This window comes from Akebia trifoliata, chromosome 8, assembly GCF_017979445.1.
Source record: "Akebia trifoliata isolate Shusen 1 chromosome 8, ASM1797944v1, whole genome shotgun sequence".
Classification (NCBI taxonomy): domain Eukaryota; kingdom Viridiplantae; phylum Streptophyta; class Magnoliopsida; order Ranunculales; family Lardizabalaceae; genus Akebia; species Akebia trifoliata.
In genome coordinates, this window is record NC_141382.1 from 1,450,557 (window position 1) to 1,522,174 (window position 71,618).

A 71,618-nucleotide genomic window follows, 5' to 3' on the forward strand; every position below is an offset into this window, starting at 1 on the left:
TAAGTAGCTGGCTCTGTATGGTGAGAGAGAGAGAGTTGGATGAAATAGAAGTTGGAAGAGAATATGAATGTGGGGTTTGATGGACGATATGAAATAAATAGGACAAGATCATGTGTAAGATAGAATACAAAATCGCGGCTTATTCGGTTTACTTTCTCACATGGCAAGGGAGACACATGCACACCAGTTTCACCTCCCCCAGTGTCATGGGTCTTCCCACGTGACAACGCTCTCAATAGACAATATCTCTCCCATCATCAATTATTAAAGATATTTAAACTATAGCCTACCCCCGTACCGACCACATTTCGAATCAATAGGTTTTTTTTCTTTTCTTTTTGGTGATTTGGACATATCAGCCTCTCCACGTTTTCATCATCATTTGATATGCCCCTTGACATAAATATTATTGAAAATACTAACACCAAATCACCTAACTAGCATCTTATTCAACATCTAACAAATCCTCTTATCTCTCTCTCTTTCTCTAAAAAATGTCAAACATTTTTCAAAATTGGGGTTAGAAGTTTCGAAATGAGTTGATGTTTTGTAAGGATGATATCTATGGCGAAGAGACCATCCTCACTAAAAATCAGTTCATTCTGAAACTTATAACCCTAGTTTTCAGGTTGAAGAATCGTGGACCATCCGATTTTTATAAATCACTTTTAATGGGGTTAGAAGTTTATGTAGAGGTCATTCTCATAAAAAAAATCAGCTCATTCCGAAACTTTTAATCCATACATTGAAAAAAATGTTTGGCACTCTTTAAGGCCTCCAAATGCCACCTAATATACATGGTAGCGGTTCAGCAGCCCTAAAGTTTGCCAAGCATTGTGCCAAACATTTTTCCAAATATGGGTTAGAAGCTTTGGAATGAGCTGATTTTTTTTAAGGATGGTCTCTATGATCATAGAGATCATCCTCACAAAAAATCAGTTTAGTCAAAAACTTCCAACCCCATCAAAAGTGATTTACAAAAATTGGACGGTCCACTATTCTTCAATTTGTAAATTAGGATTAGCAATTTCAAAATGAATTGATTTTTGGCGAGGATGATCTCTTCATCGTAGAGACCATCCTCACAAAAAATCAACTCCTTCCAAAGCTTCTAACTTATGTTTTGAAAAATGTTTAGCAAACTTTAGGCTGTATATATATATATATATATACATATATATGGGGACGGTTCAGCAGCCCTAAAGTTTGTCAAGTTTGGTGCCAAACATTTTTCAAAATATGGGTTAGAAGCTTTGGAATGAGCTGATTTTTTGTGAGGATGATCTCTATGATGAGGAGATCATCTTCACCAAAAGTCAGCCTATTCCAAAACTTCTAACCCCATCAAAAGTGATTTACAAAAATTGGACGGTCCACGATTCTTCAACTTGTAAACTAGGGTTAGACGTTTCAAAATGAGCTGATTTTTTGTGAGGATGGTCTCTTCACCGTAGAGATCATCCTCACAAAAAATCAGCTTATTCCAAAACTTCTAACCCCATCAAAAGTGATTTACAAAAAATGTGAACCAAACTTGGCAAACATTAGGGCTACTGAACCGTCCCCTATATATATATATATAGGGAGCAGTTCAACAACCCTAAAGTTTGTCAAACATTTTTCAAAACATGGATTAGAAATTTTGGAATGAGCTGATTTTTTGTGAGGATGATCTCTATGATGAGGAAATCATTCTCACCAAAAAAATTTCTAACTTCATCAAAAGTGATTTTCAAAAATTGGACGGTCCACGATTATTCAATTTGTAAATTAGGGTTAGAAGTTTTGGAATGAGCTGATTTTTGGAGAAGATGATCTCCTCATCATAGAGATCATCCTCACAAAAAATCAGCTCATTCCAAAACTTCTAACCCATGTTTTGAAAAATGTTTGGCAAACTTTAGGGTTGCTGAACCGCTCCCATATATATATATATATATATAGATATATAGAGAGAGAGAGAGAGAGAGAGAGAGAGAGAGAGAGAGAGAGAGATTTCGACCAGCCTTACTAAGTCAATAAGGATTTCACCCTTACTAAGGGTCTTTGAGCTTAACTTGTGACATTCAAAACCATGATTGGATGCTTTAGGGTTGTAGAACACAAAATTTTATGAATTTTGAATAAAAAATGTTATTTTTCATTGTTAATTAGAATTTAGAATTTAAGAGTTCCATTGAAGTTCGTTAGCCATCCATTTTCAAAACCTTGAATGAAATCCAAAAAAAAATATTTTTTTATTTGAGTTTGTCCATGAAATCTAGATGGATGTGATGTTGGATTGCCAATGTAGTAATTCATTTGAGCAAAACAACCCTTAGTAAAGCATAAAATCTTACTAAGTTAGTTAGAAAAGTGTTAGTTAAACAAATATGGGTCTTATTCGGTAGCTAATATTAGGGAGCCAACACCTATGTCCTATATGGGTTAGAAATTTTGGATTTGACTGTTTTTGTGTGAAGATGATCTCTATGATGAGGAAATCATCCTCACAAAAAATCAACTCAATCTAAAACTTCTAACCCCATCAAAAGTGATTTAGAATTGTGAATTGTTGATTTTTTTTATCATTAATTTGTAAATCAAATGATCCAAAATTGTGTTCAGGGCTCATAGTAGAGCCTGGTGAGTCTAATCAAGCTACATCCCAATAGGACCTATTAGCTTTGCTTGCTTTGTTATGGCAACCTTAAACTTAATAGAGTACAACTTTTGATCCAAATATTTGTTTGACCATTATTATATATGCTTTTAGTGTAACTAGCAAAGAAATTTCCTATTAGGTGTGTTTAACCAAATTAAATAGTCTTTTGAGGCAACACTTGGCATATAAGTATTTCTAGGAGTATCCATTGACGTATTGTTTGGGATGGCGTCTTGGCCCTAGATAGTTTGAGAGATTTTCTTTAGCATGATTTTTTGACCCCCTCTTCATCCAATGTAGGGGCGTCTTGGGATGAACTTGTTGTCTGCTCATTAGATAGATAGAGTCCAATCACTTATACCCAAAGTAATACTCATGGATAAACGCTATCTTGTTCTTTGGGTTTTGAAGTTGAAAGAGAAACAATCTTAAAATTGAAGATAAGAGAATTTTGATTTAAAGAATCTTGCAATCTTAGATGACGGTAAATTTTTTATCTTAAGGTGAGTAGAAATCAAGGGTTTTAGTGAAAGTTTTTGAAGATTAGGATATTTTGGTCATTTTCAGTTAGTCTCTTATGGAAGACAAAGTCAAGATGCAAGCCATCCGTTTGAAAACCCAGGGGTGACTCTAATTATTACCAAACCCGGAGGGGTACCTCAAAATTACCGCTTCTTTCTTTTTAAATTATTTTCACAAACTGTTGTAGAATTAGATACTCATAAAATATTAAAATAAAAAAAATATCCAACATAGCCACATCAGATTGTACGGAAATGGGACCCATTTCAGGTGAGGGCCTGATGCAAGGAATCTGTGACTAATTGCTTTATCTTTTGGAGATATGTAAACCGTTTTCAGGTTGTCTGTCTAAATCACGTCTTTCTTTTTAATAGATTTTACAATATATATGTATATAATAATAATAATAATAATAAAATAAAGAAAAGGAATCGCATGGTGTTACTAATTGGAACCATCATGATCTAGTGTTGTGATACTACAGCAAATTTTGTTGTATGTCATGGATAACTGTATCAAATTTAGATGAATGTTTATAACATATGGAGTATTTTCATAAGGCCATAAATGACAGATTTTCATACCATTACTTTCATGTATATAAATTTTGTTTATGAATTTTATATTTTATTTTAATTTTTAAACCCTTGTTTTTAAAAATTAATTTGAGTTGTACTCGAACAGTTATAGAGTAAAGTCCTGCTACATTGCCTACGTTGGACATTGGGTTCAACACTGAGTTGTCCTGTGCACAACCATAGATTTATTTTCACAAGATACAAGTTAGAAAATCAACGACTCTCCTATAGAGAATTGTAATTTTTTTAGGATGGTCAATGGTCAAGATTAGGCCCAAATCCAATTTTGTAAGGATCTGATTTGATAATCTATTGGATCGATTCTAGATCAACTTGTTGTGATCCGATAAAATGCGAGAAAGTACAAAAACTTTCATGGTGGAGATACCACATGATTATATATATATAAAGTTTATTTATATTTTATATATCAAATTGGATTTAATCGATTCAAACTCAATCAGATTGTCATCAAATTAATCTTAGATCAATTTGGAGCCTACCCATGCCTCATCCATTGATGAAGTAAACACTAAATACAGGCTAGAGCTATATTATTCATTGGAATATACATTGAATTGAATTTTGACATAATTGGATGAAGATAAATAATAATTGGGCTGACTTTAAATATTTTCAGAAAATTTTTTGGTAAGAAAGGTTTTTTAACTGTTAAAAATTGTAATAAAAGTGAGTTGGATGGAATTAAATAGATTAACACTAAGAATGTAAGAGGAATTTCTTTTTTAAGAGCTTTTGTTATTGTCACACCAACTTTTGTTATAACATACCAACAACTATAACTTATAATATATACAATGAATCTTATTCAACAATTATATAAAAGAGAAAGATGGAGCTCAATATCCTAATGAGATCGTCCTTTCTTGAGAAAAAGATACTTATTTTTTTCTTCAAAAATTTAAATGAGAGAGAGTTAGTTTATGTATGTGTACTAAAAAATTTAAATGAGAAAAATGACATTTTTTTTAAATAACCGGGTATCCTTGTACACAACGGACAGGTCTCTTATATGGGCTTTTGCCTAGTTCGTAGATCATGGTCCTGTCCACAAACTTTTCCTGGGAACGTGCAATACCTGCACATCACATACACCAGGTAAGTGAGGGTGTGTCTCCGCAGTTGGCCTCTAAAGAATTAATGCTCATACTGGGTGTCAAATTCACGATCTACATGAATTAATCGTTTATCCGTCTGAAATTGCCATTCAGCCAACCCCTCAGGATTAGAAAAATGAAACTTTTTGATTGACCACCCATAATTGATCTAACATTAATTTGATCAAAGAACATTTTTGGATACTAGAAATTCTTAATTCTTGTCTATTTCTTTTTTAGAATCTTTAAGGTACCTTCATCTTCTTTTAGGATTTTTTTCATCGTGGAGAAAAAGATCATTTTCACATCCACTCATCCCCTTTCTTTCATTCCTAAAGTCTTTGTCTTCTTAATAGAAAGTTCAAATTTCTTCTACTTCATCTCATTTTCTCTCTCCCAATCTTCCTTGCTCTCTTTCAATCATTGATTTTGAATTTGAAGAAGGAAATTAATGGGTGGATGGTGAAAAAAATGCTCATTCCATCCCTTAATTTTCTATTAATCGTATATTGGTGTGTGACAATTAAAAGTTTTGTGGAACAATAGAAATCCTCTTCTAAAAAAACTTTCTTTGTTGCATGAGAAATAAGGCTGTCAATGGATCGGATCATAACCAAAATCCAATCTATTTTAATAACATAGGATTTTGATAATCTATGGATTTGACTCCGGATCTTTGATCCAAGATCAATCCTAATCTGACCCGGACCGGATCCATTGACAGCACTAGTGTGGGGTCCACAACTTGTGATCAAACCCATTTTCGATTGTAACGTACTGTAAGGAAGGAAAAAAACAGCGGGGAATTATTCGGGCAGGCGGGCAGGTAAATGAGAGCAGACAGAGAGTACTGTAATGGGGGGGACACGAACATCGAGAGGCTTATAAAAAAGAGAAAATCTAAGGCGAGTAGATAGTCCAGAAGTCGTGCGGGCAGCCCGAACTTGGAAATTAGGGTTTGGAGAGATGGCGATGTGTAACTGCGTCCATTTTGGTACAATTCCATACAGCTAAGCATCTACTCATTTATAAAAGTTATATATATATTTGTTTTTATTATCAAACATATCTAAAATAGGGTTATTCAGTTTTACCACGTGGATAGTCTTTCAACCGCTCAATTTTTTTAACCCCACACGTTTAAATGAAGACCATGATCAGGGATTTTATTCATCATGGACTGTCAATGGTACCCACTGAACAGGAATCAAACCAAAATTGGAACATCTAGTATGATTTTAAATCCCTTTTTATTTGGAATCAATTAGATTAGAGTTGGGTCTCTTGGAATCAAATTGATCAAGAATCAAAATTGATAAAAATTAATAGAGATTGAATTATTATTTCGATTTCAATTCCATTAATTTGATAATTGAATTAAAATCAAAATCAATAAGAAATAGAAATGAATTTTTTAATTTTATTTTAATGATTTTGATTCTACTTCCTATAGCAACCGAACCGAACTGAACTAAACCAAACAGGAGCGGAACTAGTAAGGAGATGGTGGGGGCAATTGCCCCCATAGAACTTTGAGACACCCCTATAATTTTAACTAATTACATGTCCCATTTGTCCTCACTCCCTCACTTCTCTCCCCATTTGCCCCCACACCCTCACCTCCCTCCAATTTTTGCCCCCACACCCTCACCTCCCTCCATTCAAGTTCTTCAACTATACAACTAATCATACTTTGCCCCCACTACAAGAAAATCCTGGTTCCGCCCTGAAACCAAACTGATCCATTTACACCCTTGATAAAGTAAAAAATTCTCAAAAATCAATGGTCACAAAATCTACTATCAAGTGAGTGGGCCCAAAGAATATGCCACGTGGAAAAATTTGGCGTAACTAACACGTGGGTCAAGTGCTAGTGAGCAACACCTCATGCTTATAACTTTATATATATTACTCTCTGCTCCCCTCTCCTCACCGTATCTCTCTCTTTCTTCAATGTTTTTTGGGCTCTATGGCGATTTGGGTGAACGTGTGTCAGATTTTGGCCGGGAAAGTTTGATTTCCGGGTGATTCTAATGGGTTTTCTTCTTGTTTTTCTCTGATTTCTCACTTATATTTCACAGATTTCTGTTCTTGATTTAGCTTCTTTTTTACCCGTCAGAGATTTCTCATGAGTTTAATCACCGGAATCGTATATGGGTTTTCTTTCTCACAGCGTTTTAAAGTGGAATCCGATCTGAAGAATCTGACCTACAAACCCTAAACTGTGAATTATGTTTTGTTAGATACTTAGATCGATATTTAGCTTCCTTAGGTTCTAGGACTGCTCACGTCATCATTTTATGATTCAACCATTTACAATACTCCACGTCAGTACTTGGTGATGTTAGTGATCCAGAAGATTTGCATGAATCTCATTGTTCTACTCTTTTTTCTTCAACTTTTTCTCCTTTTTTTTTTTTTGTTGGGTTTTTAATAAAATCCAAAAAATTTCCTTCTTTTTCTCTTTATTATCTATTTGGTTTAAATCTAATTCTTGATCCTATTATCATGCATGGATCGATTGACAGTCGCTGTTTGTGGATGTAGCATCTTCAAGATTCACATGCAGATAGACGGTGGTGATTTAATCTCAACCCATGTTTTGATATGAGAATCTTGATGATGCTGCATCAGCAATAAGCAACTATACAAAGAATTTGCTGTGCCATCTTACATTCCAACAAGGTGAATCTTGTTTGTTTCTCTTTCTTTATATATCAATTTATTGATTCCATAGTTCCTTGAGTCAGATACTAAGTTGTATTTTTATGGGGTTTGAGCGTTTAATTATCTTTAGAGAAGAATCAAAGATAAAAAGAAACTGATGGTTTGATGAGGTTTTTGAAACTTGGGATGATGGAGATTAGAGACTGAAGATCTAAGAATAAAGGTGAGAAAGAAAAATTGGGTTTCAATACTTTTCTTTGTTTTATAGTGTTGTGGTTGAATATGTTTGGTTTGATATTTTTTTAATATGAACCCATGAGTTTGGTGAGGTTATTTATAGGTTATTGTGTAAATTGATTATTTAATAAGCGTAGTTCCAACTGTATTTTTTGTCTCTAGGAGAGAGATTTTGGAACTTGAAACTCCACTTTGGGAACTTGAATGCATTTCATGGTGAAAGCTTGTCACTGGCATGATTGGGTCCTTTTTAGCATCCACCACTCATGTAGGTGGACCAACCATCACCCATAACTGATATAGGTGGACCAACCTTTGAGAGACACCTTTCAAGTTGGTCCTTTAAAAATTATTCCACCTCTCTCTCTTACACACTTTTTTGGGTATTTATTTCTCACATCTCCAATAAGAACTCCAAAAAGTACTCAACTTTCTTGCTTTTAATGTTGCAATATTTCCAATTAATTTGGGAAATCTTCTTAGAAAGAATGGCTTCCATAGAAACATGTGTGGGGTTAGATGTCTTGAACTAAGGTTGTGGTGGGTATTGTTCATCAAATACCTAACCTGGGGTCATGGGGATATTTTTTGATGTAAGTGCCAATATGGCATTTTAGATTTTAGGAGAGTTGGTTTTGGATTGGGAACCTTGAATTATAAAAGTTAGGTTTGTAATACCAAATTTAATGAAACATTCTCATACCTCATCTGTGGATTTAGGCTTCGTATTTTTTTTAGTTGTTTTTCCATCGTACATATGGTGATCTAGAGCTCCGAGATCAAAACATAGTACTTGAAATGTAAGATGAGAGGAATACGTTTACTTCATCATTTATGACTTGTTTTGCTGGAAATATTTCAGGATTTGCTTAATGTCTTTCACCTTTGCCTAAATCAACATTTTCTTCTCAAATCACTTAATCCATATTGTGTCCTCTTTTCTTTTTGATTGATTCTAAATAGATTAAGGAAATCAGATTTGAAAAAGTGGGTTGTTCAAGGAGATATATAACCTTGTGTCTAATGACCTAAACTTGGGTCTAATCCATTGGAACTATCTTCTAAACATGAAAAAAAATTTCAAATCCTTTAGTATATTGTAGCAATTTTTGTCTTATAGATTAAATCTTTCATTCTTATGCTTATCTTTGAAACCTTTTAAGAACTGAACATATGTTTTAAACAAATTATTCTTGGATGAACTACAAGTCTACAAGAACTCTAACAGGATTTATATAGAAAATCATGGAAAAGAATCCGAACAAGAATTATATTATAATTAATTTAGTCCTTATCTTCATGAGAATATGATCTTGAGCATCAATATACACTTTATTATAATGCATCCCATCTAACATTCCTCTTCTTTTGTTTTTGGTGTTAATATGTGAACTCTCCTCAAATATGGCTTTCTAGCTTCTAGAAGCCTAAGCCTGATCATTCAAATTGCTCCCATCTGACAGGTATGGTTCAGTAGCCAAAACAACTTCAGTAAGTGTTTCTTCCAAAGTAGGGTGTCGGGGGTGGGGGTCCTGAATCGGGAAGTTGTGTGGTCCAGTTCTACCACCGCAACCTGCATTGGCATGGTTCAAAGTTCAGACAATTACATAGATCTTCAAATTCCAAGGGAAATAAAGGAATGAAATATTTCTAATAATGTTAGGGAATTAATATTTTCAGAGTTCCTTTTTGTCCAAATCTTTATTCAAAAATTTTCTTTTCTTACTCATGTTTTTCTTTCATTACTGCCCATTTCACTTCATCCAGCCAAGTGAAACAAACATCTGAGCTCAAGATAAAGTAATTGGAATTGGTAATTTCTTTAACAAATCACCTAACCTGTAATCTCTCTTTGAATAAAAAAAGTTGTTAGCTGTTATCTTTAATCAACTTAAAATAAGTCTTTGTCATGATAGATATGGAATTATAGTTAATTTATCATAGATTCACGTCGCATCTGTACAACGACCAAGTATTATTTTTAACATGAAATGTAGTATTGGTTGGTGTTATTGTTGTTTTATATTTAAATATGTCCCCCACTTAACTGTAATCTTTATTAGCCATTTTTTTAGTGAAGGAATCTCCCACATGTAACCATAAGAAAGAACAAAACAAGAAAAGTTGTAGGCTTGACTCAGTAAATGAGAAGAAGAGAATATTAGGAACAAAATCATTTAGAAGTCATAACTTGCACTTGTTTTGGATAAAGCATGGTTATACTAATTACCAAGGCTTATAGCATAAGAAATGCCTAAAGACAAAACTAAATGAAGGAACAAGACTCGATCAGCCGAACTCGTACTCAAGGCTCATTAAGGTGTATATGATACTAGGGCTCCTATGAGAGATGTAATAAAATTTACCAACTTGACCCTTAGTTCAAGTCTTATATTTGATTATTTACTAAATCCCCCTTGCGCGCACGCGAGGTGGGGTGGGGATAGATTGTTAATGTGGATGATTTTTAAGATATTGTGTGTGAACATATATGGTTAGATTCCATTTGTATACTTGGTGGGATCTCATATATCTTAACCAAATCCTTTGCATGGGCTTCTCGTGTACTTGTATTGTTCGGATAGTTTAATAAGGTTTCTTATAGTTCAATAATACCATGTACCCTAATGATTTTTACGGAACTCTTGAACCTTGATGATGATAGAATGGTTTAAAGAATTGGGGATTGTATAAAGTTCATGGAAGTCAATTACTTGTATTGAATTAAGGGTAAGTATTTTAGTAATTCTTGGTTTAATATGCAATGTTGGATAAAGGGTATTTTAGTAGTTCTAATTCCACCTACAATTGCCACGTTCTTTCAAATATCCATGTAAGGCTAGGTTTTTTTTTTTTCTAATGGTATTCTCTTTGGTGATGAATAAACTCTTGATTCTATTTGTTGGGAGAAAATGAACAACTTTCTAACACTTTTGTTATTTTTATAGGTGAATAAATATATGAAGAATCTCAAGCCATGTCATGTCATGGAAGGAAGGACTATGTCATGTCATGTAATGGATATATGTATGATTTCAAGGAGGAAAGATGTATGAACTCTTGATTCTATATGTTGGGAGAATCAGAGATGAAAATTTTCTAACAGTTGCTATCTTTATATGGATGAATAATAAATTGGTGAAGAATCTCAAGCCAAGTCATTTCATGGATAGAAGGACTATCTCATGTCATGTAATGGATAGATGGATGATTTCAAGAAGAAAAGTTGTATAGTTCAGTTTACTTTCTAAAAGACCAAAAACATATAATGGAAGAAGAACAAACAAGAACACAAAAGTCCATGCAAGGTGAGAATAAAATTACTGGAGAAGGTACCAACATCTTATCAATTTTTTTACTTTATTATGAACACACCTACACACAATCACAAATATAAATAAAGCTGCATACATATACAAAAATATCATTTAATTTTGCTAAGAAATGTCAAACATGTTAAATATATAAAGTTCTTACTAAATAGTAATTGAAATTATCAACAATTTTTACAAAAAAAACTATTTTCATAATGCTCCATGAAAATCATTCTGTGTTACATAAATATTAGAGTTTTTTTCCCCTTCGACCTGCCGCAAGTACCACCACCTGCATGTGATAGCAGTTAAATATACCACTTTATGTGGAGGGGTGGATAGAGACTTGTAGATGTGAGCTGGGGAGCAAATCCAATCGCCCTTACCATCTCAGCTAAACCCTGAAGGGTAAATATTAGATATTAATATCCTTGAAATGCTCGACTTAACGATAAATTTTTCGCCAAAATATTGATTTATAATTTTAAAATACTTGTAATATCATGTTAATTTAATGACAAGGAAGTACCAAAAAGTAAATAAACAAAGTGCAAAACCATCTTTCAAGTTGTCTAAATTAAATTTGGAAAGAAAAAAAAATGGCTGAGAGTTCCAATCAATAAGTTGATTTGCGATAAAAATGGTACCGCTAGAAAGTTCTCTTCAAGTTCATTACATCTATATGCATTATAATTTATGTTTTTAACTATAAAATCTTACTTCATTAATATGAATCTTATCTTTGAATGCCCCTAAATTTTTTGATATTTTTCATGTTTTAGTATTATAAAAAATAAATATGGTTATTTTAATTTGCCAGTCACTTCACCTTTTTAATAAAAAACCGATTATTACTTTATCTAGCAAACATTTTGCTCATTAAAAAGAAATGGCAAGCCATGCCAGCACTTGCATTCCCCAAAAATGGTAAAACTCACTTAACCTTCAAAGAGGTAATATCTTGGAGTGTGAATGATAGACGAGAATTTTTTTTTTTTTTAAATTCAATTTTTTACAGAAACAGTCTTGAGTAATCATAAGAGAAACCATTGAAGGACAATTTGCTTAGAAAGTTGGCTTAACGTTTTAGAATAGAGAATATTTCCCATCAAACGAGAAAATTGTTTTCTCAGGTAAAATGATTTTTCAACTAATATTTAAATACAACAGATAAGCCCTTTTGATACATGCGCGTTTCCAAACTCAATATTATTTACATATTCACCCAAACTAGGTCTTCTATTTTCAAGTTAGTTGTAATTCCTTTCTACATAAAAGTATTATGTGTAAAATTATAGAAATATCTCTCATTTTGTAACCAATTGACGATAAATTATAAAAAGACAATTATAATTTCCAGTTGTGGTGGCACTACAAAATGAACGGTCTTTACCAGCGTTTTCAAATCTCCGCCATATGTTAACATAGCGTCGGTATTATATATCAACAGCGGTTACAGTTTGACTGGCAATTATGGTGTCGAGGAAAATTATAGCGTCACTTGAAACAGCAGTTATAGAACCGCCGACAATAATATATTTTTTGTGTCGGTTTTTGGTACAATTACCAGCGGTTATGAAACACCGATAATTTTTTTTGTCCAAATGTATTTTTCTATTACTGATTGTTATAAACCGCTGGTAATGTCTATTATACACGGTGTTTATGGGAAACTGCCACTAAAATCGGTATTATTTGTCCAAGATTATTTAAAAATATAACACACCAATTAATAAATTAAACATGACACACTAAATTACGATAAATAGATCCATAAACTATTTTTATATTTAGTTCTCTTCAAAGAAAATTTCATAACAAATTTAAACTAAGAAAGTATTCTACAAAAAGTGAGGGGGGAATAGAGAGAGGAAAACCTTATACAAATTACAAGTGGGTGTATAATTATGGTTTATGATGTAAATCAAAAGGATGTGGGACCACGTAACCACTAATGCATGAGGAAAATGGGCAGGGCGGAGAGGTATAGTATATAATTAAAAGTTAGTAGTATAGATATACCTCATTCGGCGGATCAATGATTCCAACAAAGACCCCCACGTGTATAAGACTCACCTAAAGTGACACGAGGCAACATTAAACCACTTGAGTAAATATGGCCTAGTGATATTCTTAGATAAGGAAAGATATAGAAATGGTAAGGGATTAATGTAAATCTTGACGTAAGAATCCCTACTTTTACCGAGATTCTAATTACAATGATATTCCTAGATTAAGATTAGAAATATAAGAAATAAAAATGAATTATAATTCTATAGGGAATTAAGAGGATAATATAGGAAGATCTGTATTCTCAAAAAATTAATGATCAGTTGTAAGACTTTCAGAAGAAATTACCAAAGAAGCATAAAACTCTCCATATCTGTAAATATAGTAGCAATCACACTAAAGATAAAGAACTTTTTGATTCATTCTTTAACTCACTATTTATTTATTCTTACTAACTTGATCATTGGAAGGTCTTGAACTGAGAAAATCTCTTAAATTTTAAAATTTTTGCAAGAATTAACTGAGGATCATCATCAAGATTCGAGTTTGGGAGTGAGGTAATCTTTTTACTTATATTTGTGATAAAAATCAAAAGAGATTTTTTTTCCCCGAACAATTTATTCTCTCATTTTTTTTTTTTTTTGACAAATTGAGAAACACAGATTTCAAGATCATAATTCCAACTTACTTGGAAGTAGCTCGTGGAAGAACATAAACAAGTTTTATTTCTTTCATTTTCTTTTCAAGTAGTTAGAAATCACCAAACTCAATATAACATTAGATATTGAAAAAGAAGAAAATGTGGGTGGCAGTGGGGGAAAAAAAAAGAAGGTTATCACCACTTAGAGCCTTATTTAATTCATTTGGCTGGTGTGTTATAAGTAAAAGTTGTTGTGGCAATAACAATTCCCTTTCGTGAAGAAAAAATCTACAATAAAATCGGAAAAATAAAAGTTCTCGAAAAAGCTTTCTCGACTATAGGAGAGAATATGTAAATAGTGAATTTCAGATTTTTTTTCCTCAAATTATATTTATATAAGGAAAACAATTTACTTGACAAGTTATTACTCTTTATCACATGAGAGAAATTAAGTTGACTGCAGAAGGCTGATCATGAATAAATAATACATCTACTTCAAAATTCTTGTAATTGATCTTAAAATCAAAATATATTTTTTTTAAAGAAAAAATTCTCAGCCCTTTTATCAAAATTAATAAATTATGAAAATTATTTATGGTCCCCAATCATAAAGGGTGTCCACTATACTCATGTGGGCATACATTCAAGAGTAGTTACCATCAATCAGATACACTTGTACCCTAGAGATCGACCTTTTATTTTCAGTTAAAAGCAATCCATTATGATGATTGCAACTACTCTCCATTTATTCATCATCACAAATGCATGCATGATTGAGTCGTCGTGTTATCATACATCTTGATGTGGAAGTCTGTAGGAACCATAGATGCTTTTTGACTTGAATCTGGATGAAAAACATCTATGGTTCTTACACACTTTCACATCAGGATGCGCGATATGAGGTACAATCTTGACGTCACTTTAGCATTATTCTGCTTGATTATCTTGCATTGAGTTGAATAGCTCCTGCAATGGATCTTATGCCTACCTTCACTATTTGGAGTAATTCACAAATTTACATCTTTATATGAAATTTGGGATCAGCTAAACGAATCCTGCTCTATCATTTTACTTTGTCCAAAGTCATGTCTTCTATTATAAGTTATTTTATGTTCAAATCCAAAAACTCACGCAAACTTGTTTGGGTAAGGTTACGACTTGCTAAAATAGTCTCGTTAGGATAGAACAGAAAATGATTTCCAACCATTGCATTTGAGGTTTTATATAATTAGCTTCAAATATATGACTTGCGTTGTAATCAAGTTTAGATTTGGCAATTATTTAGTTTAATAAGGATAAATCTGAAATTTTTTAAAAAGAAGTTAAAAAAAAATGTGGATTATGCAAATTAATTATGTTTTCGGATTCCTACCTAAAATCCATCAACTTCAACCTCCCTAGAACCCTATCTAGTTACTTATATTGAAAGTCGAAGAAGATAGAATCTCGAAGTTAAAGGGGGGATTGACAAATCAGCTATTAATTAGCTGATTCACTGATTTAATTGGTTGATCCGAGATTAAACGAATTTTTGTAAAATTGGAAGAATTTTGTAACTTTCAAATCAATAGGTTTACGTATGTAAAAGTAGTTTCGTAGAGGGCATTTAGGTTGTTTACGTTAGTCTCAAAGAGTAAGACCCAAGTCAAATGGCATGTCATCAATTTGAAAACACGGGAAAAACTCTAATATGAATGAAAACGTTGGTGTATCTTTAATATTGAGCAAAATGTGAGGCATGTAATATTGAATGTTGTTTCCATGGACCCAATAAGAACCCAATCTTGAAACAATTCGCTTGGTAACAATTTGCAATTTGAGCTATAATTGTAAATGAGGTTGATTTTTTTATGTCAAGACCTAGCTTACCATTCAATGTGAAATAATTGAAAGTTCTCTTCTATTTCTTATTTGGTCAATTCCCTCATCTCTACTACACTTATTTTATGAATATGTTATTATGTAACTATCCAATCTTTTGTTTAATAAAATATTATGAGAGAACAAAATGTGATCATAACGTAAAATAGTCGGACAAGTCGTCTCAGTCTTAGAGAAGGTTGAGCAAGATATTCACTGTGAATGACTCCCCTCAACGGCTCTTAAGATCTGTCGTGATTTAAACGAGTTTGCAAACTTGATCTTGTCAACTGATTTTAGTTTTATTTATATAAATAAATCAATCTTAAGAATATATATATAATAAAATAACATTTTATGATTAAGCATCTATTAATCCAAATTATAATATAAAAATTATTATTTTTATACAAATCATACTTTTAAATCCATATAAAAGGGTTTGTTTTGTTTCATTCAAAATAAGAGGCCTCATTCAAATCAACATGGCATCGATGGGGTAACAAAACTAGAAAGTGAGTTTATAGACCTAAATATAATGGTTAAAATAAATCTCAGGATTGTACTTCATATTACACTTTCTTAAGTGGAAGCGTGTAGGAACTATAAAGGCATACATACTTCCACATCAGAAAAGTGTGATATTAGATCATCTTCACCAAAAATCAGTTCGGTCCGAAACTTTTAACTCAATCATAAGTGATTTACAAAAAATCATTACCATAGATTTTTTTTCACAATTATTGTCCCATGAACCTTCCCCAGTGTATATTTCCTTTAAAAATATTAGTTTATTTAGATTAAAACGGGTTTTACTTGATTAGGACCCGGTCCAAATGTTATTGGATTCTAACATTGAGATCTTATAAAAACCCGATCGTACAAGAGTCCTGAATCCTGATATTTATCGGACCAATTCCAGATCCAATTACGATCCGATCCGAACCCGACCATAGACAGCCCTAGCTGCTGCTTTTGGTCATGAAGTTCAACCTGTGATCTGTAATTGAATTTAACCCAATTCGAATTTCTCATAAAACTGAAGAAACCCATTTCGATTCTCATCTGAATTCCCCTATTTTAATCCGAAACTCTGCAAATTCTTTTCAGACAAATTCAGAATTTCTGGTGATTAGCAACAAAGGGGTTTTCTTCGTTTCTTTAGAAGTTAAGAAACGATGAAGATCAAAAGATTCCTAACGATTCCGGTTTCTTTTGTGATTCTCTCCATTGGTTTCATTTATTACTCCACAGTTTTCATTTTTATCGAAGATTGGTTGGATTTGAAGAGCTCTGCTGGAATCTTAAACTCTTTGATCTTCACTTGTTTTGCTTTTATGTGTCTCGTCTCCTTCGCCTCTTGTGTTTTTTTGGACCCAGGCCATGTTCCTTCTACATTTGTTCCAGAAATCGAAGATGGCGAGGTATCGGATCAAGGGCTCAAGAAAAATGTAAGCTTTATTTAATCTTTTGTGAGTTTATTACTGAAATTATAGTTTTCTATGTGTTTGTTATATTATCTTAAAATCAAATTTTTTTCTGCAATTTATGGTGGTTTTTCATTTTCTCTGCAGAGAAAAGTACAATAAAAAAACTAAATTTTGAATCTAGTTTTTAATTATCTACTAGGATGAAGAAGTTTCACAATTTTCTGAAGAGAAAATTAAAGTAAATAAATAAAAACTAGAATGTGATTCTACAAGCTTTGAGAAATAAAAGATTATATCAAAATATAGGTTTTCTTGATGACCAATAAACCACAAAAGTTCCTACACATTCTTTATCAACACTAGAAGTTCATAGCCTCATACATATAAACTTAAATGGGAAACTTGCATAAAAACTAAAATCTAGTTGAAAATGATGATGGAGTGACCTACTTAAAAAGCTAAACTAGTTATACTGTATTGGGCTTGTTGTATTGCTAATTGAACCCATGATCCACATGGGACATCACTTGGAATGATGAACAATTGTATAACTTGTTTTTTTGGGGTGTATGTCTAGTGCCAACAAGTATTGGCATGGAAAAATTCCAAAAGTAAAAGTCCCAAGGTAATACTGGTTTGATCGCACCAAGGAAAATGCCAGAAAGAAAGTTAGTTTTTAGTTTTGGGAGTGTGGGTAATCTTGAGTTAATAACATTTGGATTTTCCTACTAAAAAAGGAATTTCTTTTTCTTAGGAAATTGTTTACCCCAAGAAAATTCACAATCATACACTGCAAATCGCATTTTCTTAGAAAAATCATATTCTTGCACAATCATCCAAACTCCTCAATTCTTATTTTGTCTATCCTGGTCTTACTTATACATCCGTTTTAACATCCTTATCTTTTCTACTCTTACTTTCTGAACATGTTGGTTCTCGATTACTTAGAAAGCATAGTTGATCTTATTGTTCTCTTATACTTATTTTTTTCTAGCTTGGTCGGTACTGGTCTTAAAATTAATCTAGAAGTGATCCTCTACTTTAACCACCCACCACCAATTCTATAGGTGGCATCGGTGTTTTCTCCCTAGTAATGTTTGATTGAACGTAAACAATTGAATTGGTCATTTGGGTATTCTTGCCCATCAATATTTCATAATATCTCTTCCCTATCTCTTTCGACTAAACTTGAATCCCATCCATTTTTTTCTGCTAATAATTAGCTTAGAACCCTTACTTTCTAAAACATTGCTCCATAAATCTAGTTTTAAATTTAGTCCCTCTTCAGTTTCATCAGCCAGCCATACAAGAACTTTGTATGACACAAATTATTTTACTTTTCTACCCTCTGATTATTTATTAATGCCTTAGGAGACCTTGTGGACAATTATGACCATTTCTTTCCTTACGAGCTTCATTTTTTCATCCGTGGTAAAAATACCCCCCTAACTAACAGAAATACTAGTACATGGGATGTCAACTTTGAATCTACACAACCCAGACTTGATGGTCTTGGACGACCTTTATGCATAACTAACAGTTTCATTTTTGAGGGAAAGGAGTGTGAAATATTGAAATCAATAAAGAAAAATGTCAAGTAGAAGATATTGGAGCAATTGCAAATCATAGTAATATACCCAATCTTGAATCTGCCTAACTTACTTGAACTATGGTTTACAAGTATTTATTTATTTATTTATTTTTGTTTCCATTTCTTGTGAGGAGAACTATTCAAAAGTGGCCATGGTCAATATCTTTTATATTTACAGAATGGAAATTCAGAACACAATGATGCAATTTCAATCATTTTAATTTGTGTGTGTTCACATTTTCTTTTCTTTTTTTCATTTTTTTTTTTTTTGTGTGGGTGTGTGTGTGGGGGGGGGGGGGGGGGGGGGGGTTAATAATTTCATGGTGAGCCGCCGATCTTCTAGAGTCCTAGGAATTAGGATGCCTAGATTCTGTGTTCAATTGCACATACATTAGTATGTATTTTTAATTTGCATGATTTTGTACAGGGTGTAAATTTGAGATACTGTGAGAAGTGTTCCACATACAAGCCTCCCAGGACTCATCATTGCCGGGTCTGCAGAAGGTGTGTGCTGAGGATGGTAGGTGCACTTACTGCTTCTTTGGGTTTTTCATGGCATCCTTGATTTACAAGTCCTTCATTTAAACAATTTTTGTCTCCTTGTTTCTTCACTTCAGTTGAGATAATTAATTTTCAACCACTCAAATTTCGGATGCAGGATCATCACTGTGTGTGGATAAATAATTGTGTCGGCTTTGCAAACTATAAGCCGTTTGTTATCTTCATCTTATATGCAGCTATAGGCTGTGTCTACTCTATGGTACATTATTGATTCTGTTTCTTTTTTACTTGTTTTAATACGTTATCGATCTTCTAAGAAAAAAAAAATCTGAAAGAAGCTTTCTTTGTATGTTTAGGTCGTGATTATAACTGATACTCTTCAAAAGGATTGGGAATCTATTGGACAGAGACCCCTTATATTTTATGTAAGTTTCTTTATAGATGCATTAATCAGCTAAAGCTGTTGTGTTGGGCATTTGGTCCCATGTGAAATGACTATAGCTTGGTGGACTAATCTCTATTTCAGTTTGGGTGCATTTCTTTAAGGTGGATACTTAGTTCAGGACAGGATAATGGGGATTGAGAGGAAATCTTCCTCATCTCTATCACACATATGATGTCACACCAAGGATAGCTCCTGGCCCAGAAATTTACAAGATCAAATGGTTTTACCACGGACATCAAGGAGCTGATTTACTTATCAGAAATAGTTGAAGTGCCATAGTAGACGATCCTTCCTGGATCAAGAAAATCTTAATTTCCTCCCTTGACATTTTGATTTTGACAAATTTTGACATAAATTGTGAAATTAATCCTTTAAATGACAGAGCAAAAATTCCCCATATCAGGATCAAAATCCAGATTCCAACAACAGCATCTTGGGCATGGGTTTGAGAGTTGGCTTTCAAAATTATGGTTAGAATTTGTCAGATCCAAAATGTATAGGGAAGCAGCTCTAATTTTTTGGAACATAGGGAAATCTTTCTCATATGCCACAATAACGAGGGGTAAGTCCAAATCCCCCATTAAAACTAAGCATAGCCCATAACTAGTTGTATTAATTGGATGGTTGTGATGATAAGATTCTTCCTTCCATAGGAAAAACAAATTATTGTCCTAGGCCAGGTAAAATGGGGACTGTAGTGATTGGGAGATGAACTATTAATGTAGAAGTTCTCTTTTATGGAGCCCATCAATTGGTGGGTCTCTTATTTCTGGATTTAGTTACATGTACAGCAACGACAATTGGGAAGACATCCTCCCATATTGGCATAATATTTCTTTACTTCGTGTTTTACAATCCATCGACTCTCCTCATTCCCCTCTTTATTTCGTTTTTTTGAAACTTGGTTGAGATGATCAGCTTTTCAGATCTTAGAAACTACTAATGACAACACGCATTCCAGGTTACTTGTGGGTCAATCACAACTGCCTTAAGCTTGATATTGGGAATGCTCTTGGCTTGGCACATTTACCTCCTAACTCATAACATGACAACGATAGAGGTGAGTCGGAACTCTTTAATGCTAGATTGGACAATTCGGGTGTTTCTTTGTGATTATTGGTGTAGGTTTGCTAATGGTTTTTTCTTCTTTTTTTGACAGTATCACGAAGGAATAAGAGCAAAGTGGTTAGCAAGGAAGTCCGGACAAAGATATCACCATCCTTTCAATCTTGGTGTTCACAGAAACATTATTTCGGTAACTCTCAAATCTCTCTTTCTCAATTCTAAGTCTGCACGCTCATCTTACCTGATAAATGTATCGAGATGGTGACTTCAATTTTCCTTTATAATCAGATATTGGGTCCAAATATGCTGAAATGGTTTTGTCCCACAGCGGTTGGTCATCTCAAAGACGGAATTCGCTTTCCTCACAATAGTTCCTAAGGTTTACCGCATCTACTCAAAATGAAAACCTCAATGGTGTGTGAGAAGATATTTATTTTCTTTTGGTTCATTTTTTTGATCTCAAAGTGGAGACAAGCTGGAAGAGCTGCCCATGAGCAGCAATTACAGTTCTTTCTTGATACTCTACGCTAAGACTCCGAGTCCTCAAAAAACAGATAATACTCTACGCCAATACTCCACTAGTTTCTCTTAGTGAATCAAGAGAAACTAGTAACCTTCTGCACCATTCAAGAGTATTACATCTCAGTAAGGTTTGTTTCCACGTTGCATCACAATGTTGATGGAGTTGTATGTTATGTTTCATGAACTGTAACATAAAGATTGCTTACATGTAAAGGGTATACTTAGGGTAACATACTGAAAACATTGAAAGAAATATTTTCAGAAGCATCTTGTGATTTTGAAGTATAAAAATTGTATTTGTGTATTTTGTTGATGTTTTTCGTTTATTTGTTACCAGTAATGATTCTAGCTTTTGAATGTTTAAGGGACATCTTTTTTAAAAAAAATTATACATTTTTTTGGGAGAAAATTATTGCTCAGAAAAAATATGCCCTCCAAAAATTGTTTTTTATTTTTTTATTTTTTTATTTTTTTATTTTTTTATATTATAAAAGATATACAGTTCAGAGGCTTGCTTATCCCTATTAATCTTTCATGGGTATTTTACCAAAGTGGCTGAGTATTTTACTGAAATTACTAGCCCAGCCAAGTTTTTGAAATATTTATCAAAAAGGCCATATACCTGTTTTGGTATTTATTTATTCTTATAAAAATGGTTATGTTCTGAATGGTTATTAAACTGAATTTACCTTTATACGATACAAATCAAAAGGCACCCATCTAGCTGAATTTACCTGTACATCCTCATTTTCAAACTAAATCCTCAATATAGTTTTGGCTTTTTCATCATTTGTGAAAAAACATGGTCTGTTGTTTGAGGGTCAGAAGAACGTCAAAAATACTAAATCATAAATATGACAATACAATGAGTGTCCATTATGGTAAATATAAACAAATACCAATTTGGTTACATGGCTTTTTTAACAAATATTTTAAGAACATGACCGAGCCAGTAGTTTTAGCATCATACATGACTGTTTTGGTAATTTCCCCATCAAAGATAAAGATCTGATTCGAACAAACCATTCGAGCTGGTCAATCTTCGAAAATTATCCGACCTTGTTTTCAATCCAATGGGTCTTAATCTTGTTTTTAATGGTATATCATTCTTGAAGCTTGAAGCTTGAAGGAGATAATACAAATTAAATTTATTTTAAAATATAAATTAATAATAAAAGAATTTGCGAAGGAGTCAGAATCAGTAGATTGCTGTTTCATGTTTGTGGTGAAATATTAAATAATTTTTTTTATATCTAATATTTCTGTTTTTAAGAGATTCTATTGGCGCACCAACTTTTACTTACAACACACCAATCCTTTTGAAATTAACTGGTAATCTAACTATTGATTGGTGTGTTATATAAGTAATAGTAGATGCGTCAATAAAAGCTCTCTTTTTCCCGTATGTGATAACGGATGGAAGTCCAAAAAAGAGTAATGATTTTCTGACTCCCCCACGTGCTATACGCAAAATACTCTCCTGATGTGGTATGTTCTAGAACCATAGATTTTTTTATCGGGATACTCAACAACACATATTTATGAAGATGCGACATGTGTATCCCGATGCATAAAATATATGGTTTAAAGCATGCCACGTCAGGATATTTCCACGTGGGGAGCCCGATTATCACTCCAAATGGAAAAAAAAAATAGTTAATTTCAAAAAGTAGTTATCTTCCGTGGGACCCACTAGGCCATTAATCCCAGCTTCATTATCCAATGCAACGGACAGCAGTCAAACAAAAGTCTATTGGACCTCAAAGAATGAACCACGTGGCACATAATAAAGCATATGGAAGCTAGCTATCTCTTCAACTCCTCGTAGTACAAAATCAAAAGCTCCATTTTTCCCTCCCCTCAATTTCGCCATCTCCTTCTCCCCGCCATTTCTTCTCCACTTCCTTCTCTGTAAACCAGTGGTTCCTCCCAAACCCTAGATCTTCACAAACTTTGACCCCAAATTCTCTCTCTCTCTCCATTTTCTACCATAATCAATCTCCATGTCTAATCTTCGACTCTAAATCGAATTTTCAATCACTCCACCACTGAAATTTCATGGTCTGTCCACAAATTTTCAAATCTTAGATGAAACAAGAGATCTAAGCTCGTCAAGAGCAATGCCATGGTTAATTTCCGACATAATTCTTCCAATCCGATATCTTTTTCTTACAGTTTATCAATCCTTAGCTTTAAGTTGAGTCCACAAGAAATTTTCATTATCAGAGCTTGGAGAGATCGAAATGAGCAGAGATATGGTTAATATTTCTCTGATTCCTTACGTTCTAGTTTTAATGTTCCTTTTATCGAGTTTTTTACCGTGTGTTCGATGTCAAGATGAGAGTGAGTACAGTCAGACGGGTGATCCTGCTATGCTTCCAATGATCACAGAGCTTATCTACAACCGGCTCATGAATCTTACAGCTATATTCAATGGGGACATTGCTAAACGCCTAAGTTTCTGCATAAAAGATCTGTGCGTTAATTGTTTTGAATTTTGATTCATTTTCAACGGCTGGAAATGGAAATGTTTTTGCTAAAATTCTCATTGTTTCAGGCAAACTGATTGGAATGGGGCGTTCAATTTTACGTCAGATTTGGGATTCATAACTTCTTGCGTTAAGAAAACAAGAGGTTGAGCCATTGCCACTCTCGAAAAAACTCTCTGTTTTACTTTTGAATGGATGTCACGTTGATTAATGCACTAAAATTTATGTTCCTCAGTACAAGTAGATACATATATTAGATATTACAACTCTTTAACTCTTAGATATGCTTAATAACACACCCATTTTTTTAAAGAAGGAAAGATTGGATTTTGTGCCAATTCAATACACTAACAAAAGAAACTGATGGCCAATCCAAAAATAAATAAATAAATAATACAATACCAAAAGGAAAACTACAAATCCATCATAATCCAATTACTGAACACGAATACACACAAACACAATCATACGTGAACGTATGGTGATCTACTTTCAGATTTATGCTTCATAAAAGTTTTTTTCTTGCGGGCTCATGCAACATATGAAACTACTCGTCCTCAAATTACTATCTTCTTTGGGTTTACAAGTCTTGACAGTTATTTCTTTCCCTTGGACTTTGGCAAATAAGCATTCATGTTTACGTGAATGAAATATGTTTCGTTCTACATGGACAAGGTCACACAATATTTTATTGGGATAAGAGCTTACATTAAATGAAATGAGACATCTTTGAGTCACCTTAATCTCTGCATTATCATTTACACATTCAACTTCGATATGACTGTGGGCTAGGTTTTGTTTGCACCTTGAAATGATGGTTCTTTCACTGCAAGTATCAATAACAACTGCACAATTAATTTTTGCATTTCATTGCAGCCCGAAAAAATATTATGGCATTTCCACTCTGCTTTGTCATCTGGTTATGATTTTAGTTTGAGTTGTTCTCCGTTAGACAGGGGATTGGGTCTACAATGTCATTTTTCTTCATTCCCTTCTTTGTTGTGTTCTTCCGATGTTTCCTCTGTAAGAACAATATGTTTACTTGGAAGAAACGAAGATAAAGTATTGCAATAAATGGTTCTTGTTCAATTCGGATCAGGGTTGACTTGGAGCCAATCCAATAGTAATTGGATTGGATCCTGGTCTGATCTGATAAGTAGTTGAATTGGGCCCTTATTGGATATCAACACATTGCTTCAATCCCGTTCTGATAGACAGTTGGACCAGGTCTTCATCTGATCTGATACAATCCAATCCAATAAATAAAATATATCTCAAGTATAGATACACATAATGTATCATTTGAGAACTCCCTCAACCTTCATCCCTAGCTTTTCTTTCTTTTTTGTTTTGTGGTTTGTTAGACATGATAACATTGTACAAAGTGGAAAATGAAACAAAATTGGGAAAGAAATTACATATGCACAAAACAAAAGTATTTTATTTACTTTGCTTTCTGACTAGAAGTCATCCAAGTCATTTTCATTTTCTGCAAAATTAGTTTGATATATAAAAGTTTATTTCAATTATATTTATTTACCTAATCTGATTATGGATTTGATTGGACCAACAGGAGATATCGCTAAACGTGTCTGTACAGCAGCGGAATTAAAGATCTACTTCAATAGTTTCTTTGAAATGGGTTCAAGGAGTAACAACTACCTGAAGCCTAACAAGAATTGTAATTTAACTTCATGGGTGGAGGGATGTGAGCCAGGATGGGCTTGTAGTGTGGACCTAAATCAGAAGGTTGACCTCAAAAATTCAAAGGACGTGCCTGTAAGAACCAGTAACTGTCAGACTTGTTGTGAGGGTTTCTTCTGCCCTCATGGTCTTACATGCATGATACGTAAGTATTTGATCATTTGCATCCTTTCTCTCTTAGCTTCTGTAAGCTAAAATACTAATTCTGATTGATTTTCATCTTGGTAATCCTATAGAATTTGGCGACGTTTTTTTTCCACTTCCAGTTGGTCTATTGGTATTTCATTGACATGGTTCTTAGTTAATAGGTTTGTGATGCTGGATTTCCAAAGGAGCAACTGCACAAAATTTATCTTCTATATCCATAAAAATACATCCTTTTCCCCAAAATGTTGTATTTATAATTTTTTAATTAACGTATGTAACAGTATGAAACATTAGCCTTTTGCAGTTTCCTGGTTGTTGCTTAAGATTGATCATAATTTGGTAGTTGGTTTTGTTTCGAGCAACAAATGGTGACTTGTTTTTTTTTTTGCATCAAGACGGATTCCACTTGGATTGTCACGGGTTTGATTCTTTCCACCCTTATGGGTGAGGGGGAGTGTTAAGTGTATATTTTCCTTCACTCTCGGGTGTGTCATACCCCTGTTAAGCTCCACGACCCTCTAATATTCATAGTTCTCCCCCTATCCAATAGATCAGTCTTTTGGAGTAGTTGGTTGGTTAACACGGTCCTAGAAACTACTAATAAATCATGATTTTTCATTGGTGGCAGCCCTACAAGATTCTACTTTTTACAATGTGTTTGAAGTTAGTGACATTGTGTTTCTTATATGTATCTCCTTCCTTTTATCATTTTTATAATTTGGTATCATTTTGATGCTCTAAAAGATTTGGGCTTTCCATGTTTTCTGAGTTATCAATCTTGGTTATTTCATATTTCATCAGTAGTGGTGGTTTTTCTTACTCCTATTTAAAGCAGACTTGTAATCAATTGATTTTTAGGGGAATTATTGACCTATCACCCTTTAACACCTCTTTTCATAAGGTTCATCCTTAAAGGAAATCATGTTTACTGCATTTCAACGAGCAGTTATCTAGAAATCACTACCTTTTTTTTTTCTTTCTTTTGAATCTCCATAGAAAATTTTACCAAGCCTTTCTCACACTTGCAAATATTTGTAACTATCACTACTATGATGACTGATGAGCCTTGAAGATAAAGATCTTAGAATTGGTCCAATCCCAATAGGTCTTGGATTGAAACATTTATCTGACAAGTATATATTTAATCTTTTAATGCACATAACAAGTACACATCCATGCATCATATTAATCTATAGTTATGAAATTTTGTTTTTGTATTTCTGGTAAAAGGATTAAATAATATATGTATGAGTTTGCTGCTCTTGTTGTTGAAAGAATAATTTTCTCTGCCCTGTCAGAAAGCATAAAAATATTATCCTAGATGTTATAACTAAATTTCATAGTTGTTAAGATATCTGAAGCTTGTTATTCTGAACTTTATTGTGGGTTGGAAAGAGTTCCTAATTTTACATTTGTTTCTTCTATCTTTTCATTGAAGCTTGCCCATTAGGTGCTTACTGCCCACTTGCAAAGCTCAATAAAACTACTGGAATATGTGATCCGTAAGTTGACTTTCTGGTTCAAGAGTGATTTTTATATGTTTTGTTTCTTTTCTTATGGTGTATGGTGTGATTTAATATTTTGCTAGAAATTTCTACAGATATAGTTACCAAATACCTCCTGGACAACCAAACCATACTTGTGGTGGAGCAGATATTTGGGCTGATGTCTTGAGTAGTAGTGACGTATTCTGCTCAGCAGGATCATACTGTCCAAGTACCACCCAGAAAGTTCCTTGCAGTAGTGGGTATTGATTTTTATCTTAAAACTCACTTTGTCGATTTTACAACTATTATTATGTCTTTGTAATTCCTCATGATGCATGTTGATGATCTGTTTGTGTTCTTTATCTTTATTTGCTAATGCTGTTTTGTCATGCAATCAGGCATTACTGCAGAACTGGATCAACATCTGAAAAAAGTAAGTTTTTTATTGTTAATTTAGTTGTAACTATATTTTATGTGAATCTACTTACAGTTGCTTTCTTTGAAGCTATGCGTTATTTTCATTTTTTTATTATAAAGATACCCTGATAGGGAGTTTCTCGAGAACAGGAGAAGATAAAAATCATTAAAGTGAACCACTATTTCTTATGTTTGATAAAATAGATGTATTTGTATTGTGTTCGATTATCAACAAGATTGCATGGTATTGAATCTTAGACTGGTAATTGGCTCAAAGATTTTGTTTCGGCAAAAGAGGTTCTTCTTTCTACTTTTAGATGAATAATTCACTGGGATAATATGTTCTCTACTGGAAATTTTCGAAATATAATTGGATGCAATATCACTAAGAGTCACTTAAAACATGAAGAGACAACGTGCAGACTTAAAGGGCATAAATCTTAGATTCTTTTCATAGATATCAAGAAAAGGACCGACAACTGAATTATAGAATAAAATTCCAAATAAAAGAAGGCACTGAAAGGGAATAAAAATCCAGGCGAATACTCTGCCAAAACCTAATTATTGATATAGAGTGTGATACAAAGCACTAAAAATATCGGACCTCATACTTAGAGAGCTCAATTTGAGCAAGGTAGAATAACACCCTTTTCAATTGTTTCTTGGGAGATATGAAGTTTTGCACTATTTATCGGAGTGATGAGACAATTTTGTCATTTTCGTGAAGTTAAATGGCTGGTATTTCTTGAGGGCAATCCAAGGGTTGGGATTGCTTAGAGTTTTAGAGGTAACTCTTTGTCATGAAGCACAAGGCTCTCCTTATTGGATATAATTGAATTTCCTTATGTACCCTTCAGGACTCAGGAGTCCAGCTGTAAACTCATGTGCGCTGAGTCTGTGTCGGCGCCATCAGGTTGTCAAGGAGTCCCACATCCAGCACTTTTCTTGTTCCTCCGCCACAATTCACCACTTCGGCCATTTTTTTTCGAATACATCACATTTTCTACATATTTATTACTCTTTTTGTTGTCGATTTGTATGTTTGTTTGAATTGATTGTGCAGCAGATCCCCACTTCATCTGTGTGCCAATTCATGTTGATGTCAGTATATTCACTTTTTTTCTTTTCATTATTTTTACTGACCAAGTTAACTCTCTACGCCTTTATGGAAATCGTAAGCTTTCTCTCAACTAAGACCATGTGGAGATTCTTCCTACTTTCATGAAACTCTTTCACTAATTGCCCAAATAAGAAGTTAGTTTTGATGGTTGACTTTCCAGGCCAGACACCAAATTTGTTCCTTGCTATCTTTGTCTTTGCTCCACCACTCTCTCCCTTAGTTTCATAGGGTGGCTCATAAGTGTGAGATCTTGTTGAACAACTAAGTTAGCCCAGACAACCTGATTTCTTTCACACCTTTCTTGGAATATCATCTGGATCCAAAGTCTTTTTCTATTCTCATCCTTGCCAAAACCTTTTCCATTTTTATAACCTGAAATCTTATGTCCTCTAGTTTTTCAAGGATGCTTGACGTACTTTATGATGATTTTGAAAAGCCTATGATAATGCATGGACCCCTGTCATTACTGGAATATTATCTGTTTTGTTATCTTATTTCAGTTTCCTATAACTTCAGATATAGGTTCAATCTCAGATGGTATCTTATTCATGCTATATTTGCATTTGGTGTTTTTGTTGCTTATACATTTTTTTACTTGAACCATGTCCCCTTTTATATTTAATTTATTCAGTGCTGCTGGCCTTAAATCCTGCCTAAGAGAGTAATGCTTCAATATCTGTAGTATTCTAAAGTTAAAGATGTTGGCACTAGTATTTGACTTCTAAGAACCATCTTGCAGAATGCTTCAAGCTGACTTCTTGTGATCCAAATACTGCAAATCAAAATCTTCATGCATATGGCGTCATGCTTATTGTAAGTGGTTGTTTACTTCCAACTATGCATGGTAGAGTCCGAATTTGTTAACAGAGCATTGGTCTTGAGCCGGCTCCAAAGTGAGATTTTATTTGGCATATAAACTATCCCATTGACTTGAGCTCCTTTTTCGTAACGTCATTTCCTATTATTTATGAGTTATAATCATGCTTTTGTATATTTTCTGGAGGATACCTTCAGAAGTCTTTCCCTAGGTGTTCCCAATATATTGACTTGTTTATGGCCAAACTACCTGATCTTCGTTCATTATTCATGTACTCTTGATTTTTTTCCCTTACAAAAGGTTTTAAGAAACCTTTGAGATATGCCTTGAAGCACGTCTACGATTGAGGCATCTGTTCGAGGCATCCTAAAAATACTCTTGACGCAAACTATGAAAAATGCAGGTGCTCATTGGGTGTAACTTGTAAGTCTCACCCACCGAAGTGTTAAAATGGTTAATGTCTCATGCTTTTTATACCTTTTTAGTTACTTTGATGGATGTGTGCTATCACGTGCATACCACATACATTTCTTTTACTCGATTTTAAATTCCCACAGAAAATGCAAACATCTCTTTCCTCCCTTAAGAAATAGATAAACTGTTTTGCTCCTCTTAGGGTTTCTAGTATATGTCACTAAGTTGGAACATTGAAATTAGGGAGTTATATGAATTTTTAACTCAATTGTGATGGTTTGGAACTTCAAATTTGAATTGTCAATTATAATATTTCTTACCTTGTTTCCTTTTTCTCACAAGTTTTCCTATTTTTTCTCGTTATACTGAGTAATTCTATTTGTACTTTTTTTCTGTTTTATAAGAAAGTGGATTAGTGGTTAATAATTAGTAGGTGAAGGTGGGTTTTTGAACCCAGGTCATGGTATCAACACTCACAGACTTTAACAAACTTAGCAAGCTGGCACCTTATATTTATTATTTATTAATGTGGAAGGGACGTGGGAGGCTTACACTTCTTGCTTCGAGGCATACACATCATTCTTTAGGCCATTGAAGCATTTCCCTCCACTCATTCGCTTCGCTTTTTAGAAATTGACACATTTCACTTGTCAATGCAGGCTGCGTTAAGTACTTTGTTGATCATCATCTATAACTGTTCAGACCAAGTTCTCACCACCCGGGAAAGAAGACAAGCCCAATCCAGAGAAGCTGCAGCAAGGAGTGCAAGAGAAACTGCACAAGCACGTGAAAGGTGGAAATCTGCAAAAGATGTTGCTAAAAAGCGCGCAATTGGACTACAAACACAATTATCACGTACATTTTCTCGCAAAAAATCTGTAAGGCAGCCAGATATGAAGGTTCTGGGTCAAACTAAAACTGTACCTGATGATGCTTTATTACCACCTTTGCCTCTGGGTGCTTCTAGTGCCTCTCAGCAATCAAAGACAAAGAAAAAGGAACCAAGTAACCTTACAAAGATGATGCGTCAGCTCGAGGAGGATCCTGAAAGTAATGAAGGATTCAATCTGGAAATTGGTGATAAAAATATAAAAAAGAATATGCCAAAAGGCAAACAAATGCATACTCATAGCCAGATTTTCAAGTACGCATATGGCCAACTTGAGAAAGAGAAAGCTCTTCAGCAGCAGAACAAGAACTTAACCTTTTCAGGGGTAATTTCAATGGCTACTGATGTTGAGATCAGAACCAGGCCTGTAATTGAGGTCGCTTTCAAAGATCTCACCCTTACTTTGAAAGGAAAAAATAAACATCTCTTGAGGTGTGTTACCGGGAAACTTATGCCTGGTCGCGTTTCTGCTGTCATGGGTCCATCTGGGGCTGGAAAAACAACATTTCTTTCTGCTCTGGCCGGAAAGGTGACTGGGTGCACAATGGAGGGTTTAGTTCTTATAAATGGAAAGATAGAATCAATCCACTCGTATAAGAAGATCATTGGCTTTGTGCCACAAGATGATGTTGTGCACGGGAACTTGACAGTGGAGGAGAATCTATGGTTCAGTGCAAGATGCAGGTATGGCAAATACGTGCTGCGCTCCTTCTACCTATGGTTTCAATAACTTTGGTGTCGATATTGTTAGGGACCTACATTTTTTATTAGATATGGTTAGGTTTTGATCGCTCAACCACTTGTTGCTTATTATGATATGAACATACCAATACCCTAATAGGAGTAAAATACATGATAGTATGATATAAAATTGAAAGATGGCAGTCGATAGTCCATTAATTGGGGTGAGGTATTAATTTTTCAATATTCAAATTGAGATTGGTTGATATCTTTCTTTGAGATTCTTTGTTGTATAAGATTAATACTGGAGACAGCTGAAAGCTTGTCAAGTCCAACAAAGATTAAAACTTGTTCTAGGTCATTAGGAACTGTTCTAAACAAGTCTATTTGTTTGAGTTCTGGGTTCGTCTGTGAGTTTTGAGTATTTTATTGGAGTAAGAAAATTCAGAACTTCATCTGGTCACCGAACTAAGCATCTTTTACTATTGTTGTTGTTCACCAATTCTTCTATATCTTGGGTGTACATGCAAACTGACTACCTCAAATTTGTAACCAACTATCTCTGAAATGGAGGAAGCTCCATTGTTTATTTATCTTTTTCTCTATATTCCTTGTCAAGCATGTCTATATTCAATAAAAATTCAGGTCTTTCAGTGTCAAATTTGAATTGTATATGTTGTGCTTCTCATCTTACATCACTATCCATTGGAAGCCTGATACTTTCAATGGCATAAATCATGCTTATTAGCATTTCTAGTTTTAGCCTTTCTTCTTAAATCTTGTTTGTAATGCTATTTAGATGGTGAACTCTTCCAAGACTTTTTTTTTATGTACTGACTGTGGTTTCCTTTTCCTTCCTTGAAATTCTGATTGTTGGAGACTATCTGCGGACTTGACAAAACCTGATAAGGTTCTAGTTGTTGAAAGAGTAATTGAGGCCTTGGGGCTACAAGCAGTACGGGACTCCTTGGTTGGAACAGTTGAGAAGCGAGGAATCTCTGGAGGCCAAAGGAAGCGAGTAAATGTTGGCATAGAAATGGTAATGGAACCTTCACTATTAATCTTAGATGAACCAACATCAGGTTTGGATAGTTCATCTTCTAACTTGCTCCTTAAAGCACTTCGCCGTGAGGCTCTAGAAGGAGTGAACATCTGCATGGTGGTTCACCAACCGAGGTAAGTTTTAACAATCTTAAAGAATGTGATATAACAGGATTGTTTTGAATTTTTTTTTTACTTTTTCTTGAATGTGATATATAATCTTGTACGACCAAGAAAACAAGAACTGGATTATCAAACAGAGAAAAAAAAAGCGTGAGATAGAGATTCTAGTGGACATTTGTTCTTGGCATGTCAGGCATACAAAAATTGGTTATATGTAGATTTAATTAATCTCTCACTTAGCTAATGATGAACTTCAATTTTTCTGCTTCAGCTATACTTTATACAAGATGTTTGACGATTTAATACTTCTAGCCAAAGGTGGTCTTACTGCATACCATGGACCAGTAAAGAAAGTTGAAGAATACTTTGCAGGCATTGGGATCAATGTCCCTGAGCGTATTAATCCTCCAGACCACTTCATTGACATTTTGGAGGGTATAGTGAAACCAATGACAAGCACAGGTGTGAGTTATAAAGATCTTCCCATCAGATGGATGCTTCACAATAGGTACCCAATACCCCCAGATATGCAACAGAGTGCTGCCAGCATTGCTTCATCCTCAAAGGGTGTAAATCTTGCTAGTGGAACTGATCCTGCTAGTGTTGGGGCTGAGGAACAATCTTTTGCTGGAGAGTTATGGCAGGATGTAAAGTATACTGTTGAGCTCAAGCGAGATAGTCTACAGCACAATTTTTTAGCGTCTAAGGACTTGTCCAACCGGGTAACTCCTGGTGTATTTCGGCAATACAAATATTACCTTGGGAGGTATATACTTAAAAGAGTTTGTTTCCCATCATAAGTACACATAAGCTTCTCTGTTTTGTTGGCATATGATGTTATCGACCAGAAAACTACCCCTATTTTTTACATTGTTCTTATGGCCAAACCATCTTTCATATTACCTATAACGGATTCTCATGTGGAAAGGATTGATGATATTTTGTAAAATCTCAGATTTAATTTAATTGGTCATTCCATAAAGACCAAAGAATCAGTCGGTCAGTAGTTATGTGCTTGATTTTCATCCTAGTTTCATAAAACCAGTTTTACATAAGAATATAAATATTAGAATTTTGAGAATATAAATTGCTCATGTCTCTACTATTATTAAGAATACTCGAAGCATTACCCATAATATATATGAGCAGAATGTTGAAGAGGGGGTTGGTTTTCATCATAGTTTTGTAAAAGCTATCTTGTAGAATATTATTAGAGTTTTGAGAGAAAATTGCACCTTTTTTTTTGCACATATTATGGAGTGATATCGCTTGTTTAACAGGGAATTTGGTCACGTCAACATAGTTGATGTGTGCTTGTGTCACGGTGGTGGTGGGGTAGAGATAACGGATAATTGGTTTGGGGTTCAAGTTTAAGATACTTTGAAAAACAACAAGTGTTTTGGACCTTTTAGCAGACCAGTTCCATCTCTTTTCTTAACTGTTGACTTGATCTTTAAGGTACCTATAATTTTTTTCCTTTCAGGGTTGGTAAGCAACGACTACGGGAAGCTAGAATACAAGCAGTGGATTTCCTAATTTTATTACTTGCTGGAGCCTGCTTAGGAACACTTGCTAAAGTGAGTGATGAGACCTTTGGGGCACTAGGATACACTTATACCGTCATTGCAGTTTGTAAGTTTGCCAAAACTCCTAGCTATTATTATGTTCCTTCTGACCTTGAGTTGCTGTCTTTAGGCTTTTAATAGAGCAACCCTGATTTATTCTCATCACACCAATAATACTTACTAATTTTATGTAAAATTGTCGCGTTTAATTTCTCATTTGTTCAAATCTCAACTCCTGAGCTGCAGCTCTCCTGTGCAAGATCGCTGCTTTGAGGTCGTTTACTTTGGACAAATTAATCTACCGGAGAGAGAGGGCTTCAGGAATGAGCAGCCTAGCTTATTTTCTCTCGAAGGATACAATTGACCATTTCAATACAGCCATCAAGCCCGTGGTTTATCTCTCCATGTTCTATTTCTTCAACAACCCAAGGTCTTCCTTCACAGATAATTACATTGTTTTGGTATGCCTTGTCTACTGTGTGAGTGGCATCGCTTATGCATTTGCCATCTTTCTTGAACCCGGTCCAGCCCAATTGGTGCGTTTTCAAACTCTACGTTGAAGAATTCATTTGATTATCAATTTGAAATTTCATCTCTACATTTTATTTTATTTTATTTTTGGCTTTATGGTACTTTGGTTCTTGCAGTGGTCAGTGCTTCTTCCAGTTGTTTTGACACTAATTGCAACTCAGGAGGATAGAAGTGGAACTATGAAAACTCTAGCCAACTTATGCTACACAAAGTGGGCTTTGGAAGCATTTGTGATCGCAAATGCCGAAAGGTTTGATACGAGTTCCTTTTCTTTCTTTTGCACGTTACACACCACCGTTCCCTGACCTACACACCATGCAACCTGGATAACGATATTGTCGAAGATATTATTACTCTGTTTGATTTCAAGGCATGATGCATATAACTCATCTTTTTTTCTTTTTTCTTTTTTTGTGGTGCATTTTCTTTTATCACTTACAGGTACTCTGGAGTGTGGCTGATAACACGTTGCGGTTCACTTATGAGTAGTGGTTATGATCTTCATGATTGGGGCCTTTGTATATCCATCCTCATCTTCTATGGTGTAGTTAGTCGCATCATAGCTTTCTTTTGTATGGTGACCTTCCAAAAGAAGTGAGTCTAAATCATCATCTTCATTCTTTAATGTACTCTTTTCTGTATTCAATTTTGAGAATCTTGTATCATATTCAAGATTCCCGCATCCAAGAATCCGGAGGAAATGATGCAAGATTTCCCTGGTTAATGGGAAATGCTGGCTAACAATGACATACAGAATTCTGTGAATCACACTATGACCTTTATAGCTCACATTGTTATTTTAGGATTTCATGGACATGACCCTTTAATGAATTTTTCCCAACCAATTTTATTGCTGTTCTTCGCCTTTTTTTTATTTTTTATTTTCCTGTTTCTGTTTAACTGTGTTTTGGGTTGAGAGATTTTATTTCTCTCTCTCTCTCTCTCTCTCTCTCTCTCTACACACACACAAGCACAGATATACTGATTGGTGGTTATGCACATGATTCAAGAATTTTCAATATTTATCCCCATTAATAGGTTTTTTAAAATACAAAAAACTTCACTTTGGACTGAGTGGAATAGAGGAACAATATTCCTTTAACCAACCCCAAATCTTTGGGATGTGGCTTTGTTGTTGTTGTAATCCCATTATTTAAATTTTAAAATGGTACGAGCTATTGAGCTTTTACTAAAACAAGTTCATGAATTTTTCAAGTTTTCTGGGAACAGTTTGTTTATTTATTTATTTTTTTCTCGGGCATCACGGAATATATGCAGCTAAATCAATGGTAATTAGATCGATATTGATGAAGGAAAATGAGGATTTGGGGAGGCTAAATCCTTCTTTAACTCGCACGAACAAATTTATGTTTGAAAATAGTCCTCTGCTCAACCTGTCCTTGCTCATTAACTTTCATGACCCTAATTGGGTACCCTAATCCCTTAAAGACTGGATAAATTAGGTTTACTGGACCTCACACCACAAATCTTCCCCTTTCAGTTATCAACTTGATTCAGTATAAAATGAATTTTATAAATAAACTTGCAAGTAATTTTAATTATATAACAGGCTATAAAACAAATTCATCAACTCAATATTCCCTAGATTATAAGTAATAAGATTGTGAAATTGATCATTTATTTTTGAACCTGAGAATATGCCATTAACACTCACAAACTCTACCAAGTTACAAATTTGCACTTTCAACCACATTTAGTTTGATTAATAGTTGAAAACGGAAAAAATTGTTGGACAGATATCTCAATTATTAAACTTTTCAAAAAAAAAAAAAAGATATCTCCATTATTAAACCTTGTCTGAAACTTCAATAAAGAAAAAAAAAAAAAAAAATTCTATATCTTGCATTTTATTTTAACTGGTACATATAGGTGCACATTTAGTTCAAAAAAGAAAAGAAGAGGAAGAAGAAGAAAAGGAAAGGAAAGGTGATCTTGCCTGATGAATATTAAGTTACCCAATGATGCTTATATTCTGGAATAGAAGTTACTTCCAAACAATATCCCCCATGAACTTAAGAGCCGGAACACCTCTAATCTCTACATCAACAAGGGGTGATCGGATTATCCTCAAGCCTGAAAGTTCCGGATCACCCTGGATCATCTCTAGTGCGCGCATCTGATCCTGCAGTATTCACCAAAACACCATTGAAACTGCACACCTCTTGAATATGGAAAATCAAAACTAAGCCCATACTCAAATCCGAGTCTCTAGAGTTTGCACCACTCATTATCCGGTGGAGCAACCGCCTATGAGATTGTAACCAATGAACTCATGTGTATTCTTCTTCATCAAAACTTCTACCAACCATCCTAAAGAATGTGATAGAATGGGTGTTATAGTCGTACCTTCCTTTTCATTGCACAAAATTTGCAGTCTGATGCCGAGGGGGGTAGAATTTGATTGACAATAAGCCTCCTGACAGGAACATTTTCAGTCTTCAATGAAGCATGCAATCTCGATGATTCATTGATCGCCATTACCTTGAAAAGAATAAATTGAATACGAAGGATGAAATTATTGAAACAATCATCAATATATTACGTCGTAGCTAGCTCACTCCATATATCATTTGCATGGTAAATTTGCTTTATTGACAACCAAATATCAGCTTGTAAGACTCTCCAAGGGAGTGGTTGGCTGCAAAAAAATAGGTTTGAACCAAAGATGGGGGAAATTAGGGACACCACTAGTAAAATTCATATATATGGGAAATGATTTCCATTACTTGAGTGAGGAAATCAATCCTCCGTGCTCAAGATGTGATTCTTCCACGTTTCCTACTTTGACCAAAATCAGAAGTCATGGACCAATCACCTTATAAATCATGCAAAGGGAACAGAACCTAAAAGCTCGAAGAGTCTGGCTCTCCCACACTCGTTCGTGAGAGAGAAGCACATGGACGACTCTTTTATCCGTTGGATTTCTAAATGAGTATCTCGAGTTTTTTTCACATTTATAACTGTTTTTAAAAGGCAAATTGTCCATACCCCTCATGATTTGGTCAATTTTGAGACATCCCTGCCTTTTCCCTAAAAATGGTGGTGATTTCTAAAGTAGAAAAAAACTTTTCCTCTCTTGGATTTGTTTCTTCTTCTTTCTATTCTACTGGGTTTCTTTGTATTTTCCCAAAAATTTAAACTAATCCAAGAAGCTATGAAGTCTTGCTTATGATTCAGTTGTAGGGGAGATCTACTTCAATGGGATAAGTGATGCTGAGGAGAAGAAAGCGATGATACAATTAAGTGGGTCCGATAAATATTTGTTGATCTCATCTTTTTCCCCAAAACACTTGATTTTTCCCCTAAATACATCTTCTTCAACGCTTTTTATTTGACAAAGTAATTTAATGAAGCCTTATTTATTTTCTCTTTGTTTGTTCGGAAGACTAAAAATAAAAATGTTATTTTATATATTAATGGATCAAATTGAGAATAAATTACAGGTTGAAGAAGATTTTTAGGAAAAATAAATAAAGTGCTTTTTCTCATGTTGATGATGAGGGTATTTTAGTCATTTTATTATTCATATATTACTGTCATTTGTTTGAATAAGCAGGGTATATTTCAAAATTCACCAATTCGTGAGGGTACAAACAAGTTGCCCTTTAAAAACAGTGGGTGACGTGGTAAAGCAACTTGAGATACTCATTGAGAAATCTAACGGCTATAAGAGTCGTTTGTGTGCTTCTCTCCCACTAACGAGCGTGAGAGAGCCGGACTCAAGCTCGAATTTGCTCATCAATGAGCAAAATATGCTACATTGGTGGTGTCATGGGTAGGTCAAAAAAGTTCTCCAAGTCATTATAACAGAATGTTTGTGTCGAACTCAAGTTTTTACCGTAGGGATTGTAACTATGACAAATTCCGTCGAATCTGTGTCGCGGAAAAGCTCTCGGACTTGTGCCATCCTCTCCCTTAGTTTCTCTAGTTTTTCAGACTACATAAACAAACAACAAAAGAACGGTTATTATTTAATTAAATCACAAAACTTTTTCTCAACAAGTACTGCCTTACAGCATCTTCCTGCTTCTCTTGTCCAAAAACAGATTTGATGGCTGAAGTTGCCGAAGCTATCTTCTTCTTTAGCTGAAATTGGCAAAGTGGAAGAAAGTAAATGTAATGAACATGGAAAGAAAAGAAAAAGTAATTAAATGCCAACCTTAAAGTGAAGGTCAACAACTAAAGAACATAAAGTAGGAGTTATAATGCAACTCAAGACATATTTGAATTTAAATCTAAAATGCTTCAGAAAAGCAGATCCATCTCTTTAGTCATTCATGGGCTGACTAATGTGATGTTCAGAAGCTCGAATACATTTCAAAACACTTGTTTTGATTAGGATCTGAAGTTCAAGCTGATTAAAATCAACAACAACAAAAAATGTGAATTTATGAAACTAACTGACGTGACGATTCGGTAATTTATTTAAACATTAAGCAACAATGAGATTTCCATTACCGTCAAGATCTTGCCTATGGATGCATCCAAGAAGTCTGGTAGAGACAACAGCCGAAGAGTATGACCCTGTAAAGGACAATTCATAACTAACATGAACTTTGACCCCATAGAAGTGCCTTCCAAAGAATTCGCACTTGTACTTACCGTTGGTGCAGTATCAAAAACAACCCGAGTAAACATACTATATTCTTGTGCTTCAATAAATTGCATAACCTGGAAAGCAAGTCAATAGTAAGGAAAGAAAGCAACAAAAATCCAAAGACAGATTCCAACCGACATGAACAAAATAAAAAAGAGGCCGAAATATAATGTATACATGCCTTAGAAATCGCAAGAGCTTCATCAAGACCAGGGGGAGGTGTGTCAAGCAACTCTCCTAGTTTTAGTTCTCCTAACTTGATCAATTCCAAGACAAGCATTTAGTCAAAGAGAGGAGGAACACAGAAAATTCAACCAACATTCAAAGTTAAAAAAGAATTACTCTATAAAATTAGCATATAGACGCTTTTATACTGCCTTCCCCGAATCCCACACTCCAAGAAACAACTCCAATATGTGAATATTGGTGATTCCAAATGAGTACATATGACTTCAACTAGGCAAAAAATTAAAAGCCACTAAATGGACTAACCCAATCTCAATGACCAGTTCCTGAGAACCAGGAGTGATTTCTTATACCTGGTTGATCATCCAAGGTAAAAACACCAAGTACATCTAGAATAGGTACTAGTTGCATTTCAATATAAGCTTGACTTAAATAATAATAAAAATAAAAATCAGTTTACACGATTTTTCATTTTCTAGTAGTTGTAGCCAAAATTTTACCTGCTCAACAAGCATTCCAAGGCCCATGCTATCTATTAAATCTTTGACCCCAGTGCCTCCATTTGTTTGACTTACTGCACGGAATTCTTCCCTTGCCTTCTCTGGGTTTATCTGTCACTAATACTGCCGATTAAATGCTTAATAGAGGAATGTGTTCATTAGGCAACAAACCCATCATTGGAACAACTAGTACATACTCCTAAATGAAGCTTTACATACATACCTCGAGAGCAAACAGAGGAGAATCCAAACCCTCAACTGGCACTAGTGTCCCACCAGTCAAATCCTACGAACAATATATAATGTGCAACCCGTTATACGAACGATGCTTAATGGAAAATTTGAACTAGTTAAAGAAGGAACGAGAAAGTAATATTTCCAACCTGAGCAAAAGAATCACTCAAAGAATGTGCAGGATCAGTTGAGACTACAATTGTTGGGTGACCATGGTTTGCAAATTTCACAGCAAGGGAAGCAGCACAACTAGTCTTTCCAACACCACCCTTCCCACCCAACATGTAATACTTCCGCTGGGTTCCAGCAGCCATTTCGTCAAACCCAGCAACAGCTTCAGCAGGAGCAGCCACCGATGTCACTGCGAAAGGATGAAACATCAAAAACATTTTCAATTTCGTATTAATTTTAAGATAACAACACACCCATTTAACATGTACAATAACAGCTGATCACATATTGTTCTCAAAAGCCACTTAACGATGCCAGTTCGCTGAGTTGGTAAGGTTTGGCATGTCGATACCATAGAACCCACTACCTACTTTACTCGTCCTTGGGGTCGGAATAGAATTTACCATCAAAACATGACTTACTAATGATTCTCATGTGCCCATATCATCATGATTCATAACTACCCATCATCATTTGTGTCTCTGTCAAGAGTCAAGACATGTGTTGTTACAAACATTCTTATTACCTCAATCCACATTATTTTCGGTATTCATCCCAGCTTTTAGAGCTTTAATTACTTTGCTCACATAAAATTTTCAATCAAAATGTGATCCAATTTCCCATTGATTGCAGTATATATATAATATATTAGAAATAATGACTCACTGCTTCTAATGTATCCATTACATCATAGCCATCACCATTTATGTCTAGAGGACCAGAGCTATATAACTTATATCATGACATGCGTTAATACATATACACATACGTTCTTACCACCTCAATCCACGTCATTTTTTTTCAGATTTTCACCTCAGTGTTTCAGATACTTCAATTTGCACTAAAGTCGATTCCAACTGCTTTTGTCTGTTGTCTACTCTCTCCAATATTTCAGAATTCATGTTCACTCTTCTTCTATATCACTACAATCAAGCTTCTATACTTAAAACTATTTCCACTTCATAATTATAAAAAATTATTAAAAAAGAAACCAATCAATCCCTCCTACATAATTGCAATGAACCTCCACCATACATTTAAATTAAAAAAATATATATAAAAATAAATAAATAAATAAACTAAATTTATAAGAAAAAATGTGCACAAAACAAACAAAAGAAAGTTAGGAATGCAAGAAATATAAAAACCCAATAAAGAAAAAAAAATCGAATGAATGAATTTTACCTTTAAATGAAGTTTTGTATGGTTTTCTTGTAATGGGTAGAACATAGACGAAGCTGAAGCTGAAGGTTCTGTTGATTTTGAGTGGAAAAAAGAAGGTTTGTTTTTTAGATAAGTGAGAGAGGGGACACACCATGGCCATGGCGTTTGTTGCAGAGATTCGATTGATAGAAATTGAAGAAGAAGAAGACGAAATGGAGGGAACACAAAGAGGAGCCATTTTTCTCTTGTTGGTCAGACCAAGAACACCGATTTCATTGGGGATAGTTCTCATTTAACTGTCAAACGTAGATACATTTTTGATAAACAGTCTTTAATTTGCGCCGTCGAAATTTAGCCTATTATCCTGATCTAAATATCTTAGCCGTTGCTAATATAATAGTGAAATAGAATCAGTTGGTGATCATTGCTGGCGATGATGATATACCCCTTGACCTGGGTCTTCTCCTAGAGAATAATGAAAAATGACCTAAATACTCTCATCCTCATCCTCTAACAAATAAATAAATATAAAAATAGAGAGCTTCTATTGCCACGACATCTTTTACTAATCACACCCCAAGATGTGTGCTACTTCTCTAGTGATTTACATATGAATTGGATTTTTCATAGAAAAAGTTGGTGTGACAATAGAATCTCTCTTCTTCGACAGGATTTAAACCTAAGACATAACTCTCCTCAAATCTTTACCAACTTAACTTATTTAATTGACACCTTCAAACCACTTTATATTTTTTAAGCAATTTCTTTTATAACCTGTTCTACCTTGGCTTTGACCTATTGTTTTCAACCTATTTTCGAAAATTCTTTGACTTTTCTGCCTAAATATTCATGGCTTTCAAATTTTTCCAAAAATCCTATATTGTTATAGTAATTTTAAGGAGTTAGAACCAGTGTTCGCTGATATGTGAATACGCTTAATTCGAATTGTTCACCACTAGAGAATTTTTATCAATTTATTAATAAAGACCAAGGTCAAAGGGGTATTCTATTAATTTAAAACTTTAGGATGTATCTTGATAGAGTCATGATAATCTGACACCCCCCTCTGACATACTCTCTCCTACGCTCTCGTCAAAGAATTGCAAATCATTTGTCTTGGGATACATAAGAAAAAGATTTATGATTCTATGTGTCTCAAGGCAAATGATCTATGATTTTGTGATGGGGCGTATGTCAGAGGGGGCGTTAAAAACTCATTATTCATCTCAATATATCAATATGTCGAGGGGTTTGAAGAAATTAAAACAAAATAACCTAAATCGTTTGGTTCATTAAATTTCCTGTATCCAAAGAGAATTGTATCGTGAACTGGTTCGATCCTTCTTCAACGAATTGGGTAACTTTGGTTAGAACTTATGGCTAGAGACGAGGGTGAAAGAAAATCAAATTTAGATGTTGAAGATGAAAAGTTTTGGAGGGTTAAACCAAAAAAATTGCACAAGAGGTTAAAGAAGGGGGTATTTCAAATATTCACCAAAATCCCGAGGGGGGGGGATGTCTAACATCATTATACAGAATTAAATTTAACGTTTAGAAATCACCTATGAGTATTTTCAGATATAGATAAATTTGCCACGTGGTAGGCAAAGGAGGCGTGTATTGACTAGCTACTCAACTCTTTGGAGTTTGGAATCGAGACTCTTTATTTTACCTATGCAAAACCATAAAGAAGCTAGGCCCACGATTAGTCGTATGGGCTAAACCATTCCTTCACAGTTCCAGACCTAACCCTATTTTGTTAGGAACCAGGCCCAAGTATGGCCCATTTACTTGAAGGCTTCTAATTTTGAACCAAGATTTAAACTGCTAGGTCTGTAAATGTCTTCCAACCAAGCCCATTCTCTTTTTAAACAAATTGAAAACGAGTGTAAAACAGGAGAAAAAAATCCACAGTTTTTGACAAAGATTGAAGATAAGGGCATTTCAGTCATTTTATGAGCCTCTCATGAAATACTCGAAGAATATATCTTCAATTTGAAATCAAAAGGATGTCTCTAATTTTGACCAAGGTGTTCTTAAAAATTACCCATTCTTAAATAAATGGTGTCTCTTATAACATTTTATTACTCACTTGGTGTGATTTTATGGTAAGATTTTTTTTTTTTTTTTTTTTTTTTGAACGAAGTGATCCTTGTGGCAGTGGGCTAACTTATGGTCTATCTGGTTTTGCTCGACCCAAATACCATACCATCACACCCTATCACGTGAAGCCATTAAGTAACTACCTTTTCGTAGAGGGGCATATAAAAATTTGAATAGATGACGTGAGGAGCAAATCCAGTCGGTCCTTACCATCTTAGCTAACCCCCAATGGGTAATTTTATAATAGGATTTTGTTAACATGCTCTAAAAGAGTGCAATAAATACATTTTGAAAATTGATTTGTGAGGGTATTTTGATAATAAATTAAAAAATTAAGGTCATTTTCTTTGTAAATTCCAAATTTCAAAGTGTATTTATTGCACTTTAATTAAACAAGACCTTCATGATAAAGATGACGACGACCTTATGGTGTGGCCTTTATTTATAGAGCCGTGCTGCTGGGGTTACACAAAGGTGACAAAATGATGTGGTGTCATGAGTATTATCATAGATGTTTTTCCTTGAGATATGAATAAAAAATATTTATGATGTGTCCTCCATTTATACGAGTCATGCCAGCGTGACATTGAGATTTATTGTGATTTTTACATTTCTGACAAGATCTCGAGGAAATACACCTACGGTTATATGCGCAACCCACGTTAGAAATGTAAAAATCGCAGTAGATGCAATGTCAGCCGAGCATTAATTAGCGTATCTATGTTGGTGTTGGTTCCGAGAGTCCCGTCTCTTGTCTCTCTATCAACAAACAGCTAACCACTAACTCCCTTGCCAACTAAAATAATAATTTAATTAAAAAAAAATAGATTTCTAGAAGGTTTGATGAACAAACGCAAATATATCAAAATGTCTTATTTGTAATTTAAAATTCTAATTGAAATGATTTTTTAAAGATAATAAAATATAAAATAATACTTTTGTAAGTTTAAAATGAATCCTCCTCGTTGTTCTATTGTAATTTTTTTGATTTTTGAAAAAAATGACATTAATTATATTAAATTTAAATGTAACGGTATTAGTGTTGACTTACTTCGACTTTGTTTTCTCTCATTTTAATGGTAAAGATGATGTAAAGGCAAGATTATTATTTTTAAGATCTGATCAAACCAAACCATTCAATCAACAAAAAATGTGGCATGATTCTCTCAATATATAGCCAAAATCTATTTTTAATGGATTCTCACATACAACTGTAATTTTTTCTTTCTTTAAGCACGTGGTCTTAAACAAATTTATATTTAAATCATTATAACTTTCTTATTACACGATTCTTTAGTAGATGATCATTTAAAATCTATATTCCATGTAGAGAAAAATTTAAAGAGAGATTTATTCGACAAACTTAATTGTTGTATTTTTATTACAAAAACACTCTTGGAGTTCTACAACTCCAAGGGAACCTTATTTTATAAAGTTTGTTACCTAACAAAGTTTCGAGTAGGAATCCACATCATAAAATGTTAGTTTTTAACTTAATATACCTTGGGGTGGATCCTAACCGCATCAATTTGTGGCATCCAAAAAACATGATCTGATGCCATATGGTTATAAAGGACAAAATTCTAAGAACTTCTAGAAAAAAATTCAAGTTAATTTTCATTGTTTAATTTTAAATTTAAATTTGGGAATTCGGTAGTTATTCATTTTTAATACCTTCGATCAAGTTCAAAAAAAGATTTTTTTTTTTTTTTTCTTTTGAATCTAATTTTTTTCATGAAATCTACAAGGTTGTGGTGTTAGATTGTCAATTTAATAATCCATGTGGCCCAACTATTCTTAGTAAGATTTGAAACCTTCCTAAGTTTAGTCATACTAGCCTGATTCATAAAGTAACTTTTTTTTTTTTTTAAATATCTTGATATCCCCTTAGATAGTGGATCAGATCGTGACCAGGTTTTGCCCGACCCATTCATCTAACACACAACATATCTAACAGGACTAATCCAAAGTTTTGTACATTGACCTACATAGTACACACAACTTTTTTATTCGAGAGGCGTGAAAAGACTTGAAGTCACGACTTGTGTATAAGCCAACTTGTTTATGTACCATCGTGGCAAACCCTCAGTAATAAAGGTGATAAAGTTTGTTCTTATAATAAAATTACAACAGATAGGCCTATTCGATAAATTTGTCAAATTTAAATTAATAAAATATTAATTATTTTATATAAAAAAAAATCCAAATATCTGAATGAATTAACTCGGATAAAGATGTCTTGTCTAGGTGCTCCATTTTATTTTTAATTGATAATGAAAATGTGTGTTAATCTTTTACTACTTTATTACTTCATACAAATCTTGTGCTCAACCTTTTTTTTTTGCTTTAAGAGAAGTCAACAACTATGCAGAAAAATGTCTTGTTGGTATATGTGGCAAATGAAAATAAAATCCTTCTCACACGAGCAAACTGTTAGAAAAAGATTTATCTGAGTAAAGAGAACTACTATTGGCACTCCAACTTTACTTATTTCCCTCTAATTAAAAATAAAAAAAATATTTGAATGGTTGGGGGTGCCAATAACAGTTCAAATATATTTTTTTTCCAACCTAATCATAATTGTCAACAATTACTGGAATTGTTTGAACAAGTGTTATAATATTTTAAAATGTTGAGATTAAACCTTTCTAATATTTGATAGATGTGTTTTAATCTTTAATCCGGGTGTCATAAATAATTTAAGAAATTGGAGTCTAATAAGTAAAAGTTGGGGTGCCAATAACAGATCTTTAGAATAATCATCATTTTTTTTATCAGTTGTGTGTTATAATATCAAGGTCCTTAGGAAAAGTTGGTCGAGTGTTCAAAACCCCACGAAGCAATGAATTCCATGGGGCCACCCTCCAGGGTCAGGTTGACCCTTGACTTTTCAAAGGGGTGGAGGTGCGTGTGACTATGAGATTTATCTCACCCAAAGGGGAAAAAAAAATGCCAGAATGAAACTTTGACATCGAATATTCCTATTATTTGCTATTATTTTAAGGATGGCAAAATATCAAAACAGATAAGGACTAAATTAAATAAAAATTAATCTTTTACAGCCCAAATCACTCAATTATTTACTTTTCCCCCCTAAAATTGAGGCTTCTTGTTGTGTCACCATAATGCTTGTTCTTAAATAATAAAAATCCCCCTATTTGCAAATTATGACTCTCACAAGCTAATAAAATGGAATAAATGCTCGAAATTCCTACATTTGATTGGAGTTCTTATTTGATTGGTACTTTTCCATTGAGTGTATCAAAACAATTAATACTTTGTCCAATAATTTTGGATACAAGACATCCAACACCATTAAAAGAAGGGTACTTTGTTGACATTAACTATTTTCGACACTCTATGTCCATCGCCTTTGAACACAATAATTATTTTATTACAGAATTTTGGGAATAGAGTTACTATTGAGTATTGAAGGTTGGCAAGTTAGGGTTAAAATGGGTTTAACCTAGGCCAGATCTGACTATATCCATATTCAATTTTTATTTATTTATTTATTATTTGGTTATGAATCTTACTCAGATTCCATCAGATAAAATCATATTCGAATCATTTCATTTTCACTTAAATTGGATCCAAGCCGATCTGACCCAAATTGTTTTATTTGATAATTTCGGACCATTAAATTTTTTTCTTCTATTAGTAATTATTATACTAATCAATTTTATCATTATAATCCTTTTATTTTATAAGAATTCATGTTATACTAATGTAGTAGAAACTGATATTTGAAAAAAAAAAAACCTAAAAATATAATTTTGAAAGTAATATATCATTTGGATCTTGACAAATATAAGGATAGATTTGAATTCGACCAAAATCTAACTCAGATCAACCGACATCAATCATATTCAATTTTTTTTTTTTAACTCGGATCAAAATGGTTAAAGTCAAATTTCAAATAAAATTCAATCTATTTCATGCCCTATTAAAAAGTTCAAGGAGTAGAAACATATTCCATGGTTGTAAACCAAGGGCTTTTTTTGATGATTTGTACCAATCTCTCGGAAAGAACCTTTTCAATCAATAAATAACAAATGAAAATATTTTGATTATACTTTATAATAATGTCATTGTGCGATCACAGAAAATATGTGACTAAAATTTAGATACTTATATATATATTAATTAAAATAATGCAAACGCATAAAATCCAGATAAAATCTTCCTAAAATTGTAGAAAATGCACACAAACCTAAGAACAAAGATTTTAGAATATAAAAAAAAAGAGTTGCTATTGCCACACCAACGCCACGCCACACCAACTGTTGCAATTATTTGCGTGGTTTATATAGGAATTGGTGTGGCAATAGTATCTCTTAAAAAGAAAAATATTGCTCCAATGACCTAGTCCTTTGTAATATTTTTTGCTGTGGTGTTCAACAAGAATATCTTACATTTCTGCTTTAAAAATTGCATCTAAAATTCTCAAGATCAGGTGTTCACCAGTTGCATCACATCCAAAACTGTCACCAATTCCCAAAGATACAATACTTTAAGCTATTTAAAATAAATGGGATAAAGTCCAAGTAATATTCTATAATTAATAAGAACAAGGACTAAATCAATTTGATCTCCATCTTCCTTATCTTATAAGATTAATATAAATGACCTAAATACCCTTCATCTTTAATTCTTTAGAAAAAAACACTTTGGGTATGTTTGATATGTGAGGGTTGCATAAGAGAATTAGTAACTAGGGTGAATTTCGAACTTTATTGTGTTTGAAAAGGCAACTCACGAGAGTTTACAACTCGCCAACATTCAAAATATTTTATCGTTTGCAAAATTCATCATCACAAAAAATCCACTCATTTTGAAACTTCTAACCCTAATTTACAAGTTGAAGAACCATGGACCGTTTGATTTTCATAAACCACTTTTAATGGGGTTAGGAGTTTTGGAATGGGCTGATTTTTGGTGAGAATGATCTCCTCATCATAGAGATCATTCTCACAAAAATCAGCCCAGTCCAAAATTTCTAACCCATACACTGACATAATATTTGACTCTCTTTAAGGTCGAACGAATGGGCTGATTTTTTGTGAAGATGATCTCTATGGTGAGGGGATCATCCTTGCAAAAATCAGTCATTCCAAAACTTCTAACCTCATCAAAAGTGATTTCATAAAAATCGGGACGGTCCACGATTCTTCAACTTGTAAAGAGTTAGAAGTTTTAAAATGAGTTGATTTTTGGTAAGGATGATCTCTTCACCATAGAGATCATCCTCACAAAAATCAGTCCATTCTGAACCTTTTTGCCCATATAAGACAAAACACGTTGTGGCTTTATGTGTATGTGGATCCCAACCCTATACACACACACACACACAAATGCCATTTAAAGAGGAGTTTAAGACCATACGTGAAAGCATTATTTCAAATATTGAGAATGCGAATTTTGGACATATTCGATATCAATTTGTAAAACCACGAATTTAAAGTGAGTCTGCTAACCTTACCTCACGATTTAGGTTACTAAACCCCAACCCCAACCATCTATTCTTCTTCCCCAGCTACAACCAATCTTCCCTAGACCCAACCATCCCTCCCCTTCTTTTTCTTCACCAATCCTAGCCATATGTCCCCTTCTTCTTCTTCTCCAACCACATCCAATACTCCACCTTTTACCATCAAACCCTATGTTTCCAATTTGGGGAAGAAGCATATGATCTAAGTTGAGGATCTAATATTCTACCCAGTTAACCCTAATGGATTTTCAAGATAAACCTAAATTTAAATTTGATTTTGCAATTTGGGGAAGAAGAAGTAAATTGACCTCTCAGAATAACCAACACACAAAAGTAATAATAAACTCTCACCCTCAACATCCAAGAATTGAATTTTGAGATGCAAACTCTTGAATGTTCAACTATTTAAGTGAACTTTCCTTGATCAAACATACCCTTGATTTTCTGCCTCCTTCAACATTGAAACCGGTGTTTTGAAAAATGGACCTAACTAATGGTTTGATCAGGTCGATAGGAATTGTATAATAATCATAGATTTCAATATAAATGAAAAAAAAAATTAAAAATATATATAAATATTAATAATTTTTTTTATAAATCAGCCCATCTAACCAAATTGAAACAAGGTCTAAATTTTCAATTTATAAAACATTGACTCAAGCCTCAAGAACAAGTTAGAAGGGTTTTCTAAGTAGAGAAAGAAGTCATGCCAATAGCCCTAGACGTTAAAGAATGATTTTTGACTGAATAACCATAGTATTCCACTAGAGATTGAAAGATGAGGGCATTTAAGTAATTTAATAGTAGTCTGTCCAAGTAAGCTGTCATCAAAGAGTCATCAATTTGAAGACGCAGTGGCTTTTCAACTATTTTATTAAAAGTCAGAGATTCTACAAACAATTTCAAAGAATAACTATCAAATTTCTTCTCAACTTATTAATTTCCTAATAAAAAGTATTTCCAGCTTAACGAGCCGCGAAAGAGACCGTGAAATCAGTCGGGATGTTCATGCTCTCCGCCCACGTCTTCGATTCTAAATAAAGCTTCGAAATATTCCCCGCCACGTGTCTCATATCAGGTCTCTTATTTGCTTCCACGTGTACGCAATCCAACGCTACACGTGTCATTTTCTCAGCAACCTCCACAGGAAACGAATCCTTCAATCTTCTGTCAACCCATTTTCGAATCGTACCTGCTTCATCAGATTCAATCGCCTCTGTTGCTGTTTCAATCACAGAAATTCTCTTATAAACTCCATTTTCTTCATCAATTATGTATTGGAGAGGTTCTGCTCCTGATAAGAGCTCCAAGATCACAACTCCGAAGGCAAAAACATCAGATTTCTGCGTCGCGACACCATCAGATTGAAATTCAGGTGACATGTAACCTCTCGTTCCTTCTAATTTCATAATTCGACTACCTGATTTTTTCAATTTCGATGTTGTTGATGTAGATGTATCGTTTGAGATCTCTGTGATCTCTCCACATAGTTCTGCTGCACCGAAATGACAAATTTTCGCATTAAACGAAGGTTCGATCACGATCACACTTGTACTCTTGATGTGTTTGTGAACAAGACCGATGTTTAATCCACTGTAGTGGTGGATATATTCAAGTCCTTGTGCGAGATCTGTTGCGATTTGCATTCTTGAGATCCAGTTCGAAAGAACTGTAAAATTAGGGTTTCTAGGGTTTCGAAGGCAATTGGTTAGGTTAGAACCGTTCACGTAGTCGTAGACAAGGTAGATGTAATCTCCAGATAACGAAACACCGAGTAGTTTAGTTAGGCTGACGTGGTGGCTTCTGCAAATCAACGAGAGCCGTTCACGAAGCTCTGATGTTTCTATTGAACGGCGGAACTTTCGTTGGAAGACAACGACATCTTTGTCACGGATGGAGCATCTCCATGCGGTAGCAGAAGCTGAGGGGGATGAGAAGCGCTTCGCATGGAAGTTGTTAGTGGCGAAGCAGATTTCTGAGAAATCGTAGATGTGAGGGTTTTCAGGTATGGAGTCACGTAGACTTGAGAGAGAGGTTTTGCTCCAAATTGAGGTTCTTGACGAGTCTCTGTTGTAGCTCGAACCATTAGAGTAGTTTCCGCTTGTGAAATTTGTCGAGGACTGATCTGAGATCGATGTTTTAGGGGTTCGAGAGGTCTCTGAAGATTTTGTGGTTCGTGTGGATCGAGAGATTCGAGAGGTTGAATTTGGATCCGTTGCATCGGTTTTCGACTTCGATTTACACATATGGTTGAGAGAGAACGAGAGATTCAAACCCTAAAATGTAGAAAAAACTTAATTTTGGATTTTGAGAAATCGATAAGTGAAAGCTGGTTTGAGGAGAGATATTGGGGATTCGATTTCGAAGACGTGTTGAGGAGGCTGGAAGAGAGAGAAAAACTGGGACTGTATCCTGCTAAAAATGCACTGTTGGAAGTTGCGTACTATATAGCAAGAAAGAAAGTGGTGGTTTTTGGCCTTTTGGATGCCATCGAGGAGAAGGTAAAGAATAGGGGCGGGTTGAACGAGACCAACTCATAAAGTCAGTTTTTGATCGAGATTTATGAGTCACAGACTCACAGTTCAATTTATTGATTTGTTTCACGAGACGTCTCAAACGTATCGGAAACCTCGTCCGAGACGACTCGATATCGGAGCTGATGAAATACCGAGTTTAAAAACCATGAGTGATGAGTACGATTGGAAGTTTGAACAAAACAAACGAAGACGCTTCAATGGGACCTAACCTTTGCTTTAAATATTTTCTTTTCGCACATTAATTTTGGGGAGAAAAAAAAAATATTAAACGGACTTTATTGTGCTGATGCGGTGGTGTGCACAGAAACATAGATACTTTTCCTCGAGATAGTGAGTTTTTTATGAGTCCCACTTTGAAAAAATTTGAAGTAACCCTCTTCTTTTCAAAACACGTGGTGTTTGAGAATTTATTTCATGTCCCTATATTTCTGTCAAAATTTGAAATACCCTCTTAAAAATGTCACGTGTAATCTAATAGAGATGGTCTTTCAGAATTTCGAAGCGGACTATCCACTTCAAAAGTTTTTTTTTTTTTTTGTTTCCATGTTTTATACTTAAAAAAAAATATTGATGATTATCAGAAGTGTTGTATGATGTCAGTGTAGTATGCTCTGTTGGGAAATTCTAATGTAATGTTGGAGTGAGTTCAATGGGGACATTTTGACGTGGTGGGACGTGCATATCCATAGATGCGTTTTGCTCGTATCTCAGAAAAAATATATTTACGGGCATACACGCACCACTAAGTCAAGATATCCATTTAGTGTACCCCACAAAGGTCACTCCAGCATTACATTAGAATTTTTCAACAAAGCATACTACACTGACATCATACAACACTTTCTCTTCCAGGGAAAGAGAAGAAGATAGGGGGTTTTTGGGGAGAGAGAGGATGCTTGCCTTACCTGCGACACTAGAAACAAGATCGCCAAAAAAAAGAAAAAATTAAAGGAGGAGACCACAAGCCCTAGGTTGATCGAATTCGAAGTAGTGAGTTGAAACTTGCATGAGAAATAAACCCACGGAAAATTTTATTTTCACGCCAAGAAACTCTAAGGGCAAGCCAAAGTGAAAAATAAAAATTAAAAATTTGGACACTCCTTCCCTTTGTCTTCTTTCAGTGTTTCAACACGTTGGAAACCGGTCACGAATCTTCGGCACTTTCTTGTCCTCCTATTCTCTCTCTATTTTTCTCCTCCTCTGATCTCTCTCTTCCTCTTTGTTTTTTTTTTCTTCTTCTTCTTCTTCTCCTTCTCTTCATCCTCCGATCTTCTCCTTATTTGTTTTTTTCTTCTTCTTTTTCTCCCCCTCTTCCTTTGTCAATCTCTCTCTACTTCTCTGTTTATTTCTTCTCCTCCTCCGACGACGAACTTTTTTCTATTTTTCTTCTCCTCCTTGCCTAAATAGTCAGAATAGTTGGAGGATGAGATGTGTGCCATTTGACATGGAGTGCTCACAACAATTTTTCAATTTTCAGAGGTGCTTCTAAAAATTAGAAGGCTCTTAGAGTTTCTTGGCGTGTCAATACAATTTCCCTAGACCCATACCAAAGGATTAAAGATTTTTATGATATTTTATTTAATCATCTTAAATTCTAATCAATATAATATTATCGGATTGGATACATCAGTATTTGAATCTGTATTCAAAATTTATTTGGATGGTAAAAATCATCTGAATTTGATATCCGAAAATTTCAAGTAATGTCCTATTTTTCTGATTTGAATTCAACTATCTATTGATAGTCCTAATTTCAGCCGTTCATTTGATCAAAGCCCTAAAACATGTATCAAAATATTCCAACAGAGAAAATTATAGAGTAGAGATCCCAACGAATTCTCTATAAAACCAGTCCCTCAAAAATTTAAGTTTTCGCTCCTAACTCAAGCCATACAAGTCGTTTTGAGTATTATTTTCATTGTCATTCAAAAAAATTGTGAAAATCAATATTTTACTTTTATCTTTCATTCTTTCTCAATAATTCAGGCATTACAGTCACAAAAAATACGAATTATTTTCTAGCTTGACTTAGTCTTGTTAATTATTTTTCTAAAGTACCTGTAATACGTGGAATGGGATGGTTAAAGCTTAAAAAAATGAATTAGAATTATTCTCATTAGATAGGCTTTAGATGGCTTTGTTTGGAAGTCTCTAAATCAATTATATTATACACTCTATACTTTGCTAGGATCTCGTTTGATGTGATATTTCTTTTTTCTATTTTCTTCTTTGTTTAGATGGCTTTGTTTGAAGCTCTCTAAATCAATTATATTACACTCTATTCTTTTCTCTGGGATCTCATTTGATGTGATACTTCTTTCTTTTTTCTTCTTTTTTTGGTCGACCAAAAAAGTTGAGAGGTCATGCTTGCTGTCACAACGGCTGAAAATCCGAACACAATCCTGGATGATAAGAAATAAAAATGAGAGTTTCTATTGTCACACCAACTTAATTATTGCACACCAATTAATGAAATTGTTGACCAACACACCAAATAAGGATTGGATGGATGCTTACTTGAAACAATAGGTTTAAAAGATCGAAGAAAAAATGAAAAAGAAAAAGAGAATGAAGGGAGCAATGACACGTCTATTTTTTTTCTTTATTGTTTAACCAAAACATATTGGTGTGAAAATGTACACTACTATAATTTTTTTGTGTCAGGCACAGGCAATTTTCTGTTAGTGTAATGATTTTCTAACTCAACTCTAACAGAATAACTTAAGAACTCATTGACGTGGCATGTGTAAGAATCGTAGATTTTTTTTCTTCAGGATGTACAATTGCACATGTTTATGGGGATGTGTAATTGTGTCTCCAAAAAGAAAAAAAAAATCTATAATTCTTGCATGAGTGCTGATTTTCTAACTAGAAAATCTTCACTTGGTCAATACTCAATTGATGTGTTACAAACACGAAACAATAGATCTATTTTCTCGAGAGACACAAATACATATCTTTTAAGGAGATTTGCATGTGTATCCTAAAGAAACAGATTTCTATGATTTCGTGTCCGTAACACATCAATCAAGTGAAGACTTTTTAGTTAGAAAATCATTATTCTAACATATGCAACATCATTGAGTTTTTGAGTTATTCTGTCGGATTGAGTTAAAAAATCAGCACTCAATAGAGTCGTGACTCTAAAAAAATAATATTTAGTTAAAGAATAATAATAAAAAAAAGACATGTTGGGGGTGATACAGAGGACACACATCTGACGTGATGGTGCGCACATAACAGATGTCACTCCAGCCTTAATCATAATAAAATAAAATAAAATAAAAAAGAGTTGGCCTTTTAGTACTAGGGGAAGGTTAGAGGTATTGAGAAGAAAAAAAACAATCAGAGGTGCAAAAACACTTTCTTGGGTCGATGAGAAGAAAATTTTCCTGCACAAGGGTGGGGTGAAAAGAATTACTTTCACTACAAAAATGGTTTTGGAAGAAAAAAAAATGGACAATTATACACTGGAATCACGTTTTTAAGCGTCACCACATAACCCCTGGGGGAATCAATTTCCAAAGGAGGGGTGGGAAAACAATTGCCAAAAATCATTTTAGCGTTTTTAAGTATACATGCAATCATACATCTGAAATTTGCATTTTCTTGACAAAGTCATATTTCCATCTGTTCTTTTCTTTTCCTTTTTTTTTGAGGGGTTTTTGACCTAATTTTCACATGCAATCATCCAGCCGACAAAGATTCAAAATTGAGGCTGGAAAAAGTGAAATACATTAACCACGGATGAACTTTACCCAACCGACAACTATAGACTCACAACATATAATTTTTTTCATTAATAACTCAAAAATAATTATACTTGAATAACATTCGATTAAAAAACAATATGTGATAGTAGAAAGGAATCGACAAAACAAAATTAAAATAATACTACCATTTATTCCCCTCTCAAAAGACAAAATTAAGATATAAAAGAGGGAGCTGAAGTAAAATCAGAAGCCTACTCGAAATCAGGCTTCTCCGGGTAGGTGCAGCCAGACCTTTGGATTATAACATTTGCTGCATAACACCCAGCTTTCACACAGTCTTCAATGGGCCTCTCTTTAACCAACTGCGACAAAAATCCCCCAACAAATGCATCCCCTGCATACAGAAAATTAAAATCGTTACTCAAGAAGTCAAGACAATTACGTTCGCATTCATAACTATTGTTTCTTATTTTGACTTTTTATACTTGTTTGTTCGAGTTGTTTTCATGAATTTATGGTGACAACAACAGAAAAAGACACTTTAACAGAACAATACAAGAGCACGTACCTGCACCATTGGTATCAATGAGCTTCTCCTTCGGTAACACGATCACGGGAAATAATCTAACCTTCCCATCCTCAGCAACAACGACAGGATCTGCACCTTGAGTGATAACAGTAATCCTCTTGTGGGTTCCTGTTGCCTTGGGCAATTGGGAGATCTTCAAAGCAATCTCCTCAACATTATCAGTCTGGGAAATCAAAGACAATCAAATTTCATAAATCTTTTTCACCAATAATGGTCCGTAAATTACAACATCAACTCATCGATTGAGAACTACCTCCCAGCCATGAACCCTCGAGAAAGTTCTTGCTTCTGTCTCATTTCCAAAAACGTAATCCATGTACCTGAATAAGATATCACACTTCAATTATAAATCCTTTTTGACGAAATTATGACAGCCCTGAGGAAGAAAGAAAGCTTACGGTAGAACTTTGTCTTGGGCATCCTTGAAGAACTCACAGATAAAAGGAGCGGAAAGGTTCATCATGAAGACCTAAAGATGGATGAATGAGTAGATGATGTCGTATGAGTTCCGGATTTGTGGAAAAGCAACTGAGAAGAAAGAAGTTTCCAATAGAATTATAATGGTTACCTTCTTGTTTGCCGCGGCATGTTCAGCTACAAGTAGAATAGACTCTGGGGACACAGTGAGGAAAAACCCAGCAATGTAGTAGTATTTGGCCTTTTCAACTGCTCATGTAGCGGTTTATGGGCAATTTAGTAAAGACAGAATTCATAATCATAAGTAAAGAACGAATGAAGAATCGAGAACAAAACAGAAGAAATGGTACCCAACGCCCAATTTTCGGGTTTCTTCAAATGCTCGGTTTTGTAGCAATTTGCTGCTGACAAGTTGGCGATAAGTGACCTGTTGAAATGTCCGTGACGGTTAAAAAGGTTAATAATTTAAACAATATTTTATTAATAACTGAAATAACACTACAACATATGAAGTACGAAGCAGTACTGACCTTTCACCACCCACGACACAAACAGCACATGTACCTGTCGGTGCAGTTGGGTCCTCATAATAATGAACCTGATTGTCGTTGAAGGTATATCAGATATCCTTCAATAGAGTAAACTAGTAATGAAGACTAGATGAGAAAATGTGAAGATAGAAGCATTAAAAGAAATAAAATGAAGACAACAAGAAAACTACATTAACACCAGCAAGTTTCGAGTTTTTCTTCATCTCTTCCCCAAACTTATCCTTTCCAATGGAACCCATATAGCTAGTTGCACCAGGAATTTGAAGCATCCACTGCAAAAAAAAAAATTACATAAATTCACTCTACTGGACAAATGATATGTAGAACAACAAGCAAATGAAGAAATACTCGAAATATACCTGAGCAACCCTGATTGAATTTTGGGTCGCACCTGAATATATCAAAATGACAGAAAAACTCATAGTTAGCTCACATGTAGCCATTATAAAGGCGTAGTTCTAAGGAAGCCAACATCAACAAATCCTGACATTACCTCCAGCAATGTACTCGACATTGAACTTAGTAGCCAATTCATCATACCTGAGAATGTCCAGGAAAAGAATCTCAGTTCAAAACACGAGAATTTCAGTAGTTGAACAGGCAAATCCATCCGAAACATTTTATGGTTGAATGATATGTAGAAGAATGTTGGTGAATGGGATTTAAATCCTTTATTCTAAACTAGATGATTTAAATACAATAATATTCCTAACTCTCTAAATTCCATCTGTTAAGCTAAGAACTGATATACGTGAGTTCATGCTGGCAATATGAGAGTTTGGCATGGACTCTCATGTTCCCATTGTGTCTCATTTTATAAAGGTCAAAGCATCTAAAGCCCTTGTACCAAGGCTGATGTTAATTGAGTTGGAAATCATGACAAAAAGTTGGTAAATTATTACAGGGGACAAGCATATTTGGACAAGACTCTATGTGATGAAGCACAATTATGTATATCCACCCTCAGAAGAGGGTTTGCATGTGAGCAAGCAAGAAAAACTCCAACTGATTTATCTCCAACAACACAAATGTATATAAAGCACGTTACACTACTACTTGAAGGGCATCAGGTTGATTCCTTTTACTGGAAATCTGAAAGGGTCCGTGAAACCATCTAAGTTTTCCATACTAACCGAAATAATCAAAATTAAGTTCATTATATAGTACTAACTAACCACAACCATCTACAGTTTTTTAACATTTTTGTGCTTGAAAAAACCAAGATTATAGTCCCACAACTCCCATCTACTAAAATATTAGTGGAAAACCCAAGTTTAGATAGACAAGAATTCGTGCTTTTCTTGTTGGAAAGAAAAAATCATTTCTTGAAACTCCAAAGGTTCCTGAAGTGGAATATATAAAAACTTTCTACCATCATGCCAGAGCTTGACAACAACCTTTTAAGCGAACTGATCACCACATCCATTTGATGGATCCAGCACAGAATATACATGAAGTTATGGTGGTTCTTCTATTTTTATTTATTTTAAGTTTTGAACAAGTTAATAGTTGAAAACAGGTGGTTCAATTTATCTAAATTGACAGGGGGACTTCAGTGAAGAAAATCACAGTAGCCATACCAAGATCTAAACACGTTGAATCCAAATATCCCAAATTAAACCAAGACTGATTAAATGTTACTTCACATTCTTTTAATCTGTGTGATAAAGCAAGGTTTTCAGAAAATTCTTCAACATGAAAGTTGAAAAAAATGCAATTGACCCAAAAACCAAATCCTAGCTTATAAAGCTAGATGGATCAAGTAGAGCAAACAAGATAGAAACCCCAACTGAGAAACATGACACTTACATCGGTACGTGCTTGTCCTCTGCAAGAATAGCATTGTTCAACTTGATGTCATATCTGTCAACAAACATGACAAAATAAGATTCTCAGAAACATAAAATTCAAACATCCACTGAACTATCATATCCTCAACCATGATAATCAAAGCATGCCAGTGAAACAAACATCAATTCCAGAATATGAATCAAACCAAAACACGGTTATTCAAAGTCCATAATAATTGACTTAGACCCATAGCTCAGTTGGTTTGACACATTGCAAATCAACTTTCAAGTAGTGGGTTCAATTCCAGCTTACCCATCCAAAAAAAAAAAAAAAAACTCGATAATAATAACTCTTGATAGAATACCAATCTTCAAACTAAGAAATAAATATAAATAACTGAAAAAACAATAAAAATAGAAAAATTATAAGAAATAATTATTATTTAACAAAATGTTAGATAGTTAAATGCAAATATATATATATAATATATATATATATATATATATATATATATATATAAATTTATATAAATAGAATTTATTAAAGAACGGCAACCAAGAATTGCCATAACCAGCAAATGCACATCAGGCACATACCTCTGAAACAAGGCATCAAAAAAGGTGTAAAAGGGTGAGGCGTACGCCTTTTAACAGCCTCAGTGGATGAGGCACAAGATTCATTCAGAAGGCCCCAAAAAGTTTGACGAGGATGACGATGGGTGGATGAAGAATATGCCTCACAAGCTTTTACAACTTTTTTAAGCAAGACTTCGGATATTTTGGGGAAGTCTTGCCCTGAGGTGAGGCATAAGCCTCAAGTACCTTTGAAACATTGATTAAAGAAAATAAACATTTATATACATTACATATACAGAACTAGACAAGAATTACAATTCGAAAATATATAGAACCCGATTAGGAAAAAGAAACAGTAAGGTAGACAAATCAAAAGTTTGCAAAAAGTAGCCTAGTGTTCATATATATAGTCCCAGGATCGCAAAAAAGGCAGCAGGATAAACCAAATCTATGGTTCTGGAATCAAGGCCTTTTTGCACTAATTGAGAGAAATGGAGAGAAGAGGAGAGAAAATCAATGAGTTTCTCTCAATTTCTCTTGTTTGGATTGTTAAGTGGGGGAGAGAAGAGAAAAAATTGGAGAGAAGAAAAAGGAAAAAAGGTGAGCTTTCTTTCACTCCAAAAGTGGACAGAAACCCTTTTAAATAATTTTATAATTCCAACTCTGCCCCTAGATCTCTCTTAAGACATTTTAAACTTCCAAAGCTATCCCAATTTCTCTCTTGTCAATCCAAACATGGTAGGGAGAAACTGAGTTTCTCTTCTCTTCTCACCACTTCTCTCAATCCAAACATAGTGTACTTCCCTGATCAGAAACTAAAGAAATGGAATTTTATTGAAAATTTATTCGATGATGATTACAATTCCCATTGGGTTTATATAGATTCAAAATATCCACTAATATGGAAAGATAATCAACTAATCCACTATAATATACCTAATTGATTCTAATTGATGCAAATCTAAGATCTTCAAGATATGAGATGAGATACACCATAGCATCTATACACTGTATGTCATGCACGTTATTATAATTCATAAACCTTATCTCTATCAGAAACATTGAAATATTCAATTTTGAAAACATGAAGAACTACAAGCTTACCTGAATCTACACGGAACATTCAAACCATTAACACGCTAAACACTCACAGTGTCAGATCAAACAGTTCTTATCTCCATAAGCTAAGATCTCAGATAACATTTGCTTAGAAAAAGATAGATAGTAAGATATTCAACTTAAAATAAAAGATCTCTGTACCAGAAACAGTAGATCTAAAAGCTAATTAAGGTAAGATCTGCAAAACTAGATCCAAAAAATATATATATATATATCAAAATAAGAAGATTTGTCTGTAAATTTAAAGATCTCTCTTCTGCAACTATAAAACAAAGAACTACCATCAAGATCATGCTTAAAAACAGACAACAAGAACAATAAATAATTAAATATACAACTCCTGAGCTACAAACACCAACAAAACCAATTAAATCACATAAAATATCAGAAAATAACAGGACTTTTCGATCTCGTAGTCGAGAATATCAGAATAAACAGAAAGATCTAATTTCTTCAAAAACACAGTAACAGTAGAGAGAGGAATTACTTTTCGAGGAATTGTTCGTCTACGACAGCTGAGATGTCCAAAAGGGGATTCCCCATCCCCAAAAGAATACCTTCGTACGCCATTGATGATTACAGAGTGATCAAAGCGAATAGAAAAGGAGAGAGAGAGAGTAGTGCGGTGAGACTTGAGAGAGAGAGAGAGAGAGAGCGCTTGCATCTCGATAGTTAAAGTTGTTGAAGAACACTTTTTTGGTGATGTTAACAGGGGTATATTCGTAAACTGAGGATGTCTTGTCTCTCACCGGCCCACTACTACCCACCCACTTAACCAACCAAATAGTTCTGATTGGTGATTGCTGGAATACATGAGCTAATCAAAATTTTATCAAATTGGTCGGACCGTGATTCAATTTGGTCATTTTGTTATCCTGTGCCCTTAGAGCAATAAATAAACTTTGGGAAATTGAAATCTAAAGGTATTTTGATATAAAAAAAAGATACAAAAATCTAAGGATATTTTCAATTTAAAATTTTAGTTTAAGTTCCCAAGTGTATTTATTGCACTTAACTAGGAGTGCAATTTGGTCCTATTCAAACCAATAATCGAATTAAACCGATAGCTTTGGGGTGGCTTGATTTGATTTGAAACAACTTGCGGTTCAATTCCGGATTATCAAAATGGAGAATCGATTAGTTTGGTTCAATTCTTGGATCAAGTTTCTTTAGAACCGAACACCCATGCAATATATATATATATATATATATATATATATATAAATAAATTAATGACTTTTTATGGGATAGATTAGTGATTATTATATGAAATTTTATGTTTATTTTTCATTAAAAAATACTACGTACAATTTATAGAATATTGGCAATCTGTAGAAATGAATCGAACCAAACCGACTTTAGTTCAGTTTGCACCCCTAACTTTAACGTGTTAACAAGATCCAAAATCTCTATTAAGTATTTTTTATTTCTTATATATATATATATATATATTTGTTTATGTCTTTAAAAATAATTATTGTAATCAAATAATAGTGTTTATTGCAATTAAAAAAAATAAAATAATGTGATATCATAAAAACTAAAATGTTGTTAAAATTACAAATATATTATAAAAAATCTTTAAAATAGAAGAAATTTCAAACAAACGATGTTAAAGTTAGAAAGCATTCCATACCATTTGACTCGCCTTATAACAACAATACTCTCTCTCTATCTCTAGCAAGTTTTACGTTAATTGACTATCTCGTTTGGGTGCTTCTAAGTTCTAATAGTAGGTTGATTCGCTCGAGTCATTTCTATCTTGTACGATTTTTGAAACCAAGATTCAAGGTATGTAATTGAGTTGTGTTTATTTGTTGATTAATATATTCTTAACTATTTACAATATTTGATTTGATTTTGTCCAAAGTGACAAAGTCACGGTTCAGGAATAATTCGGCAAAAGTGGATAAAGTAAGGAAAACATCAGATAAATTTAAAATTTTAAATCATTTTTTAAAGTATAAAAAAATTTGGGAAATAACTATTAAAACCAAAATTTGAAAAATACGGATCATTAAGGTGCTGTTTGTTAAACTGAAAAAAATAAGTGCTGAATAGCATTAAGCGCTGAAACTTATAAGCGCTGAATTTAAGTGTTGAAAAAGTTGTTTGTTTTGATGTTGAATCATGTTTGTTACACATTGCTGAAACTGATAAATTGTCTTTGTTACCCTTACAATCATATTATACATTGTTTACATGTTTTAAATGCTTATTTATTATCAAACACAATAAAATATATTATTTCTTATAAAATTAAAATATAATTTATTTTTAAATAATAAATAATACTCAAATCTTCAATTTATAAATAATAATTTCTATTTATAAAAGCCCACAAATTTCAAATTAAAAATAATAATGTCATACAAGTCACCAAAATTTGAAATCAATTTTAAAAGAACTTAATTTTGGATGAATAATATTCGATGGAAATGAAGGATGTATAATTATAAAAGCACCCTATGAATTAATAAGGGCAACCCACACTATAGCCATTTTTTGTTTTGTTTTATATGGATTAAAGTTTTTGGAATGAGCAAATTTTTAGTGAGGATGGTTTATATGATATAGAGATCATCCTCACCAAAAATCAGTCTATTTTGAAACTTCTAACTTGTTAAAAATAGTTTTAAAAAAAAAATGGATAATTTACGGTTCTTGAACTTGTTTTGATAGGGTTAGAAGTTTTAAGATGTGTTGATTTTTTGTGAGGATAATCTCCTCATTGTAGAGATCATCCTCACCAAAAATCAACTCATTCCAAAACTTTTAACCCATATAAGACAAAATAATTTAGCTATGGTGTGGATTTATTAATTTGTAGGGTGTTTATATACTTATCCGTGGGATATAAGAGGTAATATCCTTTTAAGAATAAGGGCATACTTGTCCATGCTCAAAAAAACAAAGGGCATACTTGTCCGTGTTGAAAAAAGGGAAGTGCTTACCGCTTCAGCACTTTTTTTCAGCATCAAAATAGTGCTGAATTTTTTTCACTTATTTTCAGCAATAAGCACGAGTAAACAAACGCGCTATTTTGACAAAAGTGCTGAATTTAATTTTTTTCAGCAATAAGCACTGAAAAATAGCGCAAACAAACACCACCTAAGTCTCTAGTGTTGAAATATGTATCATTTAAGGCCCAGTTTTAGAAACGTTACCCTTCAGAGGATCTTTTAAAACTTATGTCTAACTTTAGTTAATAAATTAGCCTCTATCAATTAAAACACCTAAATAAATCCCTAGACTTCTTCTAGAATATCCATTGATCTCAAAATTGCTAAAATATGAACTCCATTAATGTTGATGGCTTCATATTAAAATCCAAATAGATATGGATTATTCTATCTTTTATAAAAATCCAATTACATAGACAGGGGATTGATTCCTAATTTTTTTCTTAAGTTAATTGACCATAAAAGATCTTCTATAGTACTTTCTTGTTGTTTACAGTTTTGATAGAATGCTCAGCTTTTCATGGATTTAGTCGTTAAAAAATCAAATTTCAATTTCCATACCCAGAGTTCGAGAGCACAAATAAAAATATTAATAATTTAAATAAATTCCACACAACATATATTGAAGTGATGGGTCCCTTCTGTTTATCCTTTTGATGATAATTTATGTGCCATTTATAGATTCAAGGACTAATGGATTGGTTTCTGTAAATGACTCTGCTTTCTCGTTGGTGGATAAGATTAATATGATCAAATTGATTTTCTGTAGTGCCTATGATATAATTCAAAATATATGTACATATCAAGTGTTTGTTTTCATTTTTTTTTTTTTTTTTTTTTGCTTCATATTGTAGTTTGGAACAATTTTCAAAATCGATTTTTTTTCACTTCATGAAGCCAGTAACATTAATGAAATTATTATTTTTGCAGTTTTGAGATCAATGGATATTAAAAAAGACGTCTAGGGATTCATTTAGGTGTTTTAATTAAAAGAGGGTATTTTATTAATAAAAGTTAGACGAAAGTTTTAAATGATCCTCCAAAGGGTAATGTTCTTAAAAGTGAGCCTTAAATGGTATATATTTCAACACTAAGACTTAATGGTCCTTGATTTCCAAAATTTGGTTTTAATAGTCATTTTCCCAAAAATAAAAAATATGTGTTTCATGTGTTAAGTAATAAAATAACACTTTTGTTTTTTATTTATTAGAAGGGTATCTGGCCAGCTTGCGTGCACCAACTACTCCCTCTTCTCCGAACAAGGCTTGTGAAATAGGATTTTAGTCCTGCGGTCCGTGGCCACTAATATTAATAGTCGGTGGGAATCGAACTTGAGATCACAGGGGGAGCACACCCCTTGATCCTGAAGTGCTAACACTCGGCCACCCATTGGTTTAAAATAACACTTAAGAGTGGTAAGAATGAAAATAATTTGTAACTTATTAAAAAAAATTATCGATTAATTGTGATTTTTTGAAAAATTTATGATTTAATCAATAAATACTAAAATCATTGATTAAAACCTGACTTTTAAAAAAAAAAAATTGCAGATTTTTGTCACAATGATTCTATCCCACGTCACTTGTTTCAGCCTAATGTTTTGGATTTAAAGACGTCGGGTTGGTGGTTGAATGTTACGTTTGGATCTACTTCAATGTTGGCGAGTAGTAGGTGAGGGGTATGTTAAGCTTGATGCTTCTTGTATGGTATTAGTGCCACTTTCACACATCCACTTTGAATTGATAGCAACACAATCTCGATTTTTCTCTTGATCAAAACATCGTTTCGAGATGAAATTTTAAATATTACATATCGACATTTGGATAGTAACCCTAATCGCATTATTCCGTGTGGGGTGGGCCTATACTTGCATTGGGAGCATCTTTTGCTACAATTATTTTGGATTATTTACATGTGTGAATAAAAACAAGAACACTTGGGAGCACTTCTTGAAGTAGATTGCAACAATCTTATTGCGATTGACGTTGACGACACTCTTATATGATTGTAGGGAGAAGAGCAGATAATGACTTTGTAGACGCAATTTTTTTGCACAAACTCAACATTCGCAACAACTTTGTTGATGTTCTCTCAGTGAACCCTCTTGGGTGTACCTACATCACAGAGCCTTCGATGAAGACAATCAAGTATCGATGTGGACAAACTTTAATCTCCTTCTCACAAAAATTAAGATTGAAACATGTAAGCTTTAATAAAAGTTATTAAGCATCTAAAAGGGGAATGAAAATTACAAGAATTCATTTTGATAAAAGTTAAATTTCTAAGTAAAGGTGAATGACAAAGTAGGAATCAAATCATATTGTCTACCCCAACTTTTAGGAGAGGATGTACATCTTGTTTGCCTCATATCCCCAAATATGAAAAGTTGGGGAGACTTACAAAAGTGGGGACATGCTGTCTTGGATGGTTATATGACCAATGTATATATGTTTATCAAATAAAAAATAAGAAAACATAAATATATGTTGAGAAGATCATCCTCACAAAAAATCAGCCAAATCGGAAACTTCTAAATCTATCAAAAGTGGTTTATAAATTTTTGGTAAAAAAACCAACGATCCACATTCTAAATCACTTTTGACGGGGTAAGAAACTACAAATTGGACTGATTTTTTGTGAGGATGATCTTCTCATCAAATAGATCATCCTCACAAAAAATCAGATCAATCCAAGATTTCTAACCCATATTTTGAAAAATTATTATTTTTACATATGTTTTGAATCCATATAGATTATCAAATTGGCAATCCAACACCACAATCTTTTAAATTTCATGGAAAAACTCAAATCCATGAGAACAAAATTCAAACAAGAATTCTTTTTGAACATGATCGAATGTGTTGGAAATGTATGGCTACAAAACTCCCAAGTTTAAAACTAAAATTTGATGGTGAATTTTTTTTTTTTTTTTTCGAGATTTCTTAGAATTTTGTCCTTAGTAACCCTAAGGCATCAGACCATTTTTTATTTTTATTTTTTTGATGCCACAAATTGATGAGGTTAGAATTCACTCCATCAATTTGAGTTGTATGACGTGGATTCCCACTACAAGGTTTGCTTGTAGGGTAACAAACTTGATAAAGTAAGGTTTGGTGAGTAACAAATATCATGAAGTATGGTTCTCTTGAAGTTGTAAGAACTCCAAGGGAGTTTTTGTAATAAAAATACAACAGTTAGGTCTGCCAAGTAAATCTCTCTTTAAAGTAACCATCAAAAGAAGTATCATCCAAAGATTGAATGGATGTGTTGGCAGTTCTATGGTTTAAAATTTTGTATTGTTTCAAAACGTTTTGGCCGAGATTGAAATGAAATATTGACCCTGAAATATCAAGTGTCTCGAGAAGATATGAGTAGGGCTGCCAATGGGGCAGATAATAGCCGCTTATTCCACTCAGTCGACCCTAATTTTTTGGGCATGAGTACAGTTTTTTATCTGATTAAGAATTCAAGTAAATTTATTCGTATATGGGTCTTATCCAACCCAAATATCCATTTATTTGAGTTTACTTGGGTAAATTCACTATAAGATATAAGTATAACCCAAAATCAAGATTCTTCCATCATTTACCCAATAAGGGGTATATATTGAAATTTGGATACAAATCGGACACGGGTATCCTTTAAAAAATTGAATAAATAATCGGATATGGATATCCTTAGTAAAAGTAGGTAAAAATATATATGGATAACTAGATATAGAATTAGGGGAGGCGTTCGGAGGCATCGGTTTTATCAATCGTTTTAACAAAAGAAGCTCGACCGTTGGATATACAGTGATTGGATGGTCGAGATTGCATTTGCGTTTAAGTTATAATTTATGGGATGTTTACAGCGCCATCCCTAGGTTTTATATTATTTAGTGTCACCTCCCTGGCACAATTAAAAAACCCGAAAGCTGTTATCTGCGTTTAAGTTAAGAACACAGAGTTCTCCTTCACTCTCTCCTTCTCTCTCGCTCAAGCGCCACCTCTTTGAAACCCTCTCTCTCTCTCTCTCTCTCTCTCTCTCTCTCTCGCTCCGCTGAAACCCTCGAACCTCACTCTCTTTCTCTCTCTCTCTCGTTGAAACCCTCGAGCACGAACGGCTGTTGTCGCTCTCTCTCTCGCTCTCGCTGCAACTCCATTGACGAAGCACGCTATAGGTATCATCTGTTTCAACCGTTCGTTTGATGAATTGATTCAAGCCACGTTTGAGGCTAATTTTTTCCCCTATTTATATCTCTCGCATCGTCTTCAGATACCCACTGTTTTAGCACTCTCTCTCTCTCTCTCTCTCTCTCTCTCTCTCTTTCTGTGTGTTTGAAAGAGGAAATAACATGATATCATGGGTAAAGGGAAAGTAGAGCTTAAGAGAATCGAAAACACAACAAACAGACAGGTGAAGGAGAGAGTGAAGGAAAACTCTCTGTTCTTCTGTTATTTAATTGTGCCAGGGAGGTGGCACTAAATATTATAAAATAGAGGGATGGAGTTGTAAAAATCTTATAAATCTATAACTTAAACGCAAATAACTTAATTGTGCCAGGGAGGTGGCACTAAATACTGTAAAATCTAGGGATGGCGCTGTAAAAAACTCATAAATTATAACTTAAACGCAAATGCAATCTCGACCATCCAATCGCTGTATATCTAACGGTCGAGCTTCTTTTGTTAAAACGACTGATAAAATCGATGCCTCCGAACGCCTCCCTAGAATAGAATTAGATAAGGATACAGATATGGGAAATGTTCAGCACCCTAAGTTTTACCACACACTTTAACAAACGTTTTTTGTCCTACATGGGTTAGAAGTTTTGGAATGAGCTGATTTTTGGTGAGGATGATCTATATGATTAGAAGATCATCCTCCCCAAAAATCAGCCCATTCCGAAATGTTTAGCCCCATGTTTACATGTTGAAAAATCGTGGACCGTCCATTTTTTGTAAATCAATTTTGATTGGGTTAGAAGTTTTGGAATGAGCTGATTTTTGGTGAGGATGATCTCCTCACCATAGAGATCATCCTCACCAAAAATCAGCTCATTCCAAAACTTCTAACCCATGTAAGACAAAACATGTTTGTTAAAGTGTGTGGTAAAACTTAAGGTGCCGAACGGGACCCTACAGATATATGCTTCATCTAACCCATACCCGACCCATTGTCAAACCTAGATATGATATGAAAATTTAAAAAAGTGGAATGAAAACAAAAAATGACATGATTTGAGATAGTTAGAAAGATCTGAATGCATTGACTCGATCAAGGGGTATCACATTGATTTGAATAATCTAAAGGGCTCTCTTAATTTTCACTTAAACCCAGAGGGGTACCCAAGTCTTTTTACGAGAAATTGAAGATAAAGGGCATTTTCCTTAGCCTCTGATGGAAGACTTCGGTCAATGGGTACCTCAAAATTCTACAAGTCAAGTCTACCAAATTATTTATTTGATGAATGAATATTATTGTCCGGATCTTAAAAATTGACCTGAGTTCTGGTGCAGTTGGTAACAACTAATAACTGATTCCGTATACTGCAAAGGTCCAACAACCACAATGTTTGGTGATGATCACGACTATTTTCCTAAACTTGACTATGGATATTTTGGCTATGTGGAACTGTTGAAAGATTCATGCATGGTTTAATGGATTCGAATTTGGGCTTGGACTATCCGGTGGCATTCCGGATTCAAACAACTTGAAGGATCCCAAGTGTAGGGCTGTCAATGGATCAGGTCAATTTAGGACCAATTCTCAATATTAGGATCCAAGTCTGATCTGATAATAATTGGATCTTGGATCAGGTCAAATCCAATTTAATATACAAAATATATGAAAAAACCATATATATTTAAAACTTTAAATAATCTTTACTATTATAATGAGAGAAGGTACAGTAGAAAGTGGTTCGACACCAAAATTTAGATTTCAAAATGCCCCCACTTTAAAATTTAAACTTAATATAATCGGGGTCATTTTGATTAATAACCTAGAAAATTACAATCTCACATCACGTTGATTAATTTTTCAAATTACAAAAATATCTATATTTGACCCATTTTTTTATTCAGATATAATCCAAGAAATCAAACCCTCTAAATTTGGATTCGGGTCAGTCGGATTTCAGATAACCCATTTTATGTCCTAATTATGGTAGTCAAACAGTATTTCATCAAATACTATGACTTCTAAAACTCGTGCGGGGTTGGTCATGCGGGCCCCCAAGGGAGATTAATCTGTCATGCTTACATGAGAGTATTGATGGGATACTCCCTCGGTTACAAAAAAAAAAAAAAAAAAAAAGATAATTCAAAGATTTGATGGATGTGTTGGTGGTACTATGGTTTAAAATTTTATATCATTTCAAAATGTTTTGGCTGAGACCAAAATGAAATATTGATCTAGTGTCTTGAGAATGTTTTGGTTCGTTTTGAAATGTACTAGAATTTCTAGGTTATCAGCTTTTTTTTAATAATCCAAAACCATTTTCGAGACAAAATTTTAAACCTTGGGTGGGTTTAAATTCAAGGGAAAGAAATAAAACAAAGATAGTGAAAGAAACAGCTTATTTTATATATATAATTTCTTCTTGAAATCACATCTTTCTGACCCAGACATGTCCAATACCCCATGAAAATATAAAGATAAAAAACAAAACCCAAAAAAAAAAGAGACTAGAAGAAACATAAACCATGCAAAATGACTCCAATCCGTAAAATTTTCTTAATTGATTGGAAGAGGAACACCATTCCAGTTCCTGACACAATCAAGCAGCGGATCGATCATCTTCCCTTCGCACATTGCTGAAAAAACCTTGTCGAAATCCTCACCTGGTGATTGAACCTTCTCGCCCGTCAGTAATCCAGTCCCCAATTCTTCCCTCACAAATTTGTACAATGGGTATGACCTACACTCCTTAATCCGGTTTGGGATAGCCATATTCCCACTTTCGTACCCATTCCTTGTGTTCTCGACTTCTTTGGGCAAAATGTTCTTCAATTCCTCCTCAAAGGTGTTAATCTTTTGGAAGATCGAAGTGTTCGAATTCTTCTCGTGATCACCATTCATCAATGCGTGTTCGACGAGGACTTGCCTTAGTTTCTCCATTAATGGGTAGGTTGAGAGGCATGGGTCGTCGATGTAGGTGAAAACTTGTTCATGATCGACAACCTTAAGCAAATCTTTTTCGCAAAACCTTGAAGGGTGAAGCTCTCCATTAACTCCCATAGTTAGAACTTTCTTAGCTACTTGGCTCACTGTGTTCTTGACAGTGATTTTCAAATTCTCCTCCAAATGCCTCAAATCAATCGCTTGGCAAAGTGCAACTAAGAACGTAGAAGACATTAGCTTCAAGATATCAACAGATTCGGCAGTTTTTCTTGCTGAAACCAAGCCCAAGGAATTCACATCTTGGTTGTGTTGCTCGGCACTTTGAACATGATTAGTGACCGGATTAGAAAGAAATTGGAGCTCGGAACAATAGGATGCCATTGCTATCTCAGCACCCTTGAACCCGTAATCCAAGCTCAGGTTCCTTCCACCCGAGAGATTAGATGGTAACCCATTGTTGTAGAAATCGTTAACAAGCTCGGAGAATTGAGCGAACATGAGCTTTCCAATTGATCCAATAGCCAAGCGGGTATTGTCCATCGAGACTCCAATGGGAGTGCCTTGAAAGTTTCCACCATGTAGAGCCTTGTTCCTTGACACATCGATCAATGGGTTGTCATTAACAGAATTGATTTCTCGTTCGATTGATTTGGTCGACGATCGAATCACTTCAATCAGTGGCCCAAGCCATTGGGGAGAAGTTCGAAGAGCGTATCGGTCTTGTTTTGGCTTCTGTAAAGGATCGATTTCATGCAATTTCTGAGCTTCCTTGACATATGAGCTACCATCTAAGATATGTTCCATAATGGCTGCAGCCTCAATTTGGCCTGGGTGATGCTTCAATTTGTGGGTCAGATGGTCGGTAAACTCTGGCTTACCTTGCATGACCTCGGCGAATATCGCCGATATGACTTCTGATAGAACAGCAAGGATGTTAGCTTCAAATAAAACCATCGATGCCAATCCTGACCCCACCGCAGTACCATTAACCAATGCAAGACCCTCCTTGGGCTGTAATTCGAAGAACCCACCATCGATCCCAGCAAGACAAAAGGCTTCTTCGGGGTTGAGAGATTCCCCCTTGGGACCCACAACTTTGGAATTGGGTCGACCCGTCAAGAGCCCAGCAATGTATGATAAAGGGACGAGATCGCCTGACGCGGTGATTGTGCCCCTTAGAGGCAAGCATGGGGTGATGTTGTGATTGAGGAACTTGGTGA

General features: G+C 34.1%; 6 protein-coding genes across 9 annotated transcripts in view; 2 read left to right on the forward strand and 4 right to left on the reverse strand.

Moving 5' to 3' along the window:
- The first annotated feature begins 16,572 nt into the window (after nt 1–16,572).
- LOC147395333 (DHHC-type zinc finger family protein) lies at nt 16,573–21,448 on the forward strand. 2 transcript variants are annotated; one of them, XM_086451692.1, is made up of 7 exons: nt 16,573–17,041; nt 19,039–19,131; nt 19,270–19,371; nt 19,469–19,537; nt 20,519–20,617; nt 20,717–20,812; nt 20,951–21,448. In XM_086451692.1, the coding sequence occupies exons 1-7, from the start codon at nt 16,769–16,771 to the stop codon at nt 21,023–21,025; spliced, it is 807 nt and encodes a 268-aa protein (XP_086307818.1). In that variant the 5' UTR covers nt 16,573–16,768; the 3' UTR covers nt 21,026–21,448. The 2 variants fall into 2 exon arrangements, with proteins under 2 accessions (XP_086307818.1, XP_086307817.1); XM_086451691.1 differs by having other exon boundaries at nt 16,576–17,041; nt 20,911–21,448.
- A 1,579-nt stretch (nt 21,449–23,027) lies between these two features.
- Nucleotides 23,028–35,419, forward strand: LOC147395334 (ABC transporter G family member 28-like). Its single transcript, XM_086450458.1, has 14 exons — nt 23,028–23,620; nt 23,702–23,778; nt 25,207–25,482; nt 26,923–26,986; nt 27,085–27,231; nt 27,370–27,404; nt 29,248–29,321; nt 30,399–31,312; nt 32,189–32,485; nt 32,745–33,239; nt 33,957–34,105; nt 34,285–34,574; nt 34,686–34,819; nt 35,011–35,419. The coding sequence occupies exons 1-14, from the start codon at nt 23,388–23,390 to the stop codon at nt 35,165–35,167; spliced, it is 3,342 nt and encodes a 1,113-aa protein (XP_086306584.1). The 5' UTR covers nt 23,028–23,387; the 3' UTR covers nt 35,168–35,419.
- A 989-nt stretch (nt 35,420–36,408) lies between these two features.
- Nucleotides 36,409–41,746, reverse strand: LOC147395335 (ATPase GET3B-like). Of its 3 annotated transcripts, XM_086450460.1 has the most exons (11): nt 41,464–41,741; nt 40,257–40,468; nt 40,097–40,159; nt 39,874–39,984; nt 39,369–39,443; nt 39,193–39,261; nt 39,049–39,114; nt 38,605–38,676; nt 38,429–38,527; nt 36,937–37,071; nt 36,409–36,712 (listed from the first exon to the last, which is right to left on the reverse strand). In XM_086450460.1, exons 1-11 carry the CDS (start codon nt 41,732–41,734, stop codon nt 36,575–36,577), a joined length of 1,311 nt encoding a protein of 436 aa, XP_086306586.1. In that variant the 5' UTR covers nt 41,735–41,741; the 3' UTR covers nt 36,409–36,574. The 3 variants fall into 3 exon arrangements, with proteins under 3 accessions (XP_086306586.1, XP_086306585.1, XP_086306587.1); XM_086450459.1 differs by having other exon boundaries at nt 39,049–39,261; nt 41,464–41,744; XM_086450461.1 differs by lacking the exons at nt 36,409–36,712; nt 36,937–37,071 and adding an exon at nt 37,078–37,228 and having other exon boundaries at nt 41,464–41,746.
- Nucleotides 41,747–49,891: 8,145 nt separating this feature from the next.
- On the reverse strand, nt 49,892–51,559 carry LOC147395336 (lysM domain receptor-like kinase 3). The gene has a single exon (XM_086450347.1). It carries the CDS (start codon nt 51,280–51,282, stop codon nt 50,002–50,004), a length of 1,281 nt encoding a protein of 426 aa, XP_086306473.1. The 5' UTR covers nt 51,283–51,559; the 3' UTR covers nt 49,892–50,001.
- Nucleotides 51,560–55,347: 3,788 nt separating this feature from the next.
- On the reverse strand, nt 55,348–60,989 carry LOC147395337 (adenosine kinase 2). The gene is made up of 12 exons (XM_086450348.1): nt 60,816–60,989; nt 58,653–58,706; nt 57,337–57,383; nt 57,203–57,234; nt 57,014–57,115; nt 56,823–56,890; nt 56,643–56,719; nt 56,444–56,541; nt 56,274–56,344; nt 56,129–56,195; nt 55,855–56,038; nt 55,348–55,680 (listed from the first exon to the last, which is right to left on the reverse strand). The coding sequence occupies exons 1-12, from the start codon at nt 60,896–60,898 to the stop codon at nt 55,538–55,540; spliced, it is 1,026 nt and encodes a 341-aa protein (XP_086306474.1). The 5' UTR covers nt 60,899–60,989; the 3' UTR covers nt 55,348–55,537.
- An 8,851-nt stretch (nt 60,990–69,840) lies between these two features.
- The window catches only part of LOC147395338 (phenylalanine ammonia-lyase-like), a 3,582-nt gene continuing 1,804 nt past the window's right edge, over nt 69,841–71,618 (reverse strand). The window contains exon 2 of the mRNA XM_086450647.1: nt 69,841–71,618. This exon is cut by the window's right edge and continues 143 nt beyond it. Within this exon, the coding sequence (XP_086306773.1) occupies nt 70,012–71,618 (1,607 nt within the window). The 3' untranslated portion in view covers nt 69,841–70,011.

What these genes read in the sequence shown, in the direction of transcription:
- LOC147395333 (XM_086451691.1), top strand. Translation starts at nt 16,769, where the DNA reads ATGAAGATCAAAAGATTCCTAACGATTCCGGTTTCTTTTGTGATTCTC. An exon ending in TAGGCTGTGTCTACTCTATG is followed by an intron (nt 19,372 to 19,468) that starts GTACATTATTGA and finishes TTGTATGTTTAG; the next exon opens with GTCGTGATTATAACTGATAC. An exon ending in ATAACATGACAACGATAGAG is followed by an intron (nt 20,618 to 20,716) that starts GTGAGTCGGAAC and finishes TTTTTTTGACAG; the next exon opens with TATCACGAAGGAATAAGAGC.
- LOC147395334 (XM_086450458.1), top strand. Translation starts at nt 23,388, where the DNA reads ATGAGCAGAGATATGGTTAATATTTCTCTGATTCCTTACGTTCTAGTT. An exon ending in AAAGTTCCTTGCAGTAGTGG is followed by an intron (nt 27,232 to 27,369) that starts GTATTGATTTTT and finishes TCATGCAATCAG; the next exon opens with GCATTACTGCAGAACTGGAT. An exon ending in ATGGTGGTTCACCAACCGAG is followed by an intron (nt 32,486 to 32,744) that starts GTAAGTTTTAAC and finishes TTTCTGCTTCAG; the next exon opens with CTATACTTTATACAAGATGT.
- LOC147395335 (XM_086450459.1), bottom strand. Translation starts at nt 41,734, where the DNA reads ATGAGAACTATCCCCAATGAAATCGGTGTTCTTGGTCTGACCAACAAG. An exon ending in CTCCTCTGTTTGCTCTCGAG is followed by an intron (nt 39,985 to 40,096) that starts GTATGTATGTAA and finishes TATTAGTGACAG; the next exon opens with ATAAACCCAGAGAAGGCAAG. An exon ending in AAGAGAAGCAGGAAGATGCT is followed by an intron (nt 38,528 to 38,604) that starts GTAAGGCAGTAC and finishes TTGTTTATGTAG; the next exon opens with TCTGAAAAACTAGAGAAACT.
- LOC147395336 (XM_086450347.1), bottom strand. Translation starts at nt 51,282, where the DNA reads ATGTGTAAATCGAAGTCGAAAACCGATGCAACGGATCCAAATTCAACC.
- LOC147395337 (XM_086450348.1), bottom strand. Translation starts at nt 60,898, where the DNA reads ATGGCGTACGAAGGTATTCTTTTGGGGATGGGGAATCCCCTTTTGGAC. An exon ending in ATTCAATCAGGGTTGCTCAG is followed by an intron (nt 57,116 to 57,202) that starts GTATATTTCGAG and finishes TTTTTTTTGCAG; the next exon opens with TGGATGCTTCAAATTCCTGG. An exon ending in ATGCCGCGGCAAACAAGAAG is followed by an intron (nt 56,345 to 56,443) that starts GTAACCATTATA and finishes ATCCATCTTTAG; the next exon opens with GTCTTCATGATGAACCTTTC.